We start from the raw sequence: 72,089 nt of genomic DNA on the forward strand, positions 1-72,089 counted from the left end.
CCCTTGACACGTTGCAGCTCCAGGCAGCTTTTGGTTCAGCGGGGTTGAGAGAGTTGGGTGTGCAATGACAGCCCAGTTCATTCTCCCCCTCCATGTTTTTTTTTTCTTTTTAGGATTGTCGGTGTTTTGATAATGCCACCCTGATGCTTCCAAACTAGAGGGGGAGCACACTGAAACACACCAGCTGCTAACAAGGCTAGAGAAATTCTTCTATGGATTGGAAAGACACATGTCAAACAACTTTTAAGAAGCCAACTCTGACACATTTCCAACTACAAATTTCACACCAATTTTTTTTTTCCTGGCTATCTGATATTGAGTTCAAAAACATTGCAGTGACAAACTAGTCACCTGCCATATGGCATTCCAATTGCTGAAGGTGACCAAGCCTGAGCTCACAAATTATTTTTCATTCAGGCACCAGAAACAGCATTATAACAATGTGGACAGAATAGATATCATGTTGTTGGGTAACACACTGATGCAAACATAGTCCATTCTGTTAAACATAAACACACACACATAGATACATACTTATTTACATAGAAGTTTTCCCCTCTAAATATCAATTTAGAGATTAGGACTATCATGAATAAACCTGGAATATTAGAAACAAGATCTGTTGCTAGATATCCATGTAAAACTCAAAAGTTGGATTTCATTACCAAAGAGGGCTTTTTCATGTATTACTGCATATAGTAGAGTAAAAAGCAGTAAAAGAATTGGACAACTTAAGATTGTTTACAACTAATGCATGAACTCTAATACCATTCCAAATTTTCAAGATTATATACATTATTACAAGGGACCTAAACAAAAACCAAAAAAGAATATGAATGTCTGAAAACAGGATCTCTCAGTTAATAAACCAATTTCCAAGCCTATTCTTCTACTTTGTCTTTTTTTATCATTATGGCACTAAATTTATAAGTATGTCAGCAAATACATATGCTGCACCTGTGGGAAAGCAGAATTAAGGTTAACACCTATGCTTAAAAAAAGAAAAAAGATTGCTTTTCAAGATTATAATTCACAAGCTGTGCATACTAATGCTACTTCATCCTTCTCAGCAATTAACAAAGATGAAAAGAGAGACTGGCTAAACAAATAGACTTTGAAGCATCCTTTCATCTATTTAAGAAACTGGTGGGATCTTATTGCCATCACTTTGCTGTGTTTTATAGCTTCCTGAGAATCTTAACAAAAAAAAAATAAATCAATCTGCTTGGAGCAAGTCCTACAGGTATTTTTCAAATTAGAAATACCTGAAAGTTTATCATCCCCCTCTCTTTCATAGAGCTCTTGACAATTATGATAGGAAAAGATTGATATTTTGTCTCCTCATTTCCTGTACTTGGAAGATATTTTCTCCATGAGTCACCATTTCAGTTTGTCATTCTTCCCTGCTGGGGCAAGCAGGAGCAGCTCCTGCCAGGAGCCAGCCTCTTATCCTGAAAGGCCAGGACAAGGAGAGGCATCCTCAGCAGGGATCACCTGTGGAACAAGGGGGAAACTCGTTTGGGAAGTGATATTGTGAGCTGAATAAATCCTGTGAGAAAACACTGAGTATAGAAAATTAAAAATAAAAAAAAGGGGCAAGACCCTGTTTTGTGTTACAGGCCAATTAAATTATCACCACTTACACCTGTAGTAACAATGGTACTTGTATATGTGCAAAGGTACAAGCAGACTAATCATACAGCAAGATAAAAATATCCATCTCAAAAAAGTGGCTGCTCTTTATTTGGCAAAGTAATTTAAAAAATCTAAAATGCATAGACTTCTTTTTTGCCTTTGTCCAGGAAATTCTTTGGTTAGGATTTGGGGAAGATGAGAATTGCAATACAAGAGTAGGAAAATGGAAAATAAAATGGGCTTTAAAAAATAAAGTGCCTTGCTTAACCTCCTCCCTGTCCTCGCAAAATCAAGGAGGACTTGAAATGAATCTTGAAGTTCGCACTGTACGTGACTGTGAGAGAAGAAGGGGAAAACAATAAAGAGAGAAAGGAAAGAAAACCCTCAGTGGGCTCTGACCCTCTTCAGAAATTCAGTCTCAGCAGTCTGCTCGGGGATGCCAGGTGCATGCTATCACTGTGCAGTGACCCCTGAGCATGGGGCAGAGCCCAGGTGAGGCCAGGGCAAGGCTGGCACAGGGATTCAAAGCAGGCACTGAAGAGCTTTTCCAACAGAGCTCTTAAGGCTGCACAATTTAACAGTCCCATATTTAAATGCCCTGCTGAAAGAAGGCTTTTGTTTTGAAGGTTCCTGTCAGTGCTCTCTTTAATAGGAAATCAATATATCATTTGTTTTCTAGAAAGTAGACACCCGTCCTTCAGGACTTGTGCAGCCAAGTTTAGCTCTGCTGGAAAATTGAGTAGTTTCCACCTAACTTTTTTTCTTTCATGAATGTCACTTCCCTTACCCTGGGGATAGGATGTAAGTGAAAATAAAAGGGAATGAACGTTATGGTATAACTTGTACCCAGTACTAACCATGGCTGAAATATCACCTCTTAATTATTTTCAATGCTGGCAAAGCAGAAATCCAATGTGAGCTAAAAAGTGATCAAAAGCTAAGAAGAATGTGATCTGTTTCCATTGTGTTTCGCTTTTACACCAGCAGCAGGAGGAAGAAGAAGGTTGATAGGGCTGGTTGCCAAGAGCTCTGCCCTGCAAGTAGACACAGATGAGGCTTGGCAAAGACTTGGCAACAGGAGGGCCTCAGAATAATCTTCTCCTTTAATATCAATTCAGGTCACATAAAAGAGAGCCTTGGTTCAAAAAATGAAGGAGTGAAGTGTCTTACTCATCCTGAGAATAAAGTGAGGGGCTCTTGGGCTTTCTGAGAGGAACTGCAGGGACAAGAAACAAGGAGCACACTCTGGTCTGTTCACAGGCACATGCAGCAGTTCACCACCTTAGGCAGATTGGAACATAAAAGCAGCCTGGAGAAAACAGCTTGAACCCCTCCTTCTCTTCCTTCTTGAATTACAGACAGAACCATGGCCTTGTTGTAAGATGTTTGTTTACAGCTGCTTAGAGTAGAATGCAAACAAACATCTTGTAACAAGCTGCTTGCTGGCTTCCCATTACACACCCAGAGCTTAGCACTGCTTCAGCAGGTACTCAGCACTGCTGCTCAAAGACCAAGCCACTGTGAGAATATGCAGAATTAAATCTCATTTGCCCACCTTCATCATCCTTCCCATGGCAGGCTAATATTCAAAGACACAACATCTGATCTGCAATCCTAGTAAGAAATAAATCACTGAGCAGTCAATGATAGAAAGGGAACAATTTCAAAAGCAGCAGTTCATATTCACAAGGTACTAGAGCTGAAGGAGTAAAAGTATGATAGATGGCAGTTCCACAGTCACACATAGGAAATCCACACTTAAAAGGAAAACATTGAAAATTAGAATCAAACACTGGATACACAATACTGAGTTGTGTATACAGAGTACTGGATCACTCTTCAGTCACAAGTTCGGGGCTAACCAGATTTTAGAGGTTTCTTTTCTAATACTGACACTATTAAGATTTGTAAGCTGGGCTATCCTGTTTTGCTATGTCTTCTCCTTTTACATAAAAGCAAGTTTGCCTGTCTATGACAAGAAAAATCTTTGAAGGGAGAAAACTCATCTCTTTGATCCAGAATGACAGTCCCTGCAGATGGGCACAGACTGTGCAGACAGAATTTCTCCCTTTGGCTCCCTGACTGTGCCATGCCCCTTCCATGGCAGATATAAATATCTGCTTTAGCTGTGCTGCTGCTCACAGCATGACTTTCCAGGGACCTGGACACTGCACAGCTGAGGATAATGCCTGGTGTGAGGTGCTACCACTCCACATTCTGCACAACTTGCACTCCAAACCTCCCAAGCCTTGACAATCCAAGGTTTCTGTACAAAGCCACTAGTTAAACTGCTTCTTCTGAAAAAAACCCTATTTTTCTTACAACTACAAGATGCTTAAGGGGAAGACAAATTGGGGTATGGCTCCAACAATGCCATGGTCATGCATTCAATCCTGTGTGGGCCATTCACCAGGAGCTGGGCTTGATGATCCCTGTGGGTTCCTTCCAAATCAGGACATGCTGTAAATTCTGAAATGTGTTTCATTCTTACCATGCTTAATACATCATGCAGGCAAGACAAGAAAATGGGGCCTTGATGCAGTTGTGTTGCTGGAGAAGGCTGCAGCTCATCCTGACACTGCTGGTGCCTCGTTAGGCTGGTCCCTATGGATCTCAAACAACACCCAAAGTCTCAACACTCAGGGCAGGAGCAGACAAAATGAACACTTGGCATCATCACATTCCTGAGAAGCCCAGCACAAGAAAGTGGGCACATTTGAGTATCAGGTAAAGAACAAGTTGAAGTTATCAAGGTTACTTTCTAGAGTTGAGATAGGCAGTCATGCAGTTTTTGCACAGCCCAGCTTTATTAGCAGGATTGCATCCCCTTAGCTCAGCCATTTAAGAAGCCTAGGAATCAAAGATGTTAACTTGTGCAAACACTGATGTACCTAAACAGGATTGAAACAGGCTTGGATTGCTTTGCCAGAACAAGCTATGGTGTTTAAATACACTGACATTAAGTTTAACTGGATAGGTTTTTAAGGCAATTGTGGAACTAGTTTGTTCTTTGGGGTTTTTCTTTGTGACTATAGTATAAAATATAAATGTCCACACCATTCCTTTACAGGCACTTCCATCACTGCTGGCATAAACCTGATTAACATGCCATGTTTCTACAAGTCCTTCTGGTATGGTCTGACTGCAGCTTTTAAGTATTTTGCCTGCTTTCACCTCACTGCTGCCTCACTTCTCTCTGCTATTAATCCCCAAAGCAGCAATCCCTGACCTGAACTTGTTCCCATTTCTTTCTTGTTTTGCCTCAGGTTATTCACTTTCCAGTGCTACACAACTTCTCATGGAATAAGTTCCCCTCCCAAACGTCTTCAGTAACACTGTCATGCATTCATTTCAATGGAGAAGAAAAAAATAAAAGTATTCTAAATTCACATTCCAAATAATAAAGAATATGATATTTTCAGTACTCCAGAAAGCTGCCATTCAAGACACTGACCCAATTTCCTTTTCAAAGGGACAAATCAGATTCCCTTTAATCTTTAGAAGGCAGTATGGATCCAAAATTTCCTTGAGAATTCTAATCATAGCAGGCTTTTCCACAGAATGAGTTTGGGTTTTATGTTGTGCACAGCTTATTTTTAATGTCTACAAAGACTGTTGCAATTAAGACTCAGGGGATTCAGAACAGATGCCCAAAAACCTGTAAAGAATATCTGTAGAAAAAGGTCTTTATTTAAAAGAAATTCCTTATAGATATAAAAGGGTTTTTAAAAAAATTTTTTTTGCAGTTCAGTTTAAAAATAGTTTTTAAAAATTAAAATTCTGTCAAAAGCAAATAGTTTAGATTTATATGTATCTTATTCCATCAGTTGATTTAATTAGAATCCCATCGCTTCAGTGACTTTATGAACATCAGTAATTCCATTTCCCAGTATTTCAAAAAGTCCACTTTATTTTTGCCTTATTTAAATAACTGCTTCAAACAGAAATTAAAAGCAAGAACTTAAGAACTCTCCCCTCCAAATCAGTATGTACTCAAAAAGTAATCAAGCACAGTAAATGGACAAGCATATCATTGAATCATGAAAACAGAAGTCCCCACTGTATGTGAAGAACCATGGAGAGAAAATAAAAGCTTCCAACTGTTGGCTATAAAAAACAGACAAAAAAGCCTTCCAGAACCTACTAAGAGAATAACAAAAGGAAATAGGCTATTGTCTCCTACTGTGCGGAGGGCCTGGGGGTGGGGGGGGCGAAAACAGCAATTCTCAGGTCTTACTTTTTGTGTACAAAGCCAAGAAAATCTCAGAGGAAATGACTTCCAGAGTCAGTGATAAGTGCTGAAATGTCTCCAGTGGAGAGCAGGATACAAATCCTTATTTTTGCTCTGTGGGTGAAGAGGTCGCTAATGTGAGCCCAAACAGACCCTTCTCAAGCAGCAGAAGCTACAGAGACACCAGGATCTCGGGAGTGCTGCTTCCCTTTCATGGCTAAATGAAAGTCACTGGTGGAAGCAAGCCTCTCGTTAGGGACAGGCTCAGATCTCTGTTCATAACAACTGGGTTCAGTCTGCTGTGTCCATCTACTGGGGAAGGATGAACAGAAAATAAAGAGTTATTTGCCCAGAAAAAGATGAAACAGAAAGAAAAACTATTTTTAAGGACCAATTTGCTGTTGTTGCTGCTAGACCTCGTGAAGCCACAGCCTCTGATCAACCTCGCCTGCAACCTCCTGGTGGGAAACTGAGTACCAATAATGGAGAGGTGAGAATGGGAGAGCACCAAGATTAAAGAGCTTCCTTTGCTGTCCAAAATGCTGGAAAACAAAACAACAAGGCAAACTGTTTCAAATACTTTCCTATCTGTTGCAAGCATTTAGCTGTGGGCTTAGCACACTGCTGCCTTACAAGAAATTCAGAAAAGCTTTGGATTTGTGATGTTTCACCTGGCCTGAACAGCACTGAAGGAAAGACTCCTTTCCTGTGCCTGCACAAGGAGGCAAGAAAGCATTCAGAACCCCACAGCACCCTACAGAGCTCCTCTTCACTGCACAGCACAACAAACTTTTGTTCCACAGCTCCTCATCTCACTGGGGTACCTGAAAATGGGACGAGCCTTTGATGGTGTTTCCTTCAGTCTTCATCCATCAAAGCATGGGAAGCCAACATACTCCCACCTGCTTTGCTCAGGTTGATGTGGTTAAAGGAAAAGAGATGCTGAAAGACATTAGAGATAAAACCCAGGAAAAAATAGATATATCTTCCTTAATTCTTTGAAGAACTTTTCAACTTGGATCAGAGCTGATACAGTGGGGCTGAATCAAGAAAATAGTCTCCTTGGGGGTGCAGTCCTCCATGGAGACAGTAAAAATACTGAGAAAATAAATGATCCAGAGGTGATTAACTGAATAATCTGTCGCTTTTAACAGGACTTTTAAAAGGGGCAACAGTGATGCTTGGTCATCTTTTAAAGAGTTGCATCATCAGTGTATCTCAAACCAGAGTAGCCCTGGCTGCTGACTCACACTTCCATGCTGTGATGGGAAGCAGAGGGCAGGGAACACTGTTAGGGACACCACACTTGTGTCCTTGCCCATCCTTCACTGGGCACATCGGGTCTTTGGGATGCCATTGGCACCTCCTGCCTCTGTACTGAGCCAGAACTTCCCAACCCCTCAGCTCCTGAGGAAAAATTGTATTTCTTTTCAACATTGCCCATGGAGTCAGAAGCCTAAGACAAGAACAGACAGGAACCTATATGCAATATAGAACAAAATTAAGTAACTATGCCATAATGCAAGCTAAATCCCACCAGTTAATCACAACCAGGTAAGATTTTCATGATGTAATCCAAATAAAAGGATCAAATTTAAAAAAAAAAAACAAATGCAAGATTTGAAACAGAAATATCTAGAGAACTTGGAATTCAGTTCTCTAGTTCACTCATGCTCACTGAATTTTTATTTACCTCACATTTTCTGGGAAACTTCAGTTTCCTTGATAGATATTAATCTAGATAGGATCAGACCTAAGCCCTCCTGCTTGCTCTGACATAGCTCCCTTAACAGACATAGCTCAGCTGTGGATCCCTAAAACCTGAGCTCACAGAAGAGAGTTCTGGGCAGGAGTTCAAGAGGGCTGCCAGTCAATAGCTGTGTTTTATTACTACAGGATCAATTATTCCACCATCATTCCTGGTGAATGTACAAGAGCAGGTTTGGTGGGAACTCCACAATTTTTCAAAGGGCTCAGTTCCAGCACTGCTGAAACCAATATCACTGCTACCAAATGGCATAAGTGCCAGGACAAAGTGCCATTTGACAGATGCAAGTGCAGTTTTTGTTAAAAAGGCTCTTCATCTTACTACTTTAAAAGCAGACTCCTTTCTTTGTTACTCATTTACGGCAAGCCAGTTACATTTTATCTGAGCAATTCATCTGGTTCTCAAGTCAGATTTATAGTGTAAACTTGCAATAGCAATAAAAAATGTGAGAAAGATGTCATCCTCAAAGTTTTGCTGTAAAGCCAATACCTTAAACACCACACCAAACCAATTCTGGAGCCTCCTCCTGTGTAAGGAGCAGCAAAATCCCAGCAAAAACAACTGAGTCAGGAATGTTCATGTTATGAACACAGCAGAGGACATATTAACTGTGGTCTATACCATCAAGGTCATACCAAACACATCTTTAAGCAGTTCTATAAAATATGAGAATAAAAGGAACAAAAAAAATCATTGTCAAAGTTGCGCTTTAGTGTAATAGACTTTTCCCTTCCTTCATCCTTTTTTAAAATAAAAAAAGATATAGCTGCTTTGTTCTTTTTATAACACTTGCTCTTATTTCCAAATGCTACAAAACAACCCCAGTCTTTCATTAGTTTACTTATTATGGTTCTTTCATCCGTTCTTCTTAGTGCAGATTATTCAGAACAAATTAGCTTCAGGGAAACTGTTCTCATCATCGTTCTTGCCAGCTGAAAAATATTAATGAAAGATTCACTAGGGCAAATTTTCTATAAGTATAAGCAACATCAATATTTCAATGTCTGAAAACATGGCTATTCTCTTGCCTTGAGTAGGTTGTTAGAAATCATTGGACTTCAATGGATTCAAAATTCCTTGCCAGATTCAGTTGATACCTCTTATGAAAACTCAGAGGAAAAAGGTCTTTTTCTTTCTAAACAATATTGGGGGACCAAGAACCTGCTCATGTTTTACAATATACTGGTGGTGTAGGTGGAAATGTGAGTGCTGATCTTTTCATCCTGGTCCTTGTAGACTGCTGGTTTCCCAGGCAGTTTCAGCTGTCACAGTTGCTTAGAGTCCACCGAGCTGTTTTTAGTCACTCATTCAAATATTCATAAGAACCGAGGGCTGCAGTTTGCTGTCTGCTAACAACTTCATTTTCTGCTCACACTGAGCTCGTCCTTGTGGGCTTCCTCTTGCCACTCAGATTGGCTTTGCTGCAGCCACGTGAGCCTGGCAGGATAATGGAGTTTCCCTGGGAGCAGGCGAGAGGGGCACGTTCCACCTTTTATCTTTGCTTGGCTGCGCGATGAAAATAATTGCAGAAGACAGTTATGGATTAACAAAGGGACATGTGAAATGATCAAACCTGTATCAAGCACTGGTTTCTGCTACCAGAGAGAGCACAGGCTTTAATTATTTACCTTGCAGGACCGCTCACACCTTAGGATGGCCACATTTTTGTGCAAATATTTACTTAACAATATTGTACTTGAGCAGAGTAATGAAAATAGGTGTAATCTCATGTAATGTCCCTGGGAAAGACCAATGGACTGTGACATTTCCCTGCATGGGGGAAATCACTAGAGTGCAACATTTCTATTATTTCATTAAAACTCTTGCTAAATAACCCTTCAGGGCAGCACAGCTTTGCATTTTTAGCTAAAGGAAATAGCTGAAGAAAAGGAATCCACAACGGCTGCCAGTTAATAACAGTGTGCGGTAGGCTTTCTAGGAGAAAACACTACCTAGCCCAGATGAAAACGCAGACACACTTCAATTAACACAGCGTTTACAGGAAGCTGCCCAGCATCCTGCAGCTCCAAGGGCGGCCCCCAGCCCGTGGGTATTTCCACTGATGGGAGCAGGCACCTGCAGCCCAAAATATGGGATTTACAGAGAGCTTTGAGTTAATGTAATGGGTAAGCCTTTCCCTGGGTATCAGCTAAACAAGCTACAGAGGTTTTTGTTATTCCTTTATGGAAAAAAGGTTTAATTTCTATCAGTAAAAGAGACTAGAAACACAGCATCTTTAAATGTTCATCCTTTTAATTAGGCTGTCATGACGCTTTCCTTAAATATTGTCTCCTTCAAGGCTTAGATTCAAAGTGTTTATTTACACACTTACTGAACATAAGTACATAACAGCAGACAGCAGGGAAGTCGTCTGGATAAGCTACAACCTAAATTTTTCCTGTCTGTCCTGTTCCACTCCAGATTCAAAGAGGAAAACAAAACAAAACAAACAAACCCTGTTGTGGGTTAAGCAAAAAAGATGATGGTTTTGAAGCTAATGACTGATAAAACCACCTTTGATTGAAAGTAGGGAGTGTGGGGGAAAAAAGAGAGTCCAATAACACCATTTGTTTATATTAGAGAAACACCTACTACTGCAGACACTGTGAAGATACTGTCAGCATTTCTATTACAATCCCATATTTCAAAGCTTTATGACTTGGCCATGAGAAGTCACTTTTAAAATTGAATCCAGAATATAGAGTGAGTTTAGCTACTTTCAGTATATTATTGTCACCATGTGGAGACAAAAAATAGGTAATAGAAATAAAAGAAAAACCAGCTAAATTAAAACTAGGTGTATTGAAGAGCTGTCAATGCCAGAGGCATCTCAGGCCCAAGTCACTCAGGTAATTGTTCTGCTGTCTTTAAAACAAAAGAGTGGACAAAAAGGTACCTTTTATCTGGATTTTTGGTTTGAATTGTTTCTTGTTTGGTCATTACTATAGCTTCCATTCAAGAACAAGAAATATCCTGAATAAGCAAATCATGAAAGAGCATTACAAAATAGTTACAACCACACATCAGGAATAAGCAGCAAAATAATCTCTGCTTCTGCAGCCCCTGCAAGACTTATTTGTTTCTTTGTGGAGACAGAAGGAGCAGAAGCTGTGTAGTTGAGGGAGGGGGCAGGGAGAGCCAGCTTGGTGGATTTTGACCTTTGATGAAATCCCTTCAGCCTGCTCTCCCAATCTATTTCTCCTTCAAGTTGTTTCTTCTTTCCAAGGCTTCTGAAGAGCAAAGGTTAATGAAGTAATCTATAAGTGAATGCTAACATATGCAACGTATGTAGAGAAAAATGCACATCCCATTTTTAACATTTCTCTGGAAACAACTATGGCCTCTTATAGCTGCAATTTTGAAAGAATGCAATTATGGTATAGAATTTCAGCTACCTTTGGGCTGAGGCCTCTGGAGACACACAAAGAATTAGTGTATTGTTGTGCAATACATTTGTGAAATCATGTTCCCCTAACATTCTCCTCTAAAACCACAGTGCAATTCCTCTAGCTAAAAATCATGCCTGCATTTCCTTCTCTTTGCAGAAAATGTCTATTAAGAGCCTAAAGGGTTATTTTCAGTTTCCAAAACTCAGAAATGTGTGTCAGCTAAATTAGCCTTAACTAAGGCAGAAAGAGCTGCTCTGCTGACAAGAACACTCACAGGGAGACAAGCACTGAGGGCAGCAGATGTGGTGGTGCTGGTCCTCTGGAGAAGATGAAGGTTCTCCTCCAAACTGGCTTGTGCACGCTGGTCAGCTCTGCCAGCCTTTCCCAAGTTTAGGTGTGAGGAGAGATAAACCATGAGGAAAGAGGTTGGACCAAAGTCAGTACAACAAATATAAATGACAGCCAAATCTAACCTGTGAAACTGCAGCTCCCATCACCATCAGACCTGACTCCCGGGTGTTAAACCAACAACATTTTGCTGTTTTTCTTCACGCAGATTACAGATCATCTAGGGATTAAGTTCACTGGCACAAAGAAAATCCAGGTATTCCTGTCTTTGCAACTGGCTTGATGATTCTGCATCAGGAATATTATCACACCAGAGAGCTGCAAGTGCAACATGGATTGGGATTGTCTTATTGACAGGGCAAAATAAAGGTGGGCAGGAACTTAGAGACCAGATATATTGTTCAGAATAGCTGAAACTTCAGCCATGAAAGCTGGAAATCCAATTTACAACCAAATTGTTCCTAATAGCTGTTTTACTTCAGCTAAGCTTCTGCTCAAGGTGTTTTTCCAGAATTTATTGACAACATTGAAATTAGTGATATCTAATGAAACAAAAAGTCAATTCCTAGCATCAAGCCAGTTCCTTCGAAGCCACTGGATTGCAAAGTAACTTCAGAAATTTTGCTTTATCCTACAGAAAATCCTGACTATTACAGTTTTTCAACTGCTGAGGACACTTGGCTGCTAAAGACACCATATACATTCATAAAGCCCCAGAAGAACAAAAACAGCATCTAATAACTAATAAAAACAAAAGTTCATTTTTCATCAAGCAGCATCACTGGTCACTAATACTCAGGCATGCCTAAGCCTGAGAACTCAGAATAAAGACTGAGATTTGAGTGTGGCACAGCTTCTGTACTTAGGGGCACATCAGGGCTTTGCAAGGCACACAAGCAATAAGGTGAGCCTTCATTTTGCACAATTCTCTGCACACCAAGCCCTCATATTTTCACTCAGTCAGTTCCCAATTCTTCCAGACTGTCAAGTGGTTGCAGGTTAGGAGCTAAATTGAAGCACATAATTATTGACCCTTACCAGTTCTAGCCAGATCCTGGCTTGGTCATAGCTCCTCTTTACATCGAAGGAGCAAAGAAACTTTTACTTAAACCTGTTTAAGGCTAAACTCTGTGGGCCTTCTATACTCAGTGAGTTCACAGGACCAGCTGAAAGTTTATTTCAGCTTTTTGAGCTGCAAGAGCATAATATACTCTGGGACTTCCTGCCCAAACCACCACACCAACAAGACTACATTACTTTTTCTCTACTTTTACCCTATAGGAAAAAGTTTTACTCCTATAGTCTGAGTACAGCCTGATTCATGCAGCATACGAAGCTCTTCCCTCCTTTAAGTCTGTATTTTCCCTTATATATAAAAGAATTCTTCTTGCACCAACTTTTCAGGATGTATTCTCCTCAATACTTACATGAGGTCTCGCAAACTCTGAGCAGCCTAGTCAAACAACAAAATACCTCATGTTTTACATAATAAATCAGCTTTATAATGTTTGCAAAACAGTCACCTGTGAGACACTTGCTGTACTAACAAACAGCAAAGCCCTCTCCTTTCAATCCCCCAAGTATGGCACAACTTATGTATTACATCAAAGTTTCTTCCTGCAGCATCTTCCTTCATTTCTAATAGAATTTACTAGCAGCAGCCTGGAAAAGCTCTCCTTATTCTTTAATAACAGTTAAAAACAAAAATAAATAAATTCAAAACTATGCAGTGGCAGAAACCTTAAAAAGTAACTATGTGTATTTAAATGCAAGAGTATTGGAAATTTTCACTGAAAAACTCTCCATGCTGTTATATACGAAGGCAAGAACCACTGGAATGCCTTTGCTTCACTTATCTAGGCAAAAATAAGACGATAGCAGTACCAGAAAATTTAACTACAGTAAACAAAAGAGGTTGGGGTGGATTTTTTTAATGATAGATATGTAGGTAGAATAATTAGAGATTTCCTGATTGGTAAGGATTCCACTCTAGCAAGTTAATCACAATAGCTAAATAGCTACACTGCTTTTCTGCACACTTAGCTCTGAACCACAGCTCTGACTAGCAATAGTGAAAAAAAAAAAAAAAAAAATTAAAAAAAATAGCATAATGCCCAATATCAAGAACACTCCCAGGAACACTGCAAGGGTCACATAGCATTTTGCTCCCATTGAGCAGCTGCAACCTCGCTGAGCACAGGGCACACGGGCAGAGCGCAGCCCCGGCCAGCATGGCTGTGCCGAGCCGTGACACATCCCGACATATCCCGGAGCTGTGACACAGGGACAAACCCGGGCTGGCACCCGGGAGATGGGAATCACACCTGTACCCTGTGCAAGACCTCAATCCCTGCACACCCTTATGACACAGAGCACAAACCCGAGCTGGCACCTCGGGAGGTGGGAATCACACCTGTAACCCGTGTGACACCTCAATCCCTGCACACCGCGACTGCTCACAGACAAAACCGAGGACCTCTCCAGCCATCCCAAAATGACCGCACAAATCCCCTCCAAAATCGCATCCCGCAACCCCACATTCACAATGAACACAGAGGAGCCCATGCTCGGGGAGAAAGCTCCCCATGCAGAAACAAGGCATTTTCCAGCACCATCAGTAACCCTAACCCCGGAGCGGCTCCCAGACATGTATTTCCCCTCCTGTACAGCGTTTCGGAGGACACGCGGGGGGCTCTGCGCTCCCCCTCCGGTGCCGCGGTCCCCGTTCCCAGCCCGACGCTGCCCCCTGCCCGCGCTCTCTGGCCCCGCAGCCCCCAGCGCTCCTCCCGGGGCTCTCCCCCGGCGTTTCACCCCGATTGCCGCCTCAAGGGCTCCAGGCTTTTCCCCTGCACACGGGAGGAATGGGAAAAGCAGCGCAAAAAAACCTCTCTCCTCTTCCCCTGCTTGTTCCCCATCTCTCTCCCCTGCACCTGTTCATTTAGAGACTGACTTTCAAAATAATGCAGGAAAATGAAACTTTTGAGAAGCTTACCTCCCCACCATGCAACAATTCTAAATATTCCCAACTGCAGCCAGAAAACACCGTAGTTGCTGTGCACCCTTCTGCACCAAAACCATCCCCAGAATCCACATCAAGTGGCCTCTTCTCCCATTTGCCCATTAGCTAAAGTCTTTAAAAGATTTTATTAACATATATTGAATTTCACAGTACTTTGATTAAGACTTTTTTTAGCTGGGAAAATTAGTAGTCAGAGTGCTGACTGAAACACAAAGCAGCCTTGCAGGAATGACACCCATATTTCGTAGGAGAACTGAGTTTTTACACCATTTCGAAGGATCAAAGTTGTCAAGAAGAAAATCTCATATTACCTTTGAGATCAGTTTTATTATTCCAGGGGACATTTTCAGTCACAAACCACTACAGGTTGCTCAGCTTTGATTTTCCGAGAGGAAGATGAGCTGCAGAGATAAAGAGATGTGTGTTCCCAAACAGCAGTGATCTGAGTTTCCACAGCAGTCTCATCACCAGCACAAGGAGCAAAGAGGATTTCTTAAAATTACCTGACAATTTTTTCTGAGGCTTGATCTTTTGTATGCCACTTAAATCCTACTTATTTTAGGCCCATTTTACACTAATTCCACACAATCTAAGAAGCAACTTTCATTCCCTTAATTTTACACATTTTTTGATTACACTGATCTTTTGTTTCTGTGTCTGCTGAACTGGATCTCATCAGAACAGTTTAGAAACCTGACAATAAGAGAAAATTTGCCCTTAAAAGGATCTAAATGCACTTTTTAATGAGTTAGTCCTCACAGCAGAAATTCCCTTTCAGAAGGATACCAGGACACATCGAGGTGTCCAGACTCAAGAGGTGCATCAATGTTTGCACTCCGCAGCATTGAAAGGCAATAGACCCTGTAGGAAAAACAGCTAAAGACCTTCAAAACTCTTCTTTCAAACTCACAGCACTGGAGCACAAACCAAGGAACCTTCTTGTTCTGTGCCCTTCCCTGGGGACAAAGGGAATGGCAGGGATGTGGCTCGGTCAGAGATGCTCCAGCCTGGGCTGGTGCCCCAGAGCAGCAGAGTCCCTTGGCCAGCAGAGCAGGGTCCTGCAGGGCTGTGTGACCAGCAGGGCTCTTACAGGGACACAGCACACACACCTCGTGCCCTTCCCTGGGCATTGTCACACCTGGAACACCCTGGGGTGTGGGCAAGGGGAACAGCCTCACTCCAATCCCTTACTCCTGCAGCATTTGTCAAGCAAAGCAGGTTACACTGAATTGCAGGGGCTTAGAATCACACTTAGATCTGACACTGCCTTCCCTTGCAGATTGCCCCCCCTACTGTGCACTCAAATATTAAAGTGGGAGCTCCAGTCCTCCTGGCCCTGTGCGGAAGTGGAAGGTCAGCCTTCAATTCCAGCTCAGCTCATTTGTTTAGGTCTCAGTTTCATTCCTCTGTATTTAAAAAGCAGAGAACAGTGCTCCCTTCTGTCACTGTGATATTTTCTGAAAAATCCCTTTGCCAGGATTTCTTCTCCTGGGAGGTTGAGAAGCCTCAGAGAAAAACGTAAACAATAATTATCTGGTTCTCATCTCCTGTGTTTGGCTGCTTTGAAATGTGGTCTGGACATTGTTTACCAACAGGTGCATGTCTGGTTAGTTTCATGTGAATTGTTTTCACTTAATGACCAATCACCATCAGCTGTGTTGGACTGAGTCAGTCATGAGATTTTATTTCTCATTCGTGTCAAGCTTTCTGTCTGTATCCTTTTTCTCATTCTTTAGTATAGTTTTAGTATACCATTCTTTAATAATATATTATAAAAGAATAAATCAGCCTTCTGAGAACATGGAGTCAGATTCCTCATCTCTCATCTTGTCCTGGGGACCTCACAAACATCACACACTTCAAAGAAGACCTGAAGTTTGCAAAATGTTTCATGAGGCTGAGACAGTAAGGGCTGCAATGGGCAAAATTTCTTTTTTTTTTTATACTTGTACTGATTTGATCTCTGTGTACATTTGTTATGCTTGAGGACACAGAATACCTTCCATACAAAAAGTTATTTGGGGAGGCAAGATGATGCATGATTTCAATCAAAACATCTGAGAAGTCGTCCCACTCCAGGAAACATTTTGGTGCATCAGCAGAAAAAAACAAATGGCTGGTTGAGGAACAGAGCTGATACAGGACATCTAATTAAAACCAAAAAATCTTGAAAAACAAACTCTTATTATTGGTCTTCCTACCACAGCAGATGGGTCCTTTCCAGAAGCATTGCCCAGGCACAGGAGTTTCTGTTTGTGTCTCACACAGAAGACATTCAGCACAAGATCCTATCTGGAAAAGTAGCTAAGGCCCTTCACTTCAGTATTTGTTGCTGGCATTGGGTACCTCACTGTTGCCATCTTGGGGAGCCTTCTAAAGCCACTACCAGGTCACAAATTCAGTTCTGCAAAAGGCTGGCTCAGTCTTTATCATAAACCATTTCATCAGTTGAATATTTCAGCATGTTCATTGCCATCCTAAAGAAGCATTAATGGTGATAAAATAATCAGTCAGCAAAAATTCTATTACTTCTCCCTTAGAAAATGTGATCATTACAGCCTCACTCAAAATTTTCTCATTTCCTGAGGGATCAGAACAACTATTAGCTAAAAAGCACAGAGAAGGTACAACTGACACCCATTAAATGAGTATAATCCCATTGCCATAGAGAAACCCCACAGAAATTGCACCCTGAATATCTGTTTCAGGTAGGTGGCTTAAAGTATTCTTTTATTAGAATTAAGGACAAAAAACGTAGCAGGAGAAGATGTAACTGTGTAACACGGCCCTTCTCCTCTGCTCCCTCTTGTATTTTGCCTTTCTGGGCACTGAAAATTCATTCTTTTAACTGGATTAGTTAGTTAAAATGCACAGTATTCTTTTTAAATGGCTCTCCATATTTCTCTCTGTGGATTACTTTGAAGCACAACATGTCTATTCTTTTGAACATGTTCACTCTCTTCACAGGTGTTCATTAAAGTGTGCTCAACTCTAATCCCCTTAGCACTGAAGTATGCAGCTTTTAAAAAGGACCCAATATAAATCAGCATTGCTGAACTCCTCAATACTCAAAAATGGAGGTTTTCAAAAGGAAAATCAGTGCCTTTAAGACCACACATGACAATCCTGAAACAAATACTGACCTACTTAGTAGCCAGTTTTTAAAAAGCCATTTTATCTTTGACATTTACAAAGGAGAAGAGCCACAGCAGAATACAGTCGATCTATAAATCTCCCTTTGCTGGTGAGAGCACACAGTGGAAAACCCACCACCCTATAAATAATAGAGGTGATTTTCTCAGCATCTTGTTTACTGAAAAACTGACGTCATGGAGGAGAAAGGCTGAATACATAACCAGCTCCTCAGATGCTTTGCTGGGTACCCTTTGCATTCACGCAGCACCTACAAGAATGTAATTCCTCACACATCCCCCTTCCCAAGCTGCCCTAGATTTTGTCCAGATTAAGTACCACTAGGCCAGGTCCACACCAGCAAGTGTTTTGGCAACGAATCAGTAGTGAAAGTGGCTGGTGCTCCACCCTCAACATCTCCACTGTGTGAATTTCAGATTTGCCTCCATGTAGATTTCATCCAGCCCCAGACTAAATGCCCTCAGTGCATGTGTGGTTTGATGCTTTCACCTCTTGGGTCTCCTCCCAAGAGGCAACAATGCTACACAAAAATTGCATTCTGGCAAAAAGAGATTCTGAGCCTGAGGCATGAGCTCAAACTGGTGGGACTGTGCTGCCTTCAGATGCAGCTTTATTTTTATCTACAAGGGCTTGGAAACTTTCAGGTGGGGAAAACACTGATCCTCCACTGGGAGCCCAGTCAGTGAATGTACCCTCCTAAGACAGTCCTTTCCAACAGCACCCAAAATTAAAAAGCAAGGATCACCTCTTGCCAGTTTTCCTCAGATATTGCAAGTTTTATGCTGTGCAGCATCCTCATTGACAGAAATGGATGGAAAGACAGACAAGCTTTCTGAAAGTTTCCCTTCTTTTGTAGCTGTTCAAACATCTCCTGCATGTGCCAGTTAGTTCAGGCTGGCATCCTGAAACATGGCAGGAGGCATCTGCTATATGTGCCCATGGAGTTTTGCACTGCAAATTCATTTTATAATTCAATAGCTATTCATAGATCTTAGTGAAGTGCATTCCCTATAGGCAGCAGCAGGAGTCATCCCCCAACAGCTTTCAAAATAACCCTTTGTAGTGCACAGAAAATGCTGGATGCCTTTAAAACTGAATTTGTATTATTTCAAGTTCTTCTTGTACCCTTCTTTGAAGACTTCAAAGGCTTTAACAAATATTAAATATGCTTCTCTTATTTGAGGAGAATATTAAAATAGCCCTAACCAGTAGAGAGACAAAGGCAGAGAGACTGCCAAGTGCTGCAGGTCATTGGTAGGGCAGGGAAAAAAAGAAAAAAGGAAAAAATAGTAAGAATCCCCATTAATATCCCCTAATTTTATGAGACAATGCTGCCCTGTCAAACAGATTCAGGCAAAAAGAGAACTCAAAGAGAATCAGGTGATGGATGCCCACAACCATCACCTGAAACATGGTAACTGTCTGCTCAAAGAATATTGATGTAGCTTACATAAAACCACACTCATAAGACTAAACAATCCTCGGAGCACAATTCTCACCTGTCCCAACCCTGTGCAAAAGGCATTGTACTTTTACCCTGCTCTTTCTAACTCAGCAGCAGCTGTGAAGAACAGAACCCAAAAGAGCAACATCTGGAATTCCTGGTGCTGCAATTTCTGGGTTACCCTGCAGCAGAGATGCTGAGATCTTGGTCCTTCACACATGGTTTTTTCCTGGTGTGGTCACTGCTACATGTGAGATAAACTCATGGAAGTGGTGATTGTGCAAATTCAGACACATGGGCAACTCCTGTTGGAGTAACTTTGCTGATGACACCTGACTCTTTCTTGCCATTTCCTGCCACTCCAGCCAACTTTCCTGTGCAGCTGTTGACCTGGAGTTGCGGCTTGCTCTGCAGTCTTTTACATATGTGTAAAATATATGTGGACAACTGTGTAATGCTACAAAATTCACTCATGAATTGGAATTTCCAATTCTATAGACATGCTAGATGTTTTGCTGCCTTGTTCCACTGCCAAAATTGGAGACCAAAAGGTGCATTTTCTCTACATGCTGCATAATCCTGCTTGTCAAGAAAACATGAATATCCTGGTTTTGAAGCACTGTCACGTTCTGATATTTCATGAAAAACAAGCAATTGACATTTCTTAAATCCATGTATTTCATTGACATTTTGATGAACTGACTTAACCTTATACTGAGTCATGACTCCTGAACTTCAAATTCCATAAATAAACAGACCATTTTCTTCCCAATCACTAGATTCTCAAAGCAAACTTCCTCTTTACCAGTGCACCCTTCCACACTCCTCTCAAAAAACTTTAGAGAAATCAGTGCAATTCTTGTCATCACTCTCCATTTTCTTCCATGCACTGAAAAACTACAATTTCCAGAAGACAATGCCTACAAGGTGAAAGCTTAATTGTAGATACAGTCAAAAAAAACCTTATGAAATGAATCAGATTAACTTAAAAATAGAAGAACTAACAAACTACCGCTACCTTATGAAAACAACCCAAGGCAAATACTTTTTACTGTTGTCAGAAGTACTTCCAAGCAACAGATAGAGAAAATATTGGTTTGTGCAAAGATATTTTCCAGCATTAGGTGCTCACCTGGTCCTGCCATCCCACACCTGACCAAACAACAATGCAGCAGAGGCTTCTGTTGTGTTCAGAACTGTCCTAACAAGGTCATTCTCTTACACTGCACCCCTCAATAGTGTTTCTGCTTTTCTCTATTTAATCCAATTACTGAAATAAAAGCATGAAACCATCATTCCAGCCAGGGCAGAAGTACAAGATAGCCTGTTTCACAACAGTGCTAGTTCACAGAGCTCACTCCTATAAATTTCCTTCCCAGTTTTTCAGGCTGCAGAAGTGCAGAAATCTATCAGGATTCCTGATGTTAAGCCAAAATCCCTGATCCAGCAGAAAAATATTTGAGCAGTGCTTTGCTGCATCAGTGTTCACATATTTTCTAACTTAAAAATGTGCATTTTGTTTTTGTTTCTCAAAAATTATATTAATTCTAAATCCATTTAAAGCAATCCAAGTTTTACTTGGAAAAGTAGAAAGCAAGATCTTTCCATAATGGTACAGGTTTAAAAGAAATTTAAATCACAGTATAGAAGAAAAATAAACATTTTTCCAGATCATAAACATTGATAGGTCTTTAATTTCTAATGGAAACTGAGCCAGAAATTTGCCTGTCTGAAATAATAACCAGAGATTTATAATAAATGTGCCAATAACACATTTCCCAGATAAATATGTTTCAAATTACAAGAAGTATTTGAGTCACTGGAGAATTCAGTTCTTTTTTTGCTCCAATTACTTCAAAAACCAAAATGCATCTACATTTTGCCTCTCATTAACACAGCAGTATTAATTATTGCAATGTTTTTGTGTATTTAAATATGTAAGCACTGGCATTTAACTATGAAATATGTTTAAAATGAGCAAACCTAAATAAGAAAAATATCAAGACTTTGTCCTTTCCCCTGGAATTTTGTTGCTGTAGGTACTCCCTGAAATGCTATCATGTTTTAATACCTTACTGAACAGCAAATTGAACCATACCTCCACTGTCAACAGATATTAAGCCAATTGACCTTTATGCTTGATTAAAACAGAAAATACCAAATATAATAATAAAAATATCAGAGCAGAGCTCTGATGGCCTCTGTAATCACAAACATTATATTTAGAACTACAAGCAACAAAGAAACATGATTTATACACATTTGTTCAGTAATTATACGCTAAATTCCAGTTATGGCCATTTGTTTCATGTTTAGCTGCAGAGGTGAAAAAAATAGTCTTTAGTAGGATCAGATAAAAATATTATATAAGCTTCATTGGCAGGCTGAATGCAAGTCTTGTGCAGAGCTCAAAATCTGTATGAACCTTCAAATTAAGAGCCAAACTGGACTTCAGTGGGGTTTTGACTTCACAACACAAATTACTTTGATGATACTAAGGTATTATCTCAAGTCCCATTCATCACTTACCACATCTGCAGTGGGATTTGATTAGATCAAGATAAACCAAGATTTTCACCCTACAGATTAAATTATGAACTTTTGCCTAAATAGAGAGAAGGCAGGTGTTTTGCGTGTATAGAAGAGAAACAGAGCAAGCTCCTCCTCTCAATCTATAGGTAGGGTAAAAAAAGGGTTACACACACATCGCCATGGTGGCTATTAATTCAGGTAAAAATTCTCTCTTGCTAAGGAATTGTTGAATTCCTCTCAGTTCATCACAATCAGGTGTCCCCAAAGCCTGCACAATGCAGAGAGCAGCATTTAGAGAGTACACATTTCCCAAATTCCATGCTGGTGTGGTGCCCATCCACTGACCTCTGCTCCCCAACAGGGATCCATACCCTGACTCTTGACTAAGTTTGCCTGGTACACCTTTCCAAGTGGTTTCATAAATTCTTTACTGGGGAATTTACCTTCTCACACTAGTGTAACAAAATCAGGCCAGTCAGCATTTGGCAGATGTGGTTACGAGTTCACCTAAGCAAACAGAATTCCCTGTAGTCGATATTGACTCTGTGGTGAATCCCCTTTGGCCCACACTTCTCCCCATGGGCTGCAGAAGGCTCCTAGGTTACAGTGACTGCAAGCCAAGACATTCCTGATACACCCCTTCCATGCTTTCTGCATTGTTTTCTTCTTTTCCACACTTCTGACACATGGTGAATCAAACGCAGTGCTTGGACTCTATTCCATGGACAAATAATGATTTCAAGAGGCAGCAAAAGAACCTGGAACTAATTTGAAGCCAGATATCTTCAGATTTTCTGCAGATTGCTTTTCTAATTACACAGAAGTAAACATTTTCCTCCTGGCACATTCCCCACCAAACTCTCACTGAGACATGGAACTGCTAATTCTAATGGCACCATCCACTAATTCCACATAATCTCTCATCCTTGAAATGGAAGATGATCACATAGCCAATTTAGGATAAGCCAGGCTTTTGCTCCTGCTGATATGACATACCTTTGCTCAGTGGCCTCCCTGATTCTAAAGAATCATTGAAATTGCGTATGAAACCCAATTACCTCCAGAGCCAGCAATGACAGCAGCTTTGTCACCTGCCACACACAACCCCAGCAGGGTCAGTGTCCTCTTTTCTCTCTGTCTGAGCTGGACTGGGCTGCTTGAGGAGCACCAGAGTCACCTCCATCTCCTGGAGGCAGGGGATCAGAAAAGTTCTTTTCTCCAAGAGCAGAAAGAGGAAGGCTCAGCCTTGCTGATGATGGCACCAACATCAGCCAGGCCACGAAAACTCAGAGAGAAAGCTCACTGTGTGTGTGGGAAACTAGGACAGGGGGAAATTATTAGTCCATTCATTTCAGCAGAACATTTGCTCTGTTTTGGAAAAGATACTCTACACTCCCTGCAGCTGCTCTGACGTGCTCTCCCTGAGCTCCGCTCCTGCTTTACTCACCCAACAAGCCCAAACTCCTCAGGCTCCCTCCAGCAGGAGAGCCAGCCTCAGCAACCCTTGCTGCCTTCTGCTTTCCCAGCTGCCACCCAGGAATTCACTCCCTGCTCAGCTCTGCAGCCTGGGACTGCACCTGGCTGACCCCCAGGGACATCCACTGCCTCTGAGCAGGGAGGATAGCAGAGGGAACAGCTTTTCCCTGGGAATTCTGCTCCCAAGGATACCTGCATTTTTGAATGACATGCACCTTAACACCATCAGAGCCTGCAGGGCAACAACTGAAAGGATCAGAAAGTGATTCCTCAACTCTGTGTGGCTGGGAGCCAGGAATTCACCAGCTCCACGTGGATCCTCTGCTTCACTTGAACCAAGCTGCAGTTTGACCTGCTCTGTTTCCTCAAAAGGAGATTTGCTGCTCTTAATCTGTTCCAGACAACAAATGGGCTGAAAGCAAACATATCTGTTTCTGCATCAATTTGCAGGTTTCCCTGGCTTGTCCTAAATGTTATCCCACTCTTGTATTCTCCTCTGCAGACATAATCACAGCCACATTTACAGCTTCACCTCAGACCTCCAAGCTCTGTAATTTACCTGACCTTACACACTAACATCCCACATGAGGGCATTACTGCTCTAGCTAACATCCTTCCAGCAGGCACAGCTTTCCAAGTGCTGGATTTGGCACTGGTAAGGAGTTCCAATGATCATTTTTAGCTACTTTTACCATTTTGGTACATATTATTAAAAAAATATAAAATTAATAGGAAAAACCAGGGAAAAGAAGGAGAAAAAGAAGCACAGCCAGTCACAAAGGATGTGTCTTTTCCATTAAACCATGCAAATTTTCTCTATAAGGAAAGTTTTAAACACTACCCTAATTGCACAAGTAGGACTCTAGTGAGGTACGTACAGACCTGGCTGTCTGTCTGACTTGATCAGCCTGTCCATCCTGGCTGTTTGGCCTGATAAAGCCCACTCACACATGGGACAAAGGCTCAGCTATTCTCAGATTGTTTGCTGCAACGACTGCTGGTAAAAGAGAGAGAACAAATCCATCTTTACATCTGCAGGCAGTAGTAAGCTTAATGTATAGCAAAGATTATTTCAGTCAGCCATTAGGGAAAGATTTACAGTGGTGGGGATAATTAATAGATCACCAAGAGATTGTGGTGTTGCAGTCCTTGGAGGTTTTCCATTACAGTTCAGGCAACATCAGACAGGGATGAGTTGCGGCTACAATTCTGTGTATCTGTACTTGGATGCAGACGCTACAGCAATTATCTTTATTTTATCCAGTAGATATTGTAGAGCATCACTGAATATGCTATGAAACACCAGCAGATTAGTTCATGTATGGGAGTTCCTTAGCAATGAGAAGTCCTGGGAGAAGCAGAGCAATGCACTGGAACTGAGCACAAGGCAAATATACCCTTGTGCACAATTTATCATTCCACTAAACTCAGTTTAATTTCTGTTTGAGCCTCTAAATTCCCCTGGCCCCACAGGAGAGTAGGGGAAGAATGATCCAAAACCTGTGCTCCAGTTATAAGTTATTATTTAATTAATATTTCTCATTTTTATCCTTGTTTATTCATATCAATTTATAGCCATCAACATAGCAGCAAATAGTAAAGTGCTTAGACCAAGCAGAATCATATTCTGAAGAAGGCAAAGCAGAAAGTAAGTGAAAATTTATTTAGGTCTTTGAATGTGACAGCTTTCCTTCTGCTAGGATGGCTTAAATTCTGATTCCCCTGGAGCTCTGCCTCTCTGCCTTGATGCAAACAATTGCTCACCCACAGAATTTATAATCCCTGTCAACACTTCCAGGAATGGTTTGATTTTTTTTTCTTTTCTTTTTGCTTGCTCCTATTTAAAATATAAAATAAAATCTTGGCATAGCCCACACCAACCCGTCACGTTCCAGCAACCAGTTGAGACTGGCAGGAGAATTTCACTTTTCCTAATCACTCAGAGGTGGATTACCACCAACTATATTGCAAAAAAAAAAAAAAAAAAAAAAAAAAATCAAGAAGAAATAAAGCGTCTCAGATTCTCAGCAAATATATCCTCTGAATGTTCTTCATCAAATTGTTACTGCTGCAAGTCAAACAAACCCTAATCAACCCTGAGCCCTGCCCTGCCTGTGCCTGACTCCAGTGTTCCCTGAATTCCCCCACCACTGAACACTAGAGAGCAGCCTTTCTCCAGCATATCAGGAGCAGCACCGTGCTTCTACCTCTGCTTTCTGGAAGAAAATTGACCCTTATTCTAAGAATTCAGTGCTCTCCACAGAGGGGAAAAAAAAATCTCTGATCATACCAGACAGAACCATAAATCTTCTAGATAGCATAATTATGGCATTTTTTATTGGTACCAGCTGTTGATAGTTTGCACCCAGCCTTAGGAGAGTCACACGTTTTTATTGCAGACTTTGTTTTCTCATCTGGGTTATTTGGATTAACGTTGCACTATAAAAAATCCAAAACAACCAGACATGGCTCCAAAGGGAACTTGAAACTGGTAAGGAAATGTTCATGTCTGTTCACAGCCTGCAACCTCAATATAAAAGGGTAAAGAACACAGTGAATTTACAGCAACACTGGGAATTAGACCCAAGTGTCTTTAGGATTAACTTTTCCCAGGGCTCTCTGCATTAAGCCCACTGAACTGAGGCCTTTGGAGTGCTCAGGCTTTGCACTGAAATCCCAAATTCCTTTCCTACCTGCAGGTTATCTATTCATCAGGACTGGCAGACCCCTAAGGTTTCCTCCACAGCCACCCCTCTGCTGGGTCACATCTCTGGCAAGGCTTTCTGTGGGACTGGAGGGAAACGTTGTGTTGTAATTTTGCAGGGTGGCTGAAAAGGACACCCATGAGTACTGCTGACAGCAGGCTGTGACACAAAACCTGTCCCCTGAGCAGTGCAGTGTGGCTGTCAGCTCATCTGCTGGAGCCCTGAGTCCCCAGAGTGAAACACCACCACCAGTTCTGCTGCTAAAACCTGCTGGCAGCTTCACTGCATTTAGAATAACTTCAGTAAATATCATTCAGTCCAAGACACTTTGAAAGGCACAGAAGAGAAAGACCTATACCTCACTTATTGTAACAGAGAAGTGTTATGTCCCCAGCTGATGATATTTTTAACATTTGCGACATGAGATCCCACTGAACTGAGGTGTATAAATGTACACTACAGCTATGCATATGTGTTCAAATTGTATTTTTTACAATGCTTTACACTTTGGCACTTAAAGTCCCAGTGTTGATAAGAGCACTTACTGGCTTTTGAGTCATGACCATCGCTCCCAATTCATCACCACAACCAGAGGATACACATTCGGGCAGCAGCAAAGACAGAAGAAAATATTTCCAATAGCCAAACCAAAAGTGGTGTCACTTCTGTTCAAAGAGGGGTTACCAGATGTGGACTTAGGGTGATGACTCTTTGGCATTAGAGAGCAACAGTGATTCCTTGGACCTCTGCCCTCCCATTACATTGATATTTCTATTTCTTCCCTTATTCTGAATTGCAATGTTCTGTTCAGGGCAGTGTATTTTTGCTGAGTGCATCTATGTTGCCCAGCACAGGAACCTCACTTTCATCTGCCATACAAATCCTTAGATTAGATAGAAATAAACTTTTTGATTGGCCTGCTCCACAAGCTTCCTATGATACATTTCAGTTAAACTTGTATTTAAGCAAGGCTTTTTACCCACATGAGCATCACGAGCACTTAAGTCATACAGCAAGGACAGATTTTGCCCACTTGCAAAGATATGCAATTAACCACAGAGGATTCATTACAGACTGTTTCTGTTTCTGATGGCCTTCTTGTCCAATATTAGCTCAGTTCAAATAAGAAATGCGTTTAGGAGCTTACCTCTTGGAAATAACTACAACAAATTTCTGTATTTTGTCATTTTGTTCCTTTCTTCCCCAGAAGACAATCCCTGCTAAACCAATCTCACTCCAGGGGAACTTCAGATGGAAAGGGAGGAACCAGAACCAGCCCCAGCAAGGCCTCTACCCTTGGCCAGCCAACAAAAGAAATCCTCATTACATGCTAAGAACAGCATGTAGGAAGATGACCAAAGAAAACATCTATGAGGTAAAAGTCGTATTGGAGATTCATAAATGAAATACAAGCACAGAAAGATGCACTGATGGATGGAGCCTGGGGGGAGCCAAGACCAGAACCAAAGCATCCCAGATATCTTATAACCATGCTGGTATCACATGATCTTTGAAGGATCACTATCAGTGAGTCAGTAACATCAATAATATTTAAGACTCAACCTCCTCTTGTCTCAAATACCTACACATAAGAAAACACACTGCATGTCCCAGTGCATTCTTTAATTCAGAGCTCCCAATACCTTCCTGGTAACAAAAGTAACAAAACTCAACTCATCCACATTCTTGATACTCCACCACACAAAGGAATAGATATTTCCTGCCTTCCAATTTGCATAATTTTAGTTCTACAGTAATTACTGTATATGAGGAAACATTTACTACAGTGTAAATATGAAGAATTATGGCTATTCAGTTTGAAATATGGAAACAGAAGATAAAAATGGGGTACAAGGAAGAAAAATAAAATGAGGTTTAATAAAATAAATTGTTTCTCAAGTACTCATTCATTGAAACAGGAATGTTAAACACTCACAGATTAGTCAAGTTTAAAATTCAAATAAAATTTTAAATTAATTCTACAATTGTAAAACACAAAGCACCCAACACAGCTAATGGGAAATTACCCTGTGAGGACTGCAAGTCCTCTTGTGGCAAATGAATATAGCAAAGAAACAGTTTCTTGCTGTTAAAGTGGAATTCTGGAGTGGAATTGTTTGGTTTGGGCTTTTTAACGTAAACAAAAGAACACACAGTTACTTTTGTCATTTTCTTTCTTTTCCTGCTCAGCATATTTGGTGCTGGATAGCAGAAACTCTGAACCAGAACACCACTAACCCAAAGTCTTATTTTCTGAAATTACAACAGCATTTTGAAATATCTCAGCTTACAAAGATGAAAAAAGATCATACACAATAGCTTCTCAAATGAAAAATGCATATTTGATTAAATTAAAATATCCCACAAGAAATGTTTTTTTACACTTACAATATTGAACCATGTCACTTCTTAAATTTGTGTTAGAAGAAATAACCATAGAAACCTTATCAATTATTCTGATGAGGATAAAAAAAGCCTATTACTTCTTTTGGTTAAAATTCCTTTTGCTTTCATTCAGGATGAAACCAGTAGACAAATTCTGCTTCCTAGTCAGCTGTTAGCAAGAGCTTAGCTAAATTCTACTGTATTTGTGAGGACCCTGCATTAGCTCAGGCAGCCCCAGAGCAGGGCAGAGAAACAAGAGATTTATGTGGATTGTGTCTCAGGCTTAAAGCTCCTCTGCAGAGCTGAATCCCTCTGCTATCTGTTCATACCCAGGGCTAGAAGGCACAGGTCACCCTCCTCCTGTCCCACAGCTGGCACAGGGACTGACCTCTCTCAAACACGTGGGGTTGGCACCAAAACTATTGCAGGGCAAGGAGCAAGTGATGGGTAAGACCATGATCTTTCACTTGGCAGTACACTGAAATGGAAAACCAATCAAGAACCAATGTTTAAATTCCTGTTCTGTTTTTTTTTTCTTTACCTTCTTTTACTCTTTTATATGTCAATCATTGTCCATATTCCCTTTTTTCTAATTCATTTCTGCTTTGTGATACAGGCAGACATCTGTTAACTTTGACTACTTTTCAGTAGCAGATACCCATCAAGAAAAGCTTTACTGGAGGCTGGCAATAATGATAAGATCTATCAAGCTGTGCAATCTGGCAAGACCATAGCTGTTTAATGAAGACAACTTCTTTGCAGAGAAAAGTATTCCACAGGTCTCTTCTATTTAAGGACAGAAAAAGCCAAAATAATGTAGCTTTCAACCTGAAGGTCAGCTACAAGCATGCCCTGTATCCTGTGGTGCTTTTTTCTTCATGACTTATTATGGTTATTAAGACTATCAAAATCATCACAAAATAATTTATGTTTATAAACAATATGTTAGAAATACTTTGTTTACTTTGCTGTGCACAATGCTAAGGACACATAAAATTGTTACAGGAACAAGGCCAAGAGGTTAAGAGGTTATTTCTGTATAGGATCCAGATTTGTTTTAGTAATATTTAGGACTCTTGCTCCTGTAGGTTCTTTCCTTAGACAGAAAAATGCTTATGCGCAGAAAGTTATTCAGTCTTCCTTATGCCTGAATGGAGATGTTTCCTGCTTCATCAAATGGGAAAAGTTTGGAGGGACTTCCCCCATACTTTAGTGCTTCTTAGTGTCTAAAGTCAGATGGGATCTCAGCCTAATGGCATAATCTGAGTACAGTTAAAAGCATCAGTCACTGTTCTGCTGACAGCCTATGTTAATCCATCAATATCTGGAATCTGTACACTGGGGCAACAACACGGGAGTGAAAAAGATGTCATCTTATCAGATGAAAAGGAACACAGGCCAAGGAGATACCATTTATAGAGAATAAGCACCAAAGTGACAAGCGAAGCCAAGACTCCTGGGGCAGGGAATGTTGGTTTGTCCTATAATTAAGTTCACCCTCCCTTTGCCAAGCTCCCTAATCCTGTTTTGAGTGGGAGTCATTTTCCAACAGGGAAAATAATATACATGGAATCAAGCAACTTGCTTCAGGCAGAGCAGAGCAGGAGGGAAGGGTGGGAAGCACACTCTTCAAATAGTTTCCACTCCTGCTTTCAGCTGGCTGACCTCAAGCTGTTGCAACGTGAAGCTCACAAGAGGCTGCAAGGACCTGCTGGAGCAAACAGCTCCTGCCATGGGCTCCCGGCTGCCAGCTGCCCCAGGGAACAGCTCTTCAGGGGAAAAGAGACAGCCTGGAAGGACAGATGCTCAGGTGTTCCACCCAAAATAGCCTCATCCTTACAAGAGAGCAGGAGGAGAGACAGGGGAGCAGGAAAAGAGACAGCCTGGAAGGACAGATGCTCAGTTGTTTCAACCAAAATAGCTTCACCCTTACAAGAGAGCCTCCCATGTAAGTGTGCAACCAAGGCCCCCGAAGGCTTTCAGAAGTCTCAGGGTTAGGCTTTGGGGTTCGACACCCATCCCCAGTCCTTACCTTGCCACTTATTTCCTTTGTGGTCTTTGTTGCAGATATATCATAGCATGGATAGAATTTTCCTATCCCAAAGAGCTGATAATAACAGAGGTACTCCAAACCCTGGGTGATTTGCTAGTCACAGACACACACTGACACTTATAAAATGACAGATCCCTTGCTAAGCCAAATTTAAACCTCAGTATCTTAAAATTGGGCTGAGAATCCTTTCTTCTAAGTGTAAGCACACGTGCAGTCTTGGTTTTGGCCACTATCCCCATTTTGCATTAATACAAAAATATAAGTTAATATAAGCAGCTGTTTGTTAAGCTGGGGTCAGACAGCTCCTCTGCTCTACTCTAAGGGAAGCTTGAACAGAGTTTGGTCAGACTCACATTCAAACACTGGCCACCAGCTCTTTCCAACCAGTTTTGTGAAAGTGTAACCTACAGCAAAATTCTATTGCAGGAGCACTTAATGTAACAGCACCTTGCTGATCTGAGGGCTGTTTGGGGTTTTCCCTTGCATTAAATTGCTTGAGGGTCTTTTTGAGACAGCTTAGGTATGTCTGTCTGCTGTCTCAGAGTTAAATATCTTCAAGCCCATCAGATGACTGACTTGGACAATGAGGCAAAGGCAGAAAGACCTGATTCAGAACTTCTCTCCAGTAATAACCATCCAACAAGAAACTAAGTCAGATCCTTGTTTCATGCTTGAGTGTTCTCACTGATGTTTATTGGCTAATATTTGGTTGTTTAAGAGTTATTTGGCACTGTTCCAACACAACTGACAGCTAAATAATACATAATCTGTTTTTCAGCAAAGCAATTACTAAGTAAACCTGAACACATTGAAGGAGTAAACGACAGGTTACAACACCTAGAACAAGATGCCACACCTGAAAAAGCTAATATTACCTGAATAACTATTATCTGTAATCACCAGAATATGCTGAAATTATTGCTCTATTTAAGGGAAGATTAAGCCACCTGCTCGTAAAATACATGCTAGGAACTTGTTTACTGCTCTTCCCCTCTTGCACACACTTGAGATTCTGTAATTATTCTAGCAGCACATTACTGGAAATTGTGTGAACTTCAAGTTTCAGGGCCAGATTGTTCACAGGACACAGTCCTCTTTAAATCAACCTACTCATTCCTCTTGAAAAGCAATGCACAGAATCTGGTATTATGTCAGAGCTCATAATTAGAACTGTGCAAATATTAGATTTTCAGAGAAATTAAAGACCATAATCTAAACTGCCAATGTTTCATCTTTACATTTAAATGAATCCTCTCACTCATTCTCAGCAAAATATTTTTGAGGGTCAAACAAAGTATTACATTTGAGACAAAAATCATGTGCCATCCAGCTAGATTAATAGGAGTTTAACGACTGAATTAAGTAATTTCTGTTTTCTACCGCATGTTTGATTGGAAAAAAATGAGTAGTTAAAATACTTCAATGAATCCATTGCATACATTCTGGATAAAATGTGTTTTTAAGTAGTTTCTCACCACTAAATCACAAAGCCATCATTTATCACTAGTATCAAATATTAGTTCTTTGTTACACTTATGGATAATGTGATAAAGCCACCAAGCCATACCTTTAAACTTTGTTTTGAATTTCACAGTAGCAGTATTGAAAACAGGTAACAGTAATTACAATCAATGGGTCTCCCTAATCAAAGGTGTTCATTTAGAACCAAACTGAGGTGACATCCACAGCAACAAGCTGCAGAAGGCACAAATTACCCCTTCCCTTCACCCTTTCTGCCAGTTCAGTGCTTCTGACAATGTTACATCATCATTGAGCCACGGCAGAGCCCAGTGCATCACAAGAGAGTGATGCTGATAACAGAGCTGTTTGAACAGCTGTATGGCCTTATTAAATGACATTCTAGTTTCATTAAAGTATTATTATATACTGGAAGATTTTCCTGAAGTTATGTGTGTGCTCTGCAAGTCCCTACACTGTAGTGGTAAATGCATCTTAAAGCAATTAAATGCATTTGTGCAGTCTTCAAAAACAAGATACTCTATCATCTCATCCATAAAATAAGTATCTGGAGTAAATGTGCTTTTTGAATAGGAACTCAATCAAAACCAGATCCCACCATCTAACCCGTCTGGAAGAGTTTTGACCCAGTTTTGCACTTCCCAGCAAGCCTGTGTCTCTCTAGTAAGGCAGACTGAGGGGATGTGCACAGAGCCTTGTGCAGACAGATACAAACAAGCTCTGCCTTGGCTGCAGGCAGCTCCACACTGTTCCTGCGCCATAAGCAGGCTGCAGTGCCAGGGGCAGCTCCCTGCCCTTGGGCAGCTCCCAGTGCACAGAGAGCCCAGTAACAGCCGTGGCAGCCCAGTTTCTGCTCCAGGAACTGTGCACACATGGCTGAGCCAGCTAAGTGCCTGTTCACACACTGCCTGCAGCCCTGCCTCAGAAAACACCCTGTGCTTGCAACACCTGCCTCTGGCAGCAGCCCTGGCTCCCAGCTCTGCCCATGCTGAGCCAAGGGCAGCACCATGCAGGGCGCACTGTGCCCTGGGCCCTCACCGTTGGAATCCATAAAGTTAGGTTTTTAGGAAATGGTTAAAAAAGTATAGGCCTCAAACTGAAGTTTTGTTAGCATTGCAAATACAGCAGAAAAGTTTCCCAAGCAGTAGAGCATACATGACAAATAACAATAGGCCTCTGTAGAATTAGCTTAAAGATGGCAACAAGGTTATTTAATGTATATCCTTAGAAAGTTAACATGAATAAAGCTCTGTTCTTAGTCTCTTATGAACCAGTCTTTGTTTTAACTACCATTACGTGTGTTTTATGAGATTGGATAGAATGCTTGTCAATGTGTGTTGTTTTATGTATGATTAGATGAAATCTAAGCTGAGATAGTTTTATGCTATGCTGTAATACTCCACCTCCTTAGCATTCCCTGTAAATCAGCGAGCTGTTAACTTCCTGTCTCCATTGTATAACAATGTCTTGAAACTAATGTGCAAATAATAAAAAAGCTCTTCACTAGTCTAGTTTATCCAATGTTATCCATATCTAGACATCACTGCCGCAGCAAGTAAGTTCCTTTTTAAAGACATAAGTTCCTAACACAATTAGACCTATATCTACCCTTCTCCCACACTCACCCTGCCTCACTGCCACCCTGCTCCCAGGGAGAGCAGCTGTAATCCCAGGAAGGACAGCAGGAATGATCTTCTTTCAGTGCTGGGAACCTGAGTTCCAGATTGCTGCTGTTTCATTGCATGCCTTCATCCTCCACTCACTGCAAGCATAAGTAACAATGGAGTTTCTGCGACTTCCTTCTTTCAGTCATCTGCTCTTGTGGCCAATTTTTCTATTCTCACATGCCATTAAATATCCCATTTTTATTTATGCTCCCTCTAGGGGTGTACAAGCTGCTGTTACTGGGGTCTGAAGGAATCTCTTCTCCCACAGATCTCATAATATTTAATGTGAATATTCCTATTCATGTTCCAGTTCCTATTTAATTGGATGTATTTACAATTGTTTAAAATGCTGGATATTACCAAAATTATAGGCAATAAGCCTCAGTGCAGAACATATGTTTCAGGCTGTGTAAACTGCCACAAGACGACTGTAACTAAGTTTTATTGTATGTATTAATTACTGTATGCATTGATGTATAATTTATTCTATGGGTTTATGCTTTGTTTTATGGGCTAAACCAAGCATTAATTTAGGCATGCTTTAAAAATATGTAAATAAGTCTATTTCAGTACATTTACCTGAAGGGAAATACTGATCTTCCCATTACCAAATACCTGACTGTCATCTATAGGCAGATACAATCAAAACTTTTCAGGCTTTAGAGAAACAGAGTTTTACCAAAACTAACAAAACAAAATCATAACGTGCCCAGATTTCTGTACAAGTCAGTAGGACTGCTAAGAAAGTTTCCATATGAAAAATCACTTTGTGGAAATGTCCCTTTTGGAGCAAACATTCCCCACCTTACTGCAGTCCAAGTGGGAACAGCAGATGGTGCTGTTTAATGTTGTCTTCTCCCCTCACATTTTATTATCACTGGAATTATCACACTATTCTTAATGCACTTTTACAACATGCATTAGGGAAATTTCATACAGGGACCTGTTACATCACCACATTGAATAATAAATAAATATTTATTCTGTAATGATATTTCTTTATTGCATTCCAGACTTCATTTGAAGGCATATTTCTTAACATTTCTTACTGCCTCAGAAAGTGATGGGGGTCCATTTGCCTGTCAGGAGGTTATTATCAAGCGCATGGTAGAACCATTCTGTCAGAACTTGTCATGAGAGGGACAAATCCTCCCCAAACTAATTAATTGGTGGGGCTGGAGCCATAGAAAGGGCCAGCAAACATAATTAACAATAATATTTTAATGTTTTTTAGACTTTCATCGGTTTGGAGAACTTTTAGTACATGAGCCCTGTAGAAAATTAAATCCATTATAAACCTGAGAAATTGTTTGTTCAATGAAACCTCCCAAAATTTCTTGTTCAACAAACTCCCCAAATCTAAGATTTCAATGATGTCACTTTCAACAAGCCAACAATTTACAATCAAGTGCCACAGTTTCTCTTCCTGTTGTTAAAAATACAGCTCCAACCTCTTGGCTGCAGGACACTGTGCTCCATTCCTGTCACTCCCTGTTGACTGATTTGCTCAACATCACATTCAAACTTCTTGCCCTCACTTTGAAGTCCTTCACAGAAATAACCTTCTGCTGCCACTTCTATTTATAACTAATTCCCTGACCTTAATGATTCACCACTTATGTTACCTTAATGGACATGTCTGTCTATGCCCCCTCCACCCTGCACTGTCTGCAGGATCCAGCACAGCTCAGAACACTCCAGTCTCTTATGCATTTTCAATTTTTCCTCCTTGACTGATAAGAATTTGCCAACAAAGAAAGCGCAGCTGAAATGTCTTTTTAAACTGCAGGCATTTTTATGTCTGGAATATTTAAATAAAAATACTCTGAGTTCAAGACAAAAATATGTACAATTCTATACAAAAGGCAGGCTAACGCTTCAGTAGGATCATCCACTTGCATGCACAAAAAAGCCTTTAGGACCAATCATGCAGGTTTGAACATCTCCTGCATGTCTCATGCTACCTGTGCTTCCAAAGCACAACAGCAGCTCCAGCCATCAAAAGCAGCTGAAGGTTTAGATGCAAGATATTTTTGCATGTCAGCACAGAAAACAAAAATCCCCAACAGAAAGTTTGTATGGTCAAATAAACAAATCAAACATCTTGCACAAGGCAACAAGCAAAAAAGACCAAGACTTGCATGCAACTTGTTCCAAAACACAGCAAGGTTTTTCCTTTAAAAATATGCATTTTTCCACAAATAAATATTCCATGTTTTATTTTCCTACCCAAGAAAATGTACATTTCTCATTCTCCCCACCACTGTTTTCCTTCTCTCTGTCACTACTCAGAGTTTTTCAGCTGTAGAGTCATTGGGACTCATCAGTGTCAAACCAAGGAACACAACCCCATTTCTTTCCTCCAGTGCAGGCCAAGGAGACACCCAGATAATAAGACCACCCCACCCTCCAGCACCTTCCAGCTGCATTTACAGACTGACACATTTGTAAAAGCTCTTCCTAAGATTTGCAGAGCTCCTCCAAGCCTAGAAAAGGCAGAAGCAGCATTGCTGCTGGGGGCAGCGACCATCCCAGTGCTGCCAGTCTGTCCCAAACAGGTACCAAACACAGCAGCTGCTGGGGATGCCCTGAATCCACAGCCTGGGCTGCCCAGCACTGTGAGAGGCACACAGCAAAAGCTGTCAGGGTTTAGAGCACTGATATCTGGGAAGGATGAACAGTGGCCTGCCAGAAAAAGGGAAGGACTGTCTTCTTTGTCTCAGTTTGTGATGTGAAACAAGGCATGTTAATTCCTGCCCTCACATGGGACATCTGGTTTTTGAGAAATTCTCTTATAGCACAGTCTTTAAAGAGGCTTAATTGCATAAACAGAAACAGCAAGAAGAGCAGGAGGAGCTGCAGTGTAAGGAGAGGAGTGACAGCAGAAATGGGACAATTGTGACTCCCCTGAAGGACAGAGTGGCTGCCACAGAGGAGCAGCACAACCCCAAGCCCTGGCCCTACAGGCCCCTCAGAACTGCAGCTGAGAGGGGCTCCTGGTCCCCTGGTCACCCTCAGCCAGCACAGCACACCTGCTGCACTGTGGCATTTCACATACCTACTCTTTGTAAAACATTTCCACCCCCGAGGTTCTCATGCCTTATTTACAAGAGGGGATATGTTCTCTCTGAGATGGGGCACATATTCCAACTCTCAGCAGCAGTTGGGAAGGTCAGGAAAATGGCTCTTTTAACACAAGGAGCACCAATTCAAAGTTAAGCCAGGGTTCTGAATTAGGAAGCAAGACCTGAGACCACTCAACTCCCCTCTCAGCAGCCCAACACACTCACCACTGCAGGCATCTGAATCAAGGCACCTTTTCCCTATAGTTACATTAAATGGCAGCTGACATCTCTTTGGATAACTAAAGCAACATGGGCTGCTTTTTTAATTGAAACACCCCATTTCCATCATCATCATTTTGAACATATTCGTGTTTTGCATCACTTTCCTTGGCTATCCATGCAAATTCCTTATTTGACTGCTGCCTTCCAAAATTTCAACCCCTGAGCACATGCACACAGGTTATTTTTTTTTTAATTATGTCTAAATATATATATACAGTCCTATATTGACACTTTCTCACCATGAAGAAGTTCCTAGGATTTGGTTAGGATGCTGCCAGGCCCTTAGGAGCTCCCTTTCTGGCACAGACCTGGCCAGAGTCCCCTCCTTTCCTCAGAACCTGCTCCAGCAAGAACAATCCCCTCTTCCCTAAGCATGTGCCACTCCTTTTTTCTTCTCCCAAACTTCCTTGTTTCTCAAACCCCTTCTTCAGCCTCCTCTTATTGCTTATCCCATTTGCCGCTCTCCTTCCCACTCCTCAGAGCAGGCTTTAACACATTTCCTTTGTTCACCGCCACCTCCACACCCCCTTAATGAGCCAGGCAGATTTCCTGAAGTTTCTGTGTGTCACACAGGGCCTGCCTACTCACCACCAGCACAAACAGAGCTCCCCCAGTTCCTGGGAAACACAGGGAAGTTGGACTGCAATTCTGTCACATTTTTACCCAAATCTCCTCCCCTTCCCACTGTCCCTGCAGATGCCCAAAGGGCTGTGCCCAAGGAGGGTGAGCAGAGAGGGGCAGCAAGAGGCACAGGCTGGGGCAAGAGCAGCTCTGGCACTCTGGCAGCTGAATCTGTTGGTGCTGGCTCAAACTCCTTGCTTCAGACTCCTTCAAACCCAAATGGACCAATGCAAGCAACCCAAAGGTACATTCACATGCTACAAACTCATACTTGGCAAAACTCTTCTTTTGCTTCCTAGCCCTGCTGCAGATCCTGAGTGTTCCCCTACCTGTCCATGATTCCTGCCCACCTCAGATTTTTGCTGTCCAGTGGAATAAGGAAATTTCTTGCTTGTTCAAACTGGCCATTATAAACAAAATAAAGCTCCACCATTTTTTAACACAGTTAGTGAGAAGCAACTTCTTATATACCTGATTCTTATTGAGTGTCTTTGAGTTCTCTTCAAAAAGTCATTGAAAGAAGTTGCTGTGATATTAGATTTTTATGGGAAGACAGAAGGTGGAGCATAAAATTTGCTGCCAACCTTTCATTTTCTGATGGTTACACTCCTTCTTTAGATAGGACAATGAAGGCTGATGCTTTGGAGCAGCTACGTGAAACAGAGGCTAGACAAGATTAATAAATACTCACTTTCATTCTCTTAAAGGCCTTCCCGAGGTACACCTTGGGCAGTCCAAAGCCTTCCAGGGCTATACCCAGGGCAGACAATGGTCACAGGTTTTTCAGACAGATGTAAATTTGGTCCATTTACATATGAGGGGTTAATCCTCCCATTACAGCTCCAGGTAATGAAGTCCTTTACCCCCAGTTTGCTCCCTCCAACTCACTTTCATTTGCACTTTTCAGGGCCTGAGACAGTGAGGTGTCCTTGAGCCCCAGGCCTAGAGAGAAGTGGTTTTGCCTGAATGAAGTGGGAGAACAGCAGCTGACAGAGTTGCACATTAAATCAGAGCAGAATCTGAAAAACAAGAGCTCAAGCCTAAGGCACCACGGCCCTGAGCTCCCATCAGCCCTGTGTCCATCCCGTGCAGGAGCAGCACAGCTGCACAGACCATTGGTGGTGTCCCCTCACACACACCAAGTGTCACTCCAGGGATGTCCTGTGAGCCCCTGCCAGCTGAGAGCTGGGGAACCACAGGGAATTCTGCATCCCTGCCTTGCTCAGCACATTTTGGGGGCTGCCTGTGCCATGGAGCTTTAGGACTGCGTGAGGCACTCCAGCACCTGCAATGTGAGATGCTGGAGTGAAAACATGCTGATGGGAGCTGGCAGCTGGCAGGATGGCAGCCAGCAAAAGAAAAGGGCAAACTTCTTATTAAGCCAAACTTTAATCTGATTCTGGACAGACATTTGGAGTGCCTAGGACACATTGACTATAGTAGGCTATTCTATACTACACCATCTCCACCAAGCCCTTCAGCAGGGCTAACTATGAGCTCTGTAGTCAGTAAACAATTTATTTCTAAAACTTTCTCCACCAGAGGACTGCAGAGATGGCAATAAAGGAAGAATTTGCGCTTCCATAAAGCATACAGGTGTTTATGATGGATCCCCCACTTCTACCATTCCCAGCAATAACTTGGAGGATCTATCACAAAAAGAAAACACTGTGGGAGTAAGTCAGCAATTCTTTTACCTTATTACAGAAAGAAGTACAAGACATTCACTTGGTTCTTGCAAAAGCTGAATTTTGAGCTGCCAAATTAAAGCATTAATTTCCAATGGTACTTTCTACTGCACCATGTTTATTATAATTGTTCATATTTTCATACCTATGAAGTAGGACCTCACCAGAATTCAGCAGAAGTGGGACAGTGAGTATTCACTTGTGGCAACTAAAATGCCACTTTCAGAAAGCATGCATAAAAATAACTCAGAAGCTGCTATTTAGTTTACAAATAATCCATGTAAATGCCAGGAAAAGTGGAAAATGTTACCTGAATTCTATGTTGCTACCTTGTGAATTGCTATATTCAGCTTCTGAGGAAGGAAGAGAAAGTCACAGGTAAATTTATAATAGACTGTCATTTTACATAAATGCACCTTGGGGAGCGGAGATAACAGCAAATTCTCTACACAAGCCACTTACAACCATCAGCAGTTTCTGAGTGCTACATTTTATCCAGAACTAGTTACAGCAGTCAGCTCCAGGAAAAACCACCCACAATTCTGTAGGAGCAGAACTGTGCTGAGCTGCCTACATTGCTAAATCTAGGATTTAATTTAATGGCCCTGAGCAAGATCTCCTTTGTTTTGTTTTGCTCACAGCCCCTCCCAGAAGCTGTCCCAAGCACATCCAAAGAAGTGTAGGCAGTTTTCAGGTGTTGGAAGTGCTCATATATTGTCTCTCTCTGTAGCTGCATTAATTTTGAAATACTCTGAGGCAGGGCCTGCTACTGATGTTTGGGTAACTGCATCAGTCAGGATGTTTGTCATCTATTCTTACACAGGCAAGAACCCAAAAGAAAAACAAACAACCCAACCTACCACTGCAAACTAATCCCATAAAGCAAGGGAAAACTCCTGTCAGCATTACATAGATAGATTATTTCCCTGCTGTCAAATTTCAGTCCTGCTAAACAATCCAACAAATTAATACTAAGGCAAAAAGACGACTCAGGAATGGAAATTTGTGTGGTTTCCACTACATCCTTGTATCACAGAGCTTTCCAGACAAAAATACCTCTGATTCTCTCCATCTTTTATACCTGCTGCCCCTGTAGCTGTGGGAAGTGTATTCACCACACAGGACAGGCAAGGCTAACAGCAAAGAACACTTACAGCATTTTCTACCTTGCCCTGGATGCTTTTACAGCAAGCAAAAGCTCAGCATTAATGAAGATCCACAAGGCATCCCCTAACTCACAGAGCCCTCTGGTCAGGAAGGTGGAGATTTCCACAGAATTGAAGAATAAGTGACATATTTCAGCTAAATACACCAAGCATGACCTATACAACATTTAGAATAGAGAAAAGCCTGTGGTCTGAAAAATTAGCTTAAGCATGGCAAATGTCTTCAGTGGCCACAAGGAGTCAGGACAGCCATTGAAAAGCTGGTGGAACTCACAACTTTTGCTTACAGCTATCACAGAAAAGCACCTCGTGTTGGTGCTCCACAGCACAGAGAAGTTACTTGCTGTACTCCAGCCTGAGAATAAATGTGCCTCATAATTGTCCCAAAAAGCAGAACAACTGACACCTCATGTTCTTGTCACTCCAACAGGGTTTAGTGAGAGGCTGCACAGAAGGTTTTTCAGTGAAACATCTGTGATTACACAGTTGGATGGTATCTGTGGGCTTGTTTCAAGCTCCCCTTGGTGTGAGTAAAAGGTTGCAGCTTTCACAGATATAGTTCATGGCCTGACTGAGCCACAGTACCTCTATCCTTGAGAAAAAAAACAAAAAAGCACTGAACCTGTGCGTCCAAATGAAAGGGAAGAGGACAAAAGGATATTGAATATTTCTTTATAGCCCATTTATTCCATGGGGGTGTGTGTACAATTTCTCTGGCAGCCTGAACAGATCTCACCATTTACCTAAGAAGATATTCATTACTGCTCTAAATCTGTACCAATCACTCATGTGGGAGATGGGGCTGGGAAAGGCTGAAGTGAGACTCTGCAGTAAAAGACAGAACAACTGTAAACTCCAGGCTGCAGCAAGATAAATACAACATGCATTTATCTCTTGTTTTGGTGTATAATGTGACTGCTAGGATTTATGGCCCCGGGCATATCTCATGTCATGTGAGAGTCTCTGTGCCTGGGAAGAGCGTGGCTGCATGGCACACCACACCAGTGCACTGCCTGATGGACTGATTACTCAGAACACAGCTTTTTTTCTTTTCCCTTGCTGCCTTTTCTCCACTTTTCCCAGACATTTATTACTGTAATCCATGGCCACACTAGATTATCTAAATTCATGATGTGTTGCAATCCCCTTGAATACATGGTTTATAAAGTTGTCTTTGCATACCTTTTGCAGAGCTACTCAAATTTAAAACATACATCATCTCCATGCCTCTGAAAGTTTCCTTTTCCCTCCTCAGAAGAGCTAATTCCCCATCAGCCATGGGAAGACACAGAAATTTTAGGTATGACAGGAGAGAAAGGAGAGTGAACTAATCAAAGTACTCTGGATGGTTTGGGGTTTTTATTTGTTTGATTGGGGTTTTTTATGATACATATTTTTGATCACTTAAAAATCCACCAATATCTGTGTCTGGCAAAAGTTAGATCATATTGTCCAAATGGGTATTTACTGTGAAACAGATTTTTCCATCATCCAAATGGTAAAGCCTGATTGGTTCACACATTTTGCCTGTCCTTACACAGGATCTTGCAGTGCCCACCTCACTTTTTGGAGGTACAACTGCCACTTGCTGGAAATGATTGGCAAAGTGACCATGGGGACACTTCCTTTGGAAATTTTAACAGAACTTCCAAACCACATCTCCAGTGGGATCTGATATTTTGATTTAAATCACATCTGTGTTTAAATGTATACAAAAGCTTGCAACTGTGTTGTAGCAGCTCCAAAGATCCTTAATAGTGGGTGCTAGATTAGAGCACACACTATAATCTAACAGCAACTCAGCTCCGGCCAGAGAACCAATATCTAAATTCTCCAGCCAGAGAACCAATATCTAAACTCCAGTTGTGAAACAAAATGAAGCTATTCCACCTCACCCCATACTTAAGGAAACAGAGAACATGAAGAACATTACAAGAGGATTTAGTGCTGGTGGTATTTTGTTAGTGACTATTATTACATCAGGTTTGGTTCTGTGTGTAAGGCACCAAGAAAATCCCAAAGCACCCAGGCTTACAGGAGAACAGCCTTTACCACAATTTCATGGCATCAGTTAAAAACATGGGTTATTTCATGGACTTTCATGCCCTGCAACTCACTGGTGCAGATCAGCCTCTGCCTTTCAGATCCTCTCTTCAGAGGACACAGTTGCACCATTCAGCACAAACCAGTAATTTAGAGAAAACTATTCTCTGCTGATAGACCTTGACAGACAAATGAGGTACCTAAAATCTTGCTGCTGATTTGAAAAATGGTTTAATCTCTAAAACCAGGAAAACTCTGAATTGCCCATTACAAATAAAGGGGTTTGTGAATTTGTCCCCCCTTTCAGTTAATACTCAACACATCTAGAAGCCATTGAGACAAAATTCACAGTTTCCTGTTTTATCATCAAAATTGATAGAAGAAAAATCTGAGCACAAGTACAGGCAAGGTTTGGAAGAAACTCTTTCAAGCTGTGGTAAGGTTGCCAGAATGCCAGAAGGAGAACTTTTCTGCCTCCCAAGGCAGAGATTCAGTGCACACTGAACCACAGGATGACTTTCGCAAGCTCATTTTTCATCCTTGAAGAGTGATCCTGCCCATCTTTACAATTTATCATGATACAAAATATCTGTCTGAAAATGCTACTAAATACATTTAGAGAACAGAGTATTAAACAGATATATCAAATCCTCTCTCAGCCACACATCAGAACTTGTGTTTTGGGTTGTTTATTTCTGTTTTTAAGACTAAAGCCAGTCTGTTCAGCTATTTGAGCACAATGTCACCATCCAGCCCAACAAGCAGAATTAACAGCATCCACTCACTCTCAGAGTCTTGTTAAGTTTCATCATCTCAATCCTGTTATCCACCCTTCAGTCTTAAAACTTCACACTGAACAGTTGTGCAACACCTCCAGTCTTTAGTAGGAATGAGGATGGAGTGAAAAATTAATTGCTGGACTTGACACATTTCCATCCTTTAAAAATCACTATAATTTTCTGATTTTACTACACTACAGGCAAGTGTGATGCTAAGCAAAGTTAATTAATTTGGTGGAATTTTTGTACAGGAAGCTTTTCACTTTTTTATGAGAGCCGTCCCAATCAAAATTTTAGTGAAAACAACAAAAATGTTTTCATTGACTTCCCTCTGCTTTGGATCTGATCCTTAACCTGTAGTTTTCTTCAGCACTGTGAAAAAACAGAGTGAGGATAAAGCTCTCTGCAGCTCTATTTATTCAGCTTGTGTCATGACAGCTTGAGAAAAAACTCCCAGCTACTCCTCCAGTGAGGAAAAGGCTGAAAATAAACAATTCACCAGAGCACCAAAGCAAAAGGAAATGTGAGATGAAACACCAGCATTTTGCACCTCTATTTTGTCCACCAAAACCACAAAGACACTGAGAATTTTTTTTGCCTCCAAAGCAGCACATCCAACAAAAATCAATACAAGCATCACCACCAGTGTTCAAGGGAACAGAGTTGGGTCTCTACAGAGTTCTTCAGAAAATCCCATCCTGAATTCGCAGGGAAGTGTTGACAGCTTGGGTCACCAGGAGCTCGGGGGCCATTTGTGGCAAAGCCAACCTGGCTATCCAAACACTGCAGCAGCTGCTCGTGCTGGAGGGCAGAGGCAGCTCCCCAGCCCTGCACTCCTTGCCCTGCTCTGAGAGCCCAGGGCAGGGTCCCCCCTCAGCCCAGGGAGGGCAACCAAGGCTCAGCAGCCTCAGGAGCCAAGGTGGCCTCAGATGCCTCTGGCCAAAACGTGCTTGTAATTCTACTGCCCAACGTGGGGCTTCAAAGCCACGCTGAAAGCTGTGATATTGCTACTCCTACTCCTCTTTCACTTTATGATTTATTGAGTGCTAATTCTATCCTCTCTTCCTCAGACAAAAAGGAGTTTATGAGCAGTCGAGCAGCAGAGACAGGTTTGACCTGTGTGCTGTAATAAATCAGGTGCCAGGAGCAGATGGAGCAGGGGCGGGAAGCTCGCTGGAGGATTCTTGAGTTACACCTGTGCTACGTGGGATACTCCAAAGATTTTTGACCACATAGCTCAGGAATTTGTTTTCAAAGCTGGCAACAACAAAAGGGGGGGTACAGGGGAGAGAATGTGAGCTGTTGTGGGTCCCATTTAACAAGAACTCACAGACTCCATGGATTTCCAGGGCAAGGATCAGCAAATCTGCACTGGGGGGTTTTTGTCAATGTCAAACATAACTATAAATCCTATTTTCTCTTTTTTTTTTTTTCTGTTTCATTATGGAAAAATGCTGCTAGGACTAAAAGCAACCTTTTACAAATACCACTGGAATTCTATCAAAAGTTTTAACCAAGCTTTGTGGATGATGGGATTGGTGTGATTGCTTGAACTTCAGAATTTCCATTGTGGGCTAAATTTACCCAACATACTTGGTCTCCAGACCACATTCCTTTTTCTGCTTTCATTTCCATCTGTCATATCTCTGTACTTGTCCTTGAATATTGTTGCAATTTTGTAATACGTTTCTGTGGCTTTTTCTTAGGCCACTACTTCAAAAACTCATTTTTTTGTGGTCTCCAGCCCAAGATGAACCAGAACAGGCAGGATTCCACACTCACAGACAAACCAAACACTGAGCACAGAAGCTCATGCAGAGGCTCCACTAAAGTCAACAGAAGCCACATGTGGCCATTCACCTATGACTTTGAAAGTGTTTACCTTAATCATTACTGGGGTCAAAGCAACATAAAGGGCCTGCATTTTTCATAGAGGAGCTTCCAGCAACACAAAGGGAAATGCTGAATGTGTGACAATGACACCTACTCAGAGTGTCTGCTCAGATACCACTGAGCAGCCCCTCACTGCCATTGCACCCAGTTACTGCTCCTCCATCCTTAATAGGGTGTCTCACAACTCAGGTTCCCTTTCAGTGTCTCAGAATTTCCACTCAACTTAGGATATTTAAACAAATGAGTTTGGTTGACTTCAGGCCTCAGTAGTACTTTTGTTTCATTTAGGTTTTTGAAGAGAGTTAGAAATTAGGGGTTTTGTGAGGGAAAGAATAAAGGAAAAAATTATTCTTTTTAACATCTGTTCTTTTGAATTCCAGATAATTAGAAAAGCTGTATTGTTGAGTGTTATTTGTCTGCTGTTGTTTTTTCTTAAATATTTTTAGCTATTTTCCATCACTTCCCATAAAATCCTAGGCCAAAATATCACTCAAAGCATCTCAGAATTTGTATGCTGCTAAAAAAGATGGTATTTTCTCCTTGCAGGAAAAAGATTGTTCTGCTTCTCACATGTGTGTACAGGCATAACAATTACAAATTAATAAATTGAATGAGGTGATATTTCAAAGGAAATAACATTTGTAGTAAGAAAATGTTTTATTACCTTCACTCTCTTGAATTGGGTCTGTTTTCTGAAACCAGAAAAAGGTTAAATGCACATCTCCAACAGGAGAGTAGTTCTTACATAAATAAATGGTTCAACAGTCAGGAAGATCTTGCTGTCTTGAGATGGATCCTGACTGATACTGAGATCCCCATGTTACAGTGTGCCAGCAGTGGGAGGGGATTGCAAATTAATTAAAGTGAGCTTCCTAAATTGATTTATCAAAAAAGAGTAAATTAACAAAAGTAATTAGGAAAAAAAATTATTTTTCCTTTTAGTACAGTGTTGAAGCTTCTTGAAGGTTTTGCTTTGAGAGGACTTCCTACACTCCCTCAGCTTTTCTGTCAGGGCTCATCAGGTTTGCAAGTGTCAGCTGTAAAGTCAATGGCAACAATACCATATAATAATAACTACCATATAAATAATATAATAATTAATAAATACCATATTAATTATATAATAAGAATAACCACCCAGGATGTGATCTGCCAGCACCAAAGCCTGACTGCCACTGGACACGTGACACATCAAATTCAAACCTGTCATTCAGCAGAGAGGAAAGCTTCCTCATCTCACTGTATCCTGGCTACCAGCCATGGTTTGCAGCACCAGGATAAGGGGGATTCCTGCAAACATGGAGAATTTTGCAGTGAATTTAGAGTAACAATCCCTTTGCACATTAAAGACACACCTCTCTGCTGAGTGACAGGCATTGAGTCTAGTGGTTGTTTGTCTTAGCTCTGTTTCTTACTGACTTCTATCTCAGCTCAGTCACTTAGATGATTTTCTTACAAATTTAAAACACAGGGAGCGTCTGAAATCTCTAAATTTTATTGTCTATCCTTTGTTGTTGAATTTGTGAGAGATAAAATTAAAAAAGCAAACTTAGTCAAGCCATGAAGCAAAAAGAGACATCAGTTACAAAGATTACATCACTGGCTGATTTCATCTTCCCAAAACCAGAGTGTATTCTATTGAGTTTGATGTGCCAGGACCAGAAATTGGGAAATATATCAAAACAAATATTTAAAAAGCAAATACACATTGTTGCTCTGAGATAGGATTGTTTAAAATATAAACAACTATGCAAATAGGAAACACATTGCCTGGAATACATGACATGCAATGCACAGTAACCAGCAAAAGGAAAATTGGGATTTGGATCCTCACTTGCTGCTTTGGCATTGTGCATTGGCTGTACCCTTTCCACATGAAGTAAAGCTTTGGCCCAGATGTGAGAACAGATAAGGTGTGACTGCTCTTGGGCAGTATTGGAAACCTACAGTGCCCAGGAAAACTGCTGGTCTGCATTTGTGCTTTCTTGCCTTGTTGTTTTGGTTTTTTTTGATTAATTATGATTTCTTCTCTCTGCCCAACAAGATTCCCTCAACTCCAGCTGAAACACAGCCTGAGATCCACAGTGCATCTATAGAGCCAGTCAGAGCAGCAGGACCTGCTATCATTACATTAACCCCAACTTCAGCTAGTGACATTGCTGTTCTCCTGAAAAAACTGTCACATGAAGGCAGAGCTGTAAAAGTTAAAGCTACACAACCCTTCTCTCCACTGTAAAGCATTCTTTGGGATTTAAAACTCTGTAAATGCAATTCCTTCAGGCTCTGTAAATAAGGAAGGTGTTGGGCATTGTGGAATAACCAGGAGAAAACCAGGAAAAATTACAGGGTTCTTTCAACTGCAGCTTCCCTGGAGCTGTGGCTGATGGGCTGAGCACAACACAGGTGACAATCTCAGAAATGTGTGTTCAAGCCTGATTTGACTGGATTAGCACAGAGAGCCCAAGACAAGAGCTACTACAAAGTCACTGTGCTCCTTTTCTGAGCTGCCCACCACTGTAGCTGATCTCAATGCCAGGCTGAATACGGAGTCACGAGTGTGGTCAGGTCAGGGCAACTCTGCAGTGAGGTTTTGTATCTGCATATATCAAAGTCTGCTCCAGAAATGAACATGCTACATGTGCATTAAAGGAATTTGACAAGTTGATATCACTCAACCCTTTGAATTAAGTTCTTGCCAAAAAAAGAAGGCAGCACAAAGTTAAACATGAGGCTGTAGCAAGGGACAGACAAAATTTATCCACCCATCACACAGCTGAGTTGAGAAACAAATGAACACACTCAGCAAGGAAAGTAAACAAGGATGGTCAGTTCAAAGAGCCTTGGATCCATGTTTGTGAAAGAAACCAGAAACTGCAGGCACCAATTGAACTTGTTAGTTCACAGTGCTGATGGATTGCTTGATTAGATTTTTTCCGGGTTAATAAGGGCAAGCCTCAGTGGGTCAATAAGCTCCTCACTTGTATATTCTAGTGGGAAGTAAACTAACAACATTAGACAGTCAAAGCAAGGGGGGGAAAAAGAAAAAAGTGATTAGGCTCTTTTGTTCCTCAATACCTGCTTTCCCTTGCCATGAGGCTGATGTGCTGATTCTGCAGCAAAGCCTGAATGTAAAACTCTGAAAGGATGAAACATTTCTTTTTGACCTAAGCACATTTGGGTGGTATAATGATGAAAGACAAGAAGTGAAAGTTAAAATGAAAAGCAAGGAGACAACTGAGAAATGTCAAAGCCCAAGGTCTTCACCTTTCTCCCTCTTTTCTGAGTAATGAAAAAACAAGTCACAAAGAACATGATACCATTCAAAAGAAACATGTCCCACAGTGCATTGGGGGAATCTATTTATTTTACTGGAACCTTGCCTGACTGTAAATGGACAGAGTGTGAAATCAAAGCAGAACTGCAGCAGAAGATTCTCAAGAGAGACCAAAGAGAGAATATGCAGAAATCATTTACCTAAGAGTGATCAAACAGCCCAAAACTCAGACCTCAGGACAGACATCCTTGCATCCTTCTTGAAGACAGGCCAGCAATAACTGAGGAAAGGAGGAGATTGAGGCAAGCAGCCTTCAGGTGGGTAAAAACCAGCAGAAGGTGCATCCTCTGGCACAGAGTGTGAGGAGAAAACACACACAAGAGGGGAAGGGCTGAAATTTCTCTCTGGTACAGAAGGAATAGCACGTGGTAGACACTAGCCTGATCCTTAGAGGATGAAAAAAGGAAGTCCAGGCTGATTTTCAGGGAGAGGGCACTGTATATGGTTCTTCAGTGGCAGAATCTGCCCCTAAACTGAAGGTTGAAGCCCAGTCAGGGTAAACAAAACTTTTGTAACTGAAACCAGCTGCAGTCCTGTGTAACACAAATGGACTAAACAGATTGCATGGCTCACACAAAGTGTGAAACTGCAGGGATTTTCAGAGCTCCATCCGAGCCAACACTTATCTAATCTATTCTTAAAAGATTCCAGAGAAGAGTTTTCTAAAAATCTTCTGTTAGCAGAACTGTCCCTCATATTGGGAAGCTTTTCAGAATATGCAAATCTTTCTATTAAAATCAGAGAACAACAAAACTTTACATTCGAAGTTTACAATTTTACAACTACAGTCCAATCACCCAACAGCTGTATAGAAAGACTTTGTATTACAGGAGGAAGCTTTGTCTTTAAAAAAAACTCTGTAAAAAGTAAGTAGGTTCAGTAACCACACTTCCAGACTTGATTCCAACTTTCTGTAACAAGGAAAGTGTTCCTGGAAATATGATTCTTATTGTTACTTAATGTTGATGAGTTACTCAACCAAAACTAATTAGTTCTAGAATGGAAAAGTTGTACATGTGAGTTAAGCATGGTCTATGGAAAAAAAAAAAGCAGCACTGTAGTAGATTATCCTCCTTTATGGAATAAATGCAGGAAAGGCAAACAGTCTATTCCTGAAGTCTGCAAAATTCATCCATGTACAACTGTGCCTTTACCTTTGCACCCTTTATTAATACAAGGAGAGCAGTGACATTGTAGCAATTTTTTAAAGAGCAGGCAGCAAGAACAAAAGAATTTCTTCCTAATTTCAGAACAGCTTTTGAAATGTTTGTGAAATGTAGGTCATGTCCAACTTGTCTTTATTTAATCTGGGCACCCCAGGGCAGAGCTATTCAAGTGATTTATGCCAACAGGCAGCAACAGCCAATTCAGATTGGTACCTGCTTTGGCCTTTATCATACCATTGACTCAGTTCTATTTCAACAAAACAGGTAATAAGCTCACAATATTCTGCAGTTTGTCCAATTATGGTGGAATGAAGAGGCATGAAACCAGGCAACAGCTAATAGATATTTAGTAAACTACCCTCCTGTAGTAAAGACACACTGTCAGCCCTGAAGAACTAAGTCCCTACAAACCAATGATCCACATCTGAGAACAGAAAACCAGACTAATTCCCCAATTAATTGCTGCACCTATTCAGTTTAGTATATAAAGAAATTATGACTATGAAGAAATCTCAGACAAAAATAATCTGCTCTTCCAAGTGTTACATACTACTGCTTGCTCTTTCATATGTAAAATTCCTTCCTATAATTTGATAAAGTGAAGAAAATAAATATCAGCCTACCTGGTCAGTGGGCAGAGATACACCAGAAGCTGATAGACCAGTCTTAAAATAATTTTTTATATAATTCAGTCTAAATGCCTTCAGAAAGGCTCCTGTTTCACTTCATTAACCAAAGAGAATTAATGCTAATCCTCAGCCTAACCTGAGCACTTCTGACTGAACTGCTCAGTGCAAAGTACAAGACCCATCTAAATTTACCAAAGTAGAAAAAAATAATTAGGGAGAAAAAAAAAGAAACCCACATCACCAACAAAAATTTGGTGGAAAACCCAAAATCTGCAGTTCAGTCATCAAGATGATGATTCAGGTTAACTCCTGTACAGTGCCAGCAATGAGGGGATGCTTTAACTCAGAACAGTTTCTTGCATGTAAAAACATCATGCAAGGAAACATTTTATAAATGGCAAAACTTGCTACAGGCAGAGTCATCAATTGGCAGCCTGACCCCATCCAGGGACATCTAAACCCTAGAGGGAGATGTGATTCAAGAAGTTCTGAGTTACCAAACTATTGTTACAGCAATTCTTTCTGGCCCAAAAGCTTTCCATGTGTGGGTTTTCCGTGTTTCAGCAGGTTTGAAAGGTTTTGTTTTCATGGCAACTTCCCACAACGGCCAAGGGGGTGAACACTTCTATCCTCTCTCACTGCAAGGAAGGAGACAAGAGAATTAAAAAAAAAAATCCCAAAAGACCTGGACTGGTTTGGCTAAATTTAAGCATGGTTGAATTACATTACATCACTGACTCACTGTTAATCAAAGCAAAGTTTCCCCAAAACAACCAAGAGAGATCCCTGAAGCCACAGCTCTGTCTTCAAACACCAATTCCAACATGAAGCAGCATTGATTGAGGGAGGAGTGAATACAAATTTAAAGTCCCAGAGATTAGCATTTTATCCAGCAATAACATGTAATATAGGAACACCAGGGCTGAGACATGCAAACAAAGGTAATGTCCAAGTGGAGGAAACTGGTGAGGGACAAAGACCACAGAAATTAATCCTTTTTCATCAGAAACTAATGGGATACAGGCAGAGAAAGAGGCCTGCACATCCAACTGGCATTGAACTTGGAATTCGGAGACTTTTGAAAATGCTGACTGTCCAAATCCAAGCTCAAAACAAATTGAATAAATTTAATTCAAGAAATTCAAACAAATAAAGTACAGATTCTCATATTTTTAATTTGTGCAAATGCAGAAAAACACCGTGAAATTAATCTGTTCTGCAGTGGGTGGTACCCAAGTCCCCAGAGCTTTGAGCACTTTATGGCCAGTCTTTCTGTAAATTATAGAAATTCAGCTCACAGTTGGCTAACAGGTGTCCTATTTTCTGACTGAAAAATGAATTAGCGATGAAGAAAAGAAGGAAGAGCTGAGACTCAGATTAAAAATAAACTAAGTAATAAGCAAATAAGTTGTTCTTGCAGGAATTTATGGAAAAATAGAAGTAAATAAACAATATCTAAAGTTTTTCTTTCCTTTCAACAAAAGCCACACGTAATTTAGAGTACCCCATGTACCAAATAGTTAACTCACTGGAAGTGAAGGAAATGTCTTACAAAAATCAACAACACTGGACAAATCCTCAGCTGGTGTGAACTGAGGATGCAAGGTTGACTTTAGGAACAGGAGACCAATTTGTAATAGATGTGAGTGTGTGAGATGTGAGTAAAATGATAATGGACACAGCCCTCTAAAATTTTTTTTTACTATTCCTCCAGTAGGTATTTATAAAGGATGGCATTTTTAGTCTATGCTGATGCAAAATTAATGGTCAGCAACAGAACTGCGAGATTCAAAACTAAAACAGATCAAATTCCTCCCTCAGTCACACAACATTAACTGAAATGACAAATGTTCTGGATTTGGAATCCTCATGCTGTCTGGTACACATAATCCCGCTTATTGTCTCTCTGCAAAGTACCAAGTATTTCAAAATAATGTACCAAAACAAGACCAAATTTCTGCTAAATGCAGCATAAGAGAGTAAGACAGACACAACCTCTCCTGGGGCCACACTGTCCATTCCAATAGAAATTTTGAAAATTTTAATCAAAAGAGGGGAAAAAAAAAATCAAAGTGTTTCATCAGACAAAAAAAAAAAAAAAAGCAAACTACATGGGCCCAACTGCCTCTTCATTTTCACATGGCTCCATTGTGTCCAGCAAAGTCCCATAATCAGGTGACAATAACAAATGAGGATAATCAAATGCAATTAATGAGCTGAATAATCAAGATAACCAGTCCAACTTCAGCACACCTGACTGGTGAAGAGGTGGCAGTGAGGGCCCAGAGTGCTGCAGTGGAGCTTTCCCATGAGCAGGGCAGGGGACAGAGGTTTAAACCTGCACAGGGGAGCCAAACCAGCAACGCAGCCAGCTCTGACACAAATCACCAATGCTTGCCAGGATCTCTTCATTCCAGGAGAAGACCTGAAGCAACTCAAATCTGATAAAAGAGACCTAACCAGTAGAACTGTGCAAGCACAAAACTGTGAAATCCCATGGTCACACACAAAGAGGCAAAAATCCCATCCAGCCAAAATACCTCTTCTTTACAGAGTGTATAAATTTTAATCACAAGTCATGCCAGGACATAAACACACAACTGAAAGAGAAATCTGTTGTTTAAACAGCTTTTGAGAGTGGCTGAGACTATGATTAGAAGTGTTGGGATGTTTATCCTTTCTTCCAGTGCAGTTGTGCAGTCAGACACAAATTATGGGTAATACCTGCGTGATACCTCCCACTCATCCTACCCAGCTAAAGGAAATTTGTTTTCTGCACAGCACAATGGCATAATTCAGAACTGACACAACATTCTGACTCCAGTTTTTGTGATAAGCTTAAAACACTAAACACACTCCAATGAACACATCAGCACTTCAGGTATGCTCTTCTGAGATTGGGACCATTTCATTTTGACTGCATAAGTTTCAAGAATGAACAGCTGAAAAACTTGTACTCCCTGAGATTCTTTTAATGCAGAGTTCGCCTTTTTGATTAAACTCATTGATTTACAGCTTTCTGTGTAGTTGTATAGTAACTGTGTATAAGAAAGCAGTTCAAAGCATGTCACATGGTGCAGGATATAGATAATTTTTAAAGCATTAAAATACAAATAATGATGAAAATGCTGATATAAATAAAGATTTATTAAAGAAAAGCTCTACCTGTCTACCAGAAGGGATATATTTAAGTTTAGGTCCCAGCTAGAGATGTGAATTTGGATTTAGTGTGTTTATCCTATAGGGTCACTAAGAAAGAGGAACAGGTGAGAGCTGCAGCCTTGCCCCTCACCTGCCCACTCTAGTCAGGCCTAAAGTTGGTTGCTATGAGCAACCTCCCTGTGCCAAATTTAAATGGTTTTCACCCTCCTCAGATGAGCTGTGCATCTGAGCTGACACCAATAAAAAGCTGGAGAAAAAAGCTAGCTAATATCCTCCACATCCTGATCTTGCAGCACTGAAACAAATGTACATACAGAAGGATACAGGATCAAAACATACAGCTGAAAGGTAGAAAAACACATTTTTAATTTTTCCCCTCCTTTCCTAAAATTAAAAAAAAAACTTTAAAAAATTCTACACTTAAGTGACTTGAGAGGACAGTTAGGGGAAAAGCAGCTCCCATTTAGCTCACAATTCCAAGACTGGAAGCAAATTTCAGCATTCAGCAGGGGAGTTTTCTTCAAATGACCACAAAATGAGAGCTGTCATTTTCTAGAGAGCTCCTGTGGAAGCCAGGAGCCCTGCCAGGCTGATAGTGCTCAGTGCTGAGGACAGATTACACTCCCTCTCCTCCAGCCCATCGGGATCAGCACTGATAAGCAAACACGAGAGGAGCCATGTGAGGCTCTGACAGAACCACTCCACTGCAATTAACTCCCTCCCTCAATGCACAGCAGTCTGCGTGAATCAGCAAATACCACAGAGATAGAAGAAAGAAGAGACAGAAAGGGTTTTGACAGAACTTGTGTATATAAGTAAAACCACATGACACTGCATGACCAAGCTATTTATGTGATTATCTAATGATTCTATGCATCAAAAACTTTCAAAGACTTCTTCAGTAAAAATGCTCTGCTGAAAATAAAACTAATACAGCTTTACTTAAAGCTATTTTATTTAGAGGGAAGGAAAAAAATCTAGAGTCTTGGCATTATGTCAAACAGGTTTATTTTTTTCCCTTCTCCTAAAATTCCTGTGGAACTCATTGGTTCATCAAGGTCACTGGACCACAGAGCTTTTACATGTTTTGCTGAAGCAAAGCCCATGCTCAGTGTGAGGAGAGCAGGAGCACATTGCCCCTCATGGGGTGTCCTTTCCAGATGACAGATTTGGATCTGTCTGTAAAACCCCCAGGTTTCATAGGGTTTTTCCAGGGTCCAGTCACCTCCCAGTGAGCCCAGGGAGGCACACCATGAGCTCAGTACAGGTTTGACCCTGTTTCCACACTGACACCTCAGTGACTCAAGGCAAACAACATCACTTGAAAGCTTTTGACACTTATGCCACCAAAATTACATCCAAGTTTAGTTCTCTTCAAACACAGAGGTAGGAATTGTGTAATCAACATGCAATACAAGGCAAGGAGTGCTTAGGGCAGAAAACAAGGACAGTTACCCCAGCAAACATTCTGGGCTTGACCACAGGCTTCTAAATGAGCCAGAAGAAAGCACAATTTTCTTTTGACTTATTGAATATACATTAAGCATTTCCTTGTACACACAAGGACACCCAGCCACATGACCTCAATTGGCAAAATATTTTATCTTTGTGTTAATTTCGTGACCCTTTAGGTTGTCCTTTGTCTTGGGGGATGAAAGCAAATACATGGCAGGGAGGGGGCACTGTCACCTATATTTACTGCAGTTTCCTGTGCTAGGTCACATAGCATTCCCAGGCTGCAAAAAAAGGCTCTGTTGTAGAGAATTTCTAAAACAAGTTGAAGGTAATGTGCAGTTATACTACAAGAAGTTGTCAGTCAAGGCTTGCTGTGCCTTCCAATTTTTTTTTTTTTTTTTTTTTAGAATAGCCAAAAAAGATGGAAAGTCTCCAACTGTGTCATCCTGTTATGAAGGAAAAGAGTCTTTGCAGGGCTCACATTAATTTGATTCAAAACAAGCCCCCAGAATTTACTTATTCCCAGAAGTATCAATTCTATTAATTTACTAAGCTTACTTACATGGCAAAGGATTTCCTATTACACATCCCACACACAAAAAAAAAAAAAAAAAAAAAAAAAGAAAACAAAAATCAGGCTATTTCAGCTGCTAAAGTTTGTAGTACAGATTGCTGCACTTATTGAGCTTCCCAGCTCAGGAGAACATGGCAGCATGTGTTCAACTTCCAGCATGTGCTCTCCAAGCCTCACTGCACTCATACACATGACTGACAGAAGATTTCAGGGTAGACTTGTGTGCTCCTCTGAATCCAGGCCAGAGGTACTTGAACAGTTCCATAAAGTCATTTTATGCCTTGCTGTGATGAGAAAAGTGTTTCCTTACTAAAGATCAGGCTCTTTTTGTCTGTGCACACAGGTATGTTGCAGGTGAAGTGCCAAAAGTTTGCAGCATCTGCCATGCTAACTAAACAAGTTAAACATAACAACAACTAAACATTTACAGTGCCAACATTGCTTTAATTCAGGCAACGTTACATTCTTTGTTCTGGAATGTAACAGCAGTTCCTGCCATGAAGTTCTCCATGCATTGGTAAATACAGCAAAAGAATGCTCAGTGTCTACAGCTGCCTACAGACTGCGGGAACTCTTGGTCACCCAAATGTATTTTAGGCTCCACATGGGTACAGAGAACTTCATCTGTGGAGTTCAGAGTTGTAAGTAGTCAAAATACACCTATAAGATTCTGTTCTAGATGTAACACACACCAGCAGACACAAGAACTTACACAGCCAAATCAACATACTCCAGATTTACACCAGTATGAGGGCACCACAACATATCTGCCATTTCAGCTGATTCAGCTTACTTGTCATTCAAAGGAAGAAAAACCCTTATACAGTAAAATGTGCCACAAGGGTATACACACAGTCAAATAAAATTAGAGAAGACATTAATATTTCTCTGCAGAAGTTTCATCAGAAGTAAACCTTCTTGCAAAGCAGTCTAAGAAAGCTGCAGTGCTAATTCACAAAGGCTGGGTGGGAACTGCAACATGCCTGCATTTCAGTGAAGCCTTTCCTAGAGTATCTCAAAATGCTCAAACTAAATTCAAAGCGGACTCCTCCCCAAAAGCAGCCCACACACTTCAGCTGCAATGTGTTACAGAGGGCCACAAGAATTAGTAAAAAGTTGGGCAACTAAAGCAAGACCCATGATCTAATTGGTTTTAGCAAGCTTCTTACTAGGAAGGAAGGAGGAACATGGAGGTTCTTAGTGAGATCGCCAGATGAGTGATGTTAATTCAGAACACCAGTAAGCAGAGAGAGAAAAAATAGGAAGGAAAGACAATTAATGAATCCCTCTCTTCTTGCAATGCTCAAACTTTTAAAGTTTAAGGCACTTATTAGCATGTAGGACTGAGTCTTGATGCCACAAACAGCTCTCCAACTCCATTTCCCACAGCACCACAGTGCTTTGTAATGCCCTCCCTTCCCCATACCCCTTCTTTCTCCAGTGCTTGGCCCAGAGCATTCTGGTTATTGCCCTCCCTTCCCCATACCCCTTCTTTCTCCAGTGCTTGGCCCAGAGCATTCTGGTTATCTCAGAGGTGTAAATCATACTTCACAGCCCAGAGCTCACCATTAATGGAGTTATTTTGGCTCTCCTAGTCCTGTTTCACACCCCACACACAAAAAAACCAGAGGTGGCTGTAAAGGAGACTGACAAGGTTACACATCAGAGGGTTCTGTGAGCTCTGGAAGCACTGCGCTGGTTTCATACACAGCAGACAGAATGAGGTGAATAATTCTCACTTTATAGGCAGTGGGTTAACTGCCTCAGAAGTTTCACATCATGGTGTGTTTGTCATTTGTCCCTGCCCTTGCTACCCTCACCACCTTCTGTTTCCAGAGCAGGCAACCAACATATCATTCTATGGAGGCACCAAAATGGCAGTGCCTTGTCACATAGCCTTCTGCTGAGAGAGGGATATGTACTGTCACAGCTGAGATACACAATACACAGAGTGTCACCACACAACTTCAGAAAGCTTCAACCCATCCAGAAAAACACCTTACCTCATCAGAAGGCTTCAGGCTTCGGCCCACATGGAGTAACATCAGGACAACTCAGAAAGCAGCTGCCCTCCTTATTCGTTAGCCCAGCCTTTTATCCTCTCCTGTTGATGCACTGCACCTGTGTGCCCCTCACTGTTAATGCACCACACCTGTGTGCCCCTCATGGTTCATGCATTACACCTGTGTGCCCTCTGTTCCCTTTGGGGGTTGGTCAGTGCCCCTGAGCACTCCATGGCTCATTACCTCCAATAGGATTCACCTGCTGCTCACAGCTGTAGCTCAATGACTACAACTGTGTGCCTACAATGTACCTTTTAACCCCCTTCTCTGTGCACACCACTGGTCAGACAGGGGTCTTGCTTGTCCTACAAAGATGCATTCAGCTCCCAAGGCTGGTTCACTGGGCAGCTGGGAGGGCAGAGGGATGTGGCTGCGTTGAAGGCTCAGAAATGCTGTCGTGGCTGAGGATCTGCCTATGGAGCTGCAGCATGGAATTGTCCTTCTCATGTGTTACTCATAAGGTCTCCTGGGCAGGGAACAACGGGCTTTGACAAACAGAAGAAAAAAGGCCAATAATGCCACCAACGTGTCTATCACTGACAAAGAGACATTTTTACTACTGCACAGAGATAGGACAGGAAAAAGCTTCATCTCGTTCACACACACACACACACACAGAGACAGTCACGAAAGATGTAAAACTGTTTGAAGAACTTTGTTGTTAAGCTAGCTGTGAATGTTTCCAAAAAGCCTAAACTCCAGACAATGGCAGCACATTGCCGAAGAATGTTTAAAGGATTTGGGCGAATCTGATAATTGCTTGGTACGACTAAAGCAGAAACAGCTTACAGAAATAAAGGACATGGGTTTGAAGGAAATTTCTTTAATTTTTAAGATTATATAGGATACACTGCAAAGAATAAAAAACACTGACTACAAGATAAAAACAGTAAAAAATCTTCTGTCAGGAGAGCACATTTACACAGCCTTTCAGAGCACAAAAAGAAGCCAGAATTCTGTGTTTGGAAGAGTCTGTCTGCCCATTTGCTCCAAGCCCTCACAAGCCACTTAATTCAGAGTGATTTCAATTTCACATACTCCAAAGTCAGGAGCATGATGTGAACACAGATAACTCGAACTTTCATTTTTCCACTCCAAACTCTGTAGATGGAGCAGCCAGGACACGCATAACATAGACCAAACAGTGATTTGTGCAAGAACTGCAGCTCTGCTCTTGTTAATATAGTCAAAACCATTTAAATTGGAGTTGGATGGATCGAGCAAAAGTACATCTGTGAACATTTTCTGGCCTGTTGAAAGCTTGTGTTCATCCCTGCCACATCAGTGTTCTGCACATATCCCACCCCTGCATTTAGGCAACAGGAGTGGCCTCTGCCTCAGATGGCCCCTGTTTGACCAACAAATCCTTGATGGCTGAGCAAGTACAACTGGGAAAGTATCACCTTATTCTTCCTATTCTTATTATCTTATTATTATTATTATATTATTCTTATTATCTTCCTTATTATCAGAGACAGAGCACTCTGAGCTGAATCAACACCTATATCTACAAACGTACATGCTGGTAAGCAGGAAACAAAATATTCATTTTATGAGAAGGGGTTATTCATAGCATCAACCTCCCTGCTTGCACACACACCAGAACACATCCCAGCAGGAAAGAGGAACATCTGAACATTTAGGCCAGGCTAAATGAATAGATATAAAATCTACCTCTGAATAGATATAAAATCTTTCTCTGAATATTGAAAAAATTAAAAATCTACACATCCCTAAAACAGTTCATACATAATCATGAACACCACACACTTTAGAAAAACCAAATCCTTGAACTTATAATTCCACTAGCACGAAAATGTAATACATACATGGAAATTTATTTGCCCCACTTTGGCTTTGTATACATAGTAAGGAAAAATCAGAGCCTACCTACTGCCTGGAAATGATTAGCATGCTCAGAGAGGCTGTGAGCAGCCAGGGGCTCTGTGGCGCAGCCTGTGTGTAATGTATCCAAGCAGTTACACACAGGATACAAGCGGAGAGTATTAATGGGAGACCTTGGCTGAGGGGGACTCACGTTAAAGGCTCAGAAGACGAGCACGTGTGCTATCACAGAGCAGTGTGTCATGGCACAGGCAGGACATCACCGAGCACTTCAGCACTGCTCTTTTGTATTAAACACAGCAACATGCTCTGTATCAGAACTCTTCTTTTTTCAAGAGTTATTAAGCAGGAGAAAAATTAATAAATCAGATGTAGGCTGATGTGGTCAGTACAACTCTGAGCAAAGCCTGTGCAATATTTTAGCAAATATTTACTGCAGACACAGAGAAGCCCTTCCCATGTTAGTTTTGTGATCAGCTCTATTGACCATTCTCAATAAATGAAATGTACACTTCAATTAGAAACTGGTGAAGAATAAATACATACAAAACACAGACAAGGCAAGGACTCTAAACTCCCTGAACACACAACCTGTTTTTCCTCTAGATGCATTTTAATTACATTTTGCAGATGGTTTTTTTCAATCTTTTGCCATAGCATATGAAATTAATTTTTGAGGGGAGGGAATGCAAGAGGAGCTTTTCTATATTTACATGTTAAACAGTATTTTCTGGTCTAGGCAAAATGCATTCTGCTATTCCAGGGAGGCACTTCCCAGGGATACTACACTCCAGTTCCCAGGTCTGAAGGACTCAGAAGCAACAGCATTCCACTGGAGTGGACATAGGCATAGTCCTTTGTCTTAAATTCACGGTCTCTGTGTAGGATGGATTCCCATTCTTGTTTCACCAAAGCAGAAGCAAAACCTAAGCTGTCCACTTTTCACCCTCATTTTAAAGTTTATAAGATTTCTCCAAAATTTAGAAAATATATATTCCAGCAACAAATGGATTACAAGAAAACAAAAGACAGAAAATTCTTTTTCCTTTACCTATTCCAAGCAATACTCTGCCCTATTGTGAGGGTAACGGTTGAGCAAGATAAATGTGTAGATCTTCACTTGAGATCTTGGCAGCAGAGACAGCCCGGTGCATTTTGCAGAGTATTTTGGTTTAAGGAGTTCAAAGAATACTTTCTTCTTCAAAGTCAAATTTCACCACTGCTGGCCGGGTCATGTTCCACTTCTTATTTCGATTCCTGTCCTCGATGAACTCCTGGTAAGGATCTTGCTTTGAAACCGCTTTCTTCGAGCGTACATAACCAAAGAAGACAGTTAATGCCAGGAAAGAGTAAAACAACATGACAAAGAGGATGAAGAAATAGGCGTTGTCATATGGTTTGTATTGTGGCTCTTTTTGTTCTGTAGCATTTTTCCTTGTGTCCAGGTTCCTTTCCAGAAATTGCAGAACACATTGCGAGATGAGAGAAGCTAAAGCTGTTTGGTTCATTTTGGGGAGTTCAAAAGCATGTCAGAAAATGGAGGGGAGTGAGCATCCAGGGGCCCCGAGTGATGCTTCATTGAAGTGGGACTCTGTCCACCGGCTCTGGCAGAGTTGGATCTGGCCTGGAACCATTTCCTCTTTTGGTAAGGAATGCTGTTAAGCACTTATTGGGTCTCAGTCATTTGATAATGAGGCATTTGGCTGATAAGCCTGCCTTGTCTGCCTCTGAAGTCTATGAATAATAACAATAATTGAACAATAACAAAAACCTGAGACACTCATCTGCCAGAAAGTTTAAAATGTGTGATTTAATTTTTTTATTCCCCTACCCCCACAATATTTGGGCAACAAATCTGCTCGGGTTACAAGGGGAAATGACTTTAAAAGCACCAGTGGGGGTTTAGGGGAAGAAGAAGAAAAAAAAGGCATTTCAGTCAACAGCTATCTACAAGTTAAACATGAAAACTTAAATTTGAACTCAAATTTGACAGCCTTGGAGGTTAGGTGTAAAGTTGAAATTTTTAATGCGTTTGCATTGAGCGTTAGGACTGGTAGTCTGTAGCTGTGTGCTGCCAAAAATATGTGCCACACTGGAAATATTCGAGAGAGCAATATCCAAAGAGAAAAGAGCTGTTTATAAAGTCATTCTGGAATATGAAACCTTTGACTGCCACTGACAAGTGGACTACACTGAATATTTTCAGACAAGGAGCAAGGAGGTTAAGTCTTCTCCAGTGTGGTTTGTCACAGGTCATGTCTACTTGCATAATAATAGCAGAGCAGTGCTCCGTGGATTCCTGCTTCCTATTGTGTTTTACAGGCTGGGTCACTCTAAAGTAAATTGTTGTTTTACAAAGTAGTGAAACCTTATCTTGCTACAAAAAAAAAAAATTCCTTACTGCCACAAACGACAATACCAGCTGTTTCTTTCTGTGATCTGAATTCTGGGGAATAAGCACCATGACTTTGAAGTGGAGAGCACATCACCAGACTAGCAGTTTGCCAACTCTGCACTGTTTCTTTAGGCCTGACCCCCTGAACTGATTGTATGATGACTAATTCACATGCTAAGATTGCAGTATATCGGTATCACTAAACAGCCTGCGTTTGTCATTAAGGGTTTCTTGTAAAAAGAAAGATGAAAGTGAAGTCTGTAATTTTATATGAGCAGCAGACTATGGTATAAGTACATTTAGAATATGCAACTTCTAGAAGAAATGCTCAGATCCACATTTTAACTATTTGTTTTAAAATCAGCCCTTAAAAAAAGAGAAAATAATAGAAAGAAAAAATATTTAAAATTCTAATAAAGAGCAATGCCAAATCCTGTTCTTGGCTGGGGCCAAGTTACAGGACAGATCTAATTCACCTATTCTTGTTGGTAAAGAAGAGATTCAGGGGACTGAATCTTGTTTTGAGGCAACAGAAGAAAAATTTTATCAGCAGTCAAACTACAAATAAAAAACATGCATTAAACTAGTATAAAATATTCAGGGGAACTATGCCCAATTTATATTCATGTAACTGGAAAAGGATTTTCATTTAGGTTTTGTAACTTTTCCAGAACTCTGTAAATTCTTACTGTTTGTTTGTTTTTTAAGGAATTTGCTTCAGTAAAAGAAGCCTGCAATTCTGTATAAATTAAGTTGGACACATGTTAATTCCTGTAAATTTCTTGCCTGCTTGAGAAACACATAACCTCTGTTGGCCAGTTTCTGGGGCTTTTGAGATTGGCAAAATAAAATTTAAAAAAAAATTAAAGGGAGTTTTGAGGGGTAGGACACCACAATGGAGTCAAGAATTGAGTGACAAAAATCACACCAGTGAATTCACAGTGGCAGTTTTGGGTATGCAATGAATAAGGAATGCTGTGCTTCACCTTGCCTGTTAAAACAGCTTCACCTGATTCCTGAGATGCATACTCATTATTTCCTAGAAATAAGTATTTTAACTCATCTTATGCTATTCAATGTACTGGTATTCTCACATATCTAAGCAGTGTTTTAGTGCCTGATGAAAGGTACAAAAAAACTTCTTTTCTCTAGCATTCAGACAGTCAGAACCACATCAGCCTAAGCCTGGAAGATAAATTACTGTGTCAACACTGGGCCATGCTGGTATCTCCCAAACCCAGAATCCTGGCCCAACAACCTCAGTGTGACACATTCCCTGTCCCACACCTGGGCATGCCCAGGTCACCCAGAGGAGAGGCCACGCGAGGCCACCCTGAGCAAAACTGATCCTACACATCACCAGCTCCACGTGGCTGCTACAGAGCTGCTCCCACACCACCTGGGAAAGGCTGCTGCACACAGGAACTCTTACTTGGGATGGTAAAGCTGGCCTCTGCAGGGAAGGTTTAAGGGCTTTGCATGGCCACAGCACAGCTCATCCCCTCCAGACTGGAAGGAGCTGCTCAGGGTGAGCACAGGGCTCACCTGCACTGCTTTGCTTGGCCCTCCTGAAACGCCCTTGCCCCAGCACACCTCCACCAGGAGCCAGGTGATGTGTCCAACCCCTATCAAGGGCAAATCCTTATTCATCCTCCTGCTCATCTAGAGTAGCCTGGTCTTATTTTAGCTTGGGGTGGTTCCAGACACTGTTTCTGCATCTTGTGTTCTGCTAGGTTCCACAAACAAACAGGGCTTTTAAAGTTGCTTTTTCTCTCCTTTTTTCACCCTCCCCCCAAACAGTTAAAAGTACATAATGGTGCTTTGAACAAGATCCTAAAGAGCTATTTCCATAAAGTGATCCAATTCTTTTTAGAGATGTAAGTACATGAAATTCTTCAAATGCAGGGGGACAATGAGTGAAGATTAAAAAGAAAGTAAAAGATTAAAAGAAAAGACCATAAGAAAAACTCAAAGGGGGGGGAAAGATCAAAAAAGAGGATTAACCATGTTACTTGTTGTTTTTCAGAAATTAAAGAAGTATGGAGGATAAGGAATTTGTTTCCTTTTGGCCCTAGAAAAATGCCAATTATGGTAGCTAAATTGCCAGGATCACATATCAGTATGCTTTGGAAATGTGAGAAATGGATGGGAAATATAAACACAGGGCAATAGCTTACAGTTATGTTATGAATTAAGCCACAAAAATATCAAGATTTAGTCACTGAACAAGCTGCCAAAGTTAATCTTTCCTGATGATCTTGAGCAGAATCAGAATAGAAGTAACAGAACTGTAGTTTCACAGATTAAAATTGCCTTGTTCTTTGCTATCTCTGGGTCTCCACACACCTAAATTTTCCACTAAAAATCAAAGGAAAATGGGTGCACATGGGCATAAGATTGAGCTCCTTATCTATTCTGTGTAATATTTTTAGGATTTTTTTTATTTTATTTAGCAGTAAAAAAATTAACAACTCCAAGTTCCTCCTTGGCAAGAGCACTTGTGATGTTATCCACACTAGGAGAGATATTTTCCTTTAGATGGGGGCTGGAGAAAATGCTTCCTTCCAGGTCCTTCACATATCTGACATTTATGCTGCCCTTTATGAATAAGGATTACCAAAGGAGGTGGGTAAGGGTTTCTGCCCCAACTTTGATGCCTATCTAAACGCAGGATTTATTTACAGAATCTTCAGGGTTATTTTAGCCAAACCAAGTACCCTTACTGAGTCTCACAGGTGGTTTTGCTGCGCTTGGTTCTCAGCAAAGCAGGGCAAGACAGCCCTGCAGCCTGTGCCTGTCCCCAGGGTCAGCACCTGGCCGGGACAGGCAGACACCTCTCCCCTGAGGCTCCACCACTGTCTCAGCACAGCAGGCACAGCCTGGGTCATGGCTGGCTCCACAAAGTGCTCTGGAACCAAACCAGGCTAAGGCACAGGCTCACAGCAGTGACAGGGCAAGTGCAGTGACAGAGCAAACCCCCAGAGATCCTGGTCCCCACCATTGCTGCTCCCACATGGATCACCTGGAACCTCTGCAGCACTGGCACAGCCCTGCCATGTCCCAGCAGCACCTGAAAGGGAGGGGGTTTAATTTTCACAGTGCTGCATGCACCAGGAGCCAACTCCAGAAATGGCACATGCTGTTCCCAGCCATTTTCAAAGGATACACTGAGCCCTGCCCCAAGGCAGCACCTCTGGGAACATCTCTGCCCTGGCTGCTACCCTCAGCCACCCTTTGCTGACCCCACACACATGAGAAAAATGCACTTTTAGGGGCCACAGCACCATATCCCCTCCCACCTACTGGACAGCAACACCCATGTGGAAAACTGAATTTAGGGGCTAACCCTCAGCAGAAAAATCCCCTCAGGTTTCTCAGAGGATTCCCAGCAGGGCTCCTGCTGTCTCTGCACCCACTCACGGGTTGAGCTGGGCTGTTTCCTGCACATGCTGGCACCAGAGACTCCAGATGGCCGCCACACACCGAGCCCAGCCCAGCACCCCCAGCCCAGGCCTGTGTGTGTGCCCCAGGCCCAGCAGGCCACAGGCTGCTCCTGGTGCTGGCTCTGTGCTTCCTCACAGCTGTGAGGTGTGGGGGTCCCGGTTGTGGGTTTCCCTGGGTCTGGATTGAAGGTATTTGAGACAGGAATTCATGTTCTGACTCGGGTGTTTATTATTTCTTATCAGTAAAACAGTCTCACTGCTGTGAGTTTGGCAGCTTTTCATTGGAAGGCCCAAAATGGCCAATAATCTCTTGTTCCAAGGTCTTTTAAGACTAAACTGTCCAATTAAGAACTGACACCTGGATTATTTTCCCTTTTAAACCAATAACTGATCCCACAGAGCCTGCAATGAGGACTTTTCTGCTCAATTACAAAATGCCTCCCAAACCCATGGAGAAGAAGGAAGAAGAAGCATGAAGAAGAAACCCAGGACAACACCCTGTGCCCTCCATCCTGCTTCCATCCACAACATACTAAAAATCCCAAAATCTAAATTTCTCACCAAGTGATACACCTGCACTACTCTCTATAATCTATTTCCCACTTTTGTGGATTCTAGTCTGGAAAACTTTCTCCATGAATGAAGGTCAAAGTCAGTGCTGCCCTAGGGGTCAGGGCACCCAAGAGCAGACAGAGAAATATCCCAGTGCCTTGGGTTTGCACAGTGAGGGCCATGTTTTGGCTGCTCCCCTTGACCCCCCACCATGCCCAGCCCATGCCTGGCATGGCTGCACTGCCCTGCACTGCACTCAGAAACCCTTCTGGGCTCTAAAGGAAAAGCTGAGCTCCACCTTGCCTTTTCACACACATTCATTATCACCTTTTCAATCAGGCAGCCATGACTGTGCAAATATTTCCCTCAGGTTTCAGTGCCAGGTGAAACAGTGATGTGACTTTTTGGGAGTGCTGCAGTTGGAGCTGGTGCAGCTGGTCAGAGTCTTTGGGAAGAGCAAGGGAAAGAGAAATTCTGTTGAACTGATGCAGGCACTGGGATAGAAGATGTGACTGTTGGACACCTGCATAGTAGCAGGACTCAAGTTTGTTGGAGAGCCACAAGGGAAAGGGATGCCATGAGGAGAAACCATGATATTGAGGGTAACATGTGTCTTCCATCACCTGGAGACCTCAGATGGCAACATGGAAAAAGGGTTCAGTCAAACACTGCGTCATGAACCCCACAGAGGGACAAGACCCCAGTGATGCTCTATGGGTCATGTAGTGCAGAACCAGGTGGTCCCTGCAAGCCACACCATCCCCAGCCCTGACAGACCCTTCCCCAGGATAAGTGCAGCCAGAAGAGCATTTCAAAGCACTCAGGAAATTTGTACCCCTAGTTAATTATTCTGGTAGTGACCATTGGGACACTCATATGAGAGTGGCTCTAAAGACATTTCTTCCATCTCTGAATTTCTGAATTATAAAACATCATTGTTTGAGTGTGCAGAGTACCTGTAACCATCACCCTTTTAAAGCTAAAATTTTAAAGGTATGTACATTTGAGATCATTATGAATAAATGCATATATATGGGGAGAAAAATGTTTGTGTAAATAAAACTGAGTCTGTGAGGAAAAAAATTGGATAATTGTTCAGAGCCATGAGAAGAACTGAGACCATAATTGTGTACAGCATAAGCAAAGATACCCGTGTGAGCACTGAAAGGAGGGGAGTGTGGGGAGAAACAAGTAGCTTAACATTTGGTTATGGCCTAAGGGATAAACTTTGCTGAGGATGAAGACACTGAATGGTTAATAAAGCTTCTGAACTGTTTCCAATTCTCAGACAAGGAAGCAATAGTTCCGCTCTGACCAGCAACTGCTCTTTCATATTTGTGTATCAAGCTAGCTTTATTAAATTATTCAGCAAAGGTCAAATGTGATGTGTCTTCCTAGTTTTATTATGATTTTTCATGACATTGCCTGAGTAGCTGAATAATAAACAGTGCATGTCAAAATGCTGCAGTGCCCAAGCTGTCCGCAGCCACCCCGGGTTAATCAGTCACTGGTTCTGAGGCCATGTAAATGCACTAAGCAAAGATTTAAACTCTGTGTGAACACTGTAAAGTATTTTTGTGGGAACCACGATGGCAAAACAGAGCCAAGCACTAGCACTGTGTGCACATCCTGATTTTGAAGCCTGTTTGTATGGTAAATACCTGTCATGTTTTGAACCTGACTAATCCTCTAGCTGTAGCATTTTGCTCCCCAAGACTGATGAGAACTTCCCAGCCTGTGATGAGCTGTCCAGAAGTGCTGGGAGTGAAAATATGACACATCAAATGCAATGTGGCTCACCTGCAATGACCACAGAAGCAGACTGCAAGTTTTATTATTTTACAATAGACAAATATCTTGAGCAGATTCAAATCAACTCATGTGCTTCTTTAAATAACCCTAGGACTCTCCAGTTGCTCCAGGGAATATCTAGATGTTATTGGAAAAGCAAAAATAAATTTAAAATGGGATCTTCTAATCAGGATTCAGGTTTCCTTGCAATTAAGCAGAACATTGAAGTGAGCAATACAAAAAAGTTCATAAATTCAAGCTGTTCAGGTTTCTGATGGTCACATTGATATTGCCTTAAATTAATTTCTTCTTATTTCATAAAAAGGTATCTTCTAGTAATCCACTTTATAGACTTTAGACCAGAAGACTTTATGGATAGCAAATGTTGAGAATGTTCATGGTTACTAAAACAGCAAAAATGTATGCTTTACACATCAGCAGTAACCAGAGATAATGCATTTCTTAAATGTGCGAGGATAAAGCCCAGAATTCAGACATAACAAATAGTTTACATGGTGCTGTCAGCCATACTTCTGAGAAAATGCAGACATCATTGCTACCAAAAAATATTAGTAGCATGTGATGATTTGGGTTGGGGTTTGGAATTGCAAAGTTATCAGCTTTATATTTTTTCATTGCATTTGGAGATACAGGTTACAGTCTTGTAGCCAGATATTTTGTGTTTGAATTTGCACAGACCTTAACCTAGGGTTAAGGATTAAAAACCTAACCCTTCTGCATATAGGTGCAGAAACAGATTTCTGAGGACACAGAACCTGTTTGACAATCAGCTACTTTCAGTGAAGATTTGTAGATTGGGATAGGCATTTTGTGCCTTTCAAAATAGCCCAGAAAGATACACTTCTACAGCATTTGTTATTTGGATAGAGACTTTTGAGCAACACTGAGTAGAAAACTCTGTGAGATTATTGGGGAAAAATGTTTATTTCTAGCTTTTATTTAAACAAGAAACATTGAAATATCTAGGGAAAAGGATAATAGATGTCATTAAAATTATTCTTTTCCTAGCTCATTCATTAATGCCTGCATAAAGGAATAGCAATAGATACTAAAGTATGGCAAAGTCCATATACTGGGTATTGTGATGGGCGTAGAAGTAATTTCTAGATAAAGGAAGACTTAATAATACATTTAAAATCATGATTGTGACACAAAGAAAAAAATTCTTATGAAAACCTGTCTCTCAAAAGCTTCCCATTCTAATGAGATGACAGACAGTTGGTTAAGCAGCTGTGGTGATTTATTTCCATCTTGTAATATATGCACACTCACACGCAGAAAAATAAGAGGAGGGACCCTGAGACCTGCCCTTTCTGCACTTGGACTCCATTGCTGTGAGCACATTCCTCCCAACTTTTGCATGGCTATTCTGTCATATCCATGACAGGCTCATTCCCCTTTGATTTTCTGAGCATTCAGGATTCATATCCCAGAAGCACATGTGGTTTCCAAGAACCTCCTCAGTCTTGACAGTGATAACAAGAAGGGATCAACAGCTCCCAAGTTATCCTTATAGCTCTGTCAAAGACTTCTGCAGCACATAATAAATCAAGATACTGCTCTGCCCAGGTTCCTCCCTTCCCATGACAGAGCTCCTCCCAGTTCTCCACTGCGTGGCTTGGCTGTGAGAAGAATGGATGATTTTCAAAGAATCATAGAGTGTTTGAGGTTGGAAGGGACCCTAAAGATCATCCAGTTCCAACCACCCCCCATGGGCAGGGACAGGGCCTTTCCTCCCTATCTCTCTGGTTTCCAATCTCTCCTGCTCTGCATTAGGCTCTCACACAGGAAAGTGCTTGGGGCACCCTTGAGAAGAGGATGGAGCAGTCAAAATGCCCAAAATTCCCTAATGTGAGGTCAGTGAAGCACTTCAGTGGGATTGAGGGGATGGGGAGAACTCACAGCTCGCCCAGCCCTGCAGCTGCTGGAACAGAAAAGGAAGGTGACATTTTTCAGTCACCCTGCGACAAGGGTACACTCCTCCTGGGAAGGAGCACTCATCACCCAGTTCCAAACTGTGCAAGCAAGCAGGATTCTATCCAGTGGTTTACAGGAAAGGGATTACAAGTGGGAAATAGAAGTTTACATGGCCTTTGCAGCAAGGACATGAGGCCCCTGCCAAGGGCCAAGTCCTGGGAAGCAACATTGAAAAAAATCAGAAAAAAAAAAGCAGTTTGGAGCAGGGAATAGGTGCTAATAAGACAGTTTTAAATTTCAATTGTCTCAGAAGTTAAAAAGTGTATCAGAGAAACAGAAATTGGAAAGGAAAAAAAAAGACATCTCTTTTCCCCATTTTTAGTGTCCTCTGCTCAAGAAATACATTCCTTCCTTTTCTGAGGGAAAAGGGCTAGACTTAAAAGAACAAAATAAGAATAAAATGCACACAGAAAAAAAGGCAGAAAGAAATTAAGGTGGTTACATCCCCTACAAAATAGTGAGGAGATTAAATGTTCACCAAGCCTAGGGTGAAGTAAAATTCTCTTGCACACAGATTTGGCACTAAAATTTACTTCACTAATTTTGAAGGGTCATCCTCATGTTACAATCAGTTTGTGTGTAGGCCTATTAAGAATTCTTAATAGGAAAAATAAATATAATTCAGGACAGATACCACCCATAACTGATTACAAAGTCCCTACATTTTCTGAAGCCATCCCAGCTGCCGTGCTTGTGCTGGGTTTAAACCTATGCTATTTCATTTTGAATGCATGGCAAGGGCTTTTCCCTTGTAGGGCAGATGCACTACTGGTACCCACAGCACTCAGAAAAAGCAAAGTTCTTTATCTCACCCACAGCCAGCCACACACAGAGTTCCACATGGCACACAAGAAGCACCTGGGCACAGAGGCTGCTCAATGCCCCCCCAGGCCAGCATGTGTGCAGAATACACTCATATAATGAATACAGGCTGCGTCGAAGATAACATGGTTTATTTCTTCATGATATTCAGATTAAAATGTATCAATGTATTTATCACAATACTACATTTTAGGACAAAATCATCAGTGCTTTGAAAGTCTTCATAATGTTTATTCATTATAAATAGTAAATATTTACTGAACTTTTTACATGAAAGACATTTCTTTTTTGTTTTCTTTTTTTGATTTTTTTGTTTGTTTGGGTTTTTCTTTTTTTTACAACACATTTTGTTGTAGAGGCTGCAACACAAAGATAATATTTCATTTTTCCATCACCCTTAAGACCGTTGTGTGAACTAACCTCTGTACTGAACCTAGTCTAACTCACTACTTCATAGTCTTTAACTCTAAAAGGAATGTATTTGTGTTCTGCCTCCCTCTTTGTTCCAAGAATAGAGAGAAATAAATAATCCCACCTTCCATCGTCCTCTTCCTCTCAACATCACAAAACACAAATTTATTGACATTCTAAAATGTCACGATGCAAACTTCTTGTAAACCTTGGTTCCTATAATTATACTGTCTATATTGGATATTGCTGTATAATTTAAACAGATGTCTCAAATACAGGTCCATCTCTGTCTATGTCCTGTACAGCACTAAAAAACATGTAAACTTAATCATTTCTTCCTATTGTTTCCTGAAGATGACCTTTAAGTCATGATTAGCAAGCTGGATTTCAGTAATCCAGCAGACTGCAACATTTCTGTATTTTATCATCAGGAATTATGCACTGCAAAAATAAAAGTACCTGCAAAAATATAGTTCTGATTCTATATCTATGACTTTGGATGATCCCAAAGTTTGTGTGAGGTACACAGTATTGCACATTGCTAGGCAGTTATGAAAAACCAGTCGCGTTGTTGGTGGGGCTTTTTGTCTCCCATATTTGTTTAAAAAGGTAAAACACACTGGGAAAACACATACAAAAAGGTAAAATCTGGGTTTCATGTTACACAAGATCTCTTCTCTTGGTAAAGCCAAACCTGTGAGTGACATTTATTGACAAGGTGATTACAAAGCACAGCAAGGTAACCAATGAGTTGCTCGGGAAGTCTTTCACACTTATCCAGCTTCCTAGGGACTGTGGCGTTTCCTCTTGATGGCAATTTCCAGTGTGTACAGTGAGAGGCTCTTCCAACCTTGCTTCAGAAACTGAGCTGTTTTAAAGTTAGACTAAAGTCAGCACTGGATGTCAGATGAGTCAGACTACGCAGAGCTCAACTGCTCTAAGTTTAGTTTCAAAATGTTCCATTTGTCCCAATCAATGCACATTAATTTCAACAACAACAAAAAAATGGAATGTTTGCCAGGCTGTGATGTTAAATACTGCTCTGTTTTGTATACCCACTCATAATGAAGCATGTCACATTTATTCATTATTGCTTTTGGCCTTTGTCTTCTGTATAGCTTTTTCCAGCCTTCAAAAATCTACTAAAAGCTATGACTGGAGAGAATATAACAAGCTTGTTTCTCTCAGTGGGACTGCCCCAGTTTAGGCTGCAGTGTGTTGAGAAGATCCCTCATATCCAAGCCTTGGAGTGGGACCGGAAAACAAGACCAGCTTTAACTTGAAGTGGACAGTTCATTTATGCAATATCTGGCTTCAGATAATGAAAGGCACCTGCAAAAAAGCAAAAGAAGCTTTTTAAGTCATGCTGTGACAACCTCACAGCATGGGGCCATGCCAACTACAGGTTGACAATGTCATATTTAATACTGATATATCAAAGGCAAGGGACTAATATTTTTATTCCTAGGACAAGTTTGACAAAACTCTATGTATCTGGGATTATATACTGTAATGATTCTTGAGCTGACCTCATTAAGAACATGTGTTTCTAATAGTGGAATGCCAGCGGTTATTTCATTTTGGACAACTCTTATGTTTTACCTAATGGCAATCAGGTTTCATGTCTC

The 72,089-nt window shown here is 41.2% G+C and overlaps 1 protein-coding gene and 1 long non-coding RNA gene across 8 annotated transcripts in view; both read right to left on the minus strand.

Moving 5' to 3' along the window:
* Positions 1-7,730: 7,730 nt before the first annotated feature.
* On the minus strand, positions 7,731-57,232 carry LOC135451671 (uncharacterized). Of its 2 annotated transcripts, none has more exons than XR_010441398.1 (3): positions 57,145-57,232; positions 8,663-9,140; positions 7,731-8,591 (listed from the first exon to the last, which is right to left on the minus strand). It is a non-coding gene; the product is annotated as an uncharacterized LOC135451671 (long non-coding RNA). The 2 variants fall into 2 exon arrangements; XR_010441397.1 differs by having other exon boundaries at positions 7,731-8,566; positions 57,145-57,199.
* Positions 57,233-70,272: 13,040 nt separating this feature from the next.
* Positions 70,273-72,089, minus strand: part of PAX3 (paired box 3) — a 77,143-nt gene continuing 75,326 nt past the window's right edge. For 4 of the 6 annotated variants that reach the window (XM_064721207.1, XM_064721211.1, XM_064721209.1 and 1 more), the window contains one exon: positions 70,279-71,793. In XM_064721207.1, the coding sequence (XP_064577277.1) occupies positions 71,759-71,793 (35 nt within the window). In that variant the 3' untranslated portion in view covers positions 70,279-71,758. Of the gene's footprint in view, positions 71,794-72,089 lie in introns of all 6 variants that reach the window. The other 2 variants (XM_064721214.1, XM_064721212.1) reach the window with 2 other exon arrangements.

The sequence above is a fragment of the Zonotrichia leucophrys genome, chromosome 9 (genome assembly GCF_028769735.1).
Source record: "Zonotrichia leucophrys gambelii isolate GWCS_2022_RI chromosome 9, RI_Zleu_2.0, whole genome shotgun sequence".
NCBI lineage: Eukaryota > Metazoa > Chordata > Aves > Passeriformes > Passerellidae > Zonotrichia > Zonotrichia leucophrys.